Source organism: Staurois parvus, unplaced genomic scaffold, assembly GCF_062004578.1.
Source record: "Staurois parvus isolate SC_StPar_1 unplaced genomic scaffold, SC_StPar_1.0 ptg000457l, whole genome shotgun sequence".
NCBI lineage: Eukaryota > Metazoa > Chordata > Amphibia > Anura > Ranidae > Staurois > Staurois parvus.
Window position 1 is genome coordinate 1,447,583 of NW_028318253.1, and position 72,089 is coordinate 1,519,671.

The 72,089-nt window shown below is 43.0% G+C and overlaps 2 protein-coding genes across 2 annotated transcripts in view; both read right to left on the reverse strand.

Annotated features, from left to right (window-relative positions):
* Positions 1 to 2,969: 2,969 nt before the first annotated feature.
* On the reverse strand, positions 2,970 to 22,795 carry LOC149452884 (phospholipase A2 inhibitor NAI-like). The gene is made up of 7 exons (XM_089688871.1): positions 22,679 to 22,795; positions 18,776 to 18,889; positions 14,904 to 15,053; positions 10,792 to 10,929; positions 10,556 to 10,699; positions 7,911 to 8,036; positions 2,970 to 6,139 (listed from the first exon to the last, which is right to left on the reverse strand). The coding sequence occupies exons 1-7, from the start codon at positions 22,731 to 22,733 to the stop codon at positions 5,901 to 5,903; spliced, it is 966 nt and encodes a 321-aa protein (XP_089544997.1). The 5' UTR covers positions 22,734 to 22,795; the 3' UTR covers positions 2,970 to 5,900.
* A 15,187-nt stretch (positions 22,796 to 37,982) lies between these two features.
* PLAUR (plasminogen activator, urokinase receptor) overlaps positions 37,983 to 72,089 on the reverse strand; it is a 36,054-nt gene continuing 1,947 nt past the window's right edge. The window contains exons 2-7 of the mRNA XM_089688872.1: positions 68,403 to 68,522; positions 65,041 to 65,187; positions 63,538 to 63,678; positions 45,619 to 45,765; positions 40,451 to 40,561; positions 37,983 to 38,371 (exon numbers count right to left, since the gene is read on the reverse strand). Coding sequence (XP_089544998.1) covers positions 38,205 to 38,371; positions 40,451 to 40,561; positions 45,619 to 45,765; positions 63,538 to 63,678; positions 65,041 to 65,187; positions 68,403 to 68,522 — 833 coding nt within the window. The 3' untranslated portion in view covers positions 37,983 to 38,204. The remainder of the gene's footprint in view (positions 38,372 to 40,450; positions 40,562 to 45,618; positions 45,766 to 63,537; positions 63,679 to 65,040; positions 65,188 to 68,402; positions 68,523 to 72,089) is intronic.

A 72,089-nucleotide genomic window follows, 5' to 3' on the forward strand; every position in this document is an offset into this window, starting at 1 on the left:
CAAACTTCATGTGGCCTTCAGATTAGCACAACAACAGTGTGTAGAGAGCTTCATGGAATGGCCGAGTAGCTGCATCCAAGCCTTACATCACCAAGTACAATGCAAAGTGTTGGATGCAATGGTGTAAAGCACACCGCCACTGGACTCTAGAGCAGTGGAGACATTTTCTCTGGAGTGAAGAATCATGCTTCTCTGTCTGGCAATCCAATGGACATGTCTGGGTGCCAGGAGAACGTTACTTGTCTGACAGCATTGTGCCAAGTGTAAAGTTTGGTGGAGGGGGGATTATGGTGTGGGGTTGTATTTCAGGGGTTGGGCTTGGCCCCTTAGTTCCAGTGAAGGGAACTCTTAAAGCGTCAGCATACCAAGACATTTTGGACAATTTCATGCTCCCAACTCTTTGGGAACAGTTTGGGGATGACCCTTTCCTGCTCCAACATGACTGCGCGCCAGTCCATAAAGCAAGGTCCATAAAGACATGGATGAGCGGGTCTGGGGTGGAGGAACTTGACTGACCTTTACAGAGTCCTGACTTCAACCTGATAGAATGCCTTTGGGATGAATTAGAGCGGAGACTATAAGCCAGGCCTTCTCGTTTGACATCAGTGCCTGACCTCACAAATGCGTTTCTGGAAGAATGGTCAAACATTCCCATAGACACACTCCTAATCCTTGTGGACAGCCTTCCCAGAAGAGTTGGAGCTGTGATAGCTGCTTCCCCCAGCAAATAGAGCTCCCCCGTGTACTGTTGCTTGGAACCTTCATTTTCATTGCTGAGCTAGGGTCCTTTTTACCAGTCTGGAAGACGTCAAAGGACCTTGCACTGCCAGAGGCCACAGGTACCAGTCTAGCAGGGCAGAGGAGCCTGCAGTTAACCTTTGCAATGCGGGGGCAGCCCCTGGAAATCAACATTTGGATGGTTGCAATGGTATTGGTCCTCTTGTAACAATGCAACTGACTACTGTCAACAATAGTTTTTTCATTTGCACCAAAAGTTACATTTTCAGGATACACTTTTGGGGTATCTACACCCTTCTTCTACAATCGAAACTTGGACCCTAGAAGAAGAAGGTATACCCAATCTTGCCATAAAAATTAATTTGTTAGTGCAAACATTAAATCAAAATATTCCAACATAAAAGAAAACACTCAAATAGTTCACTCATCTGTGTTGTTATATAATCCTTCTCGTAATCCATTATAACCGCAGTCCATATTTCCCCTTTTGCAATCTCCAATAAATCATGACAGGCCAAGCTGACCTATTTTCTTTTAGAAATGGCCAATATGCGCTTTTCCACCAAAACGTGTTGCTGTTACAGAGGAGTGACTCCCTATATTGCCTCTTATTTCTCCATCACCTCATCTTAAAGAAAAGTTTCTTTAAAATCAGAAACTCATTATCTTGGATCTGATTGGTCCAAGCTGTTTTTTCTCTGACGATGCCTCCCTTGTGTAAACATCCAAACGTGAGGTGTCGCCATCTTGGATGTGATGTCAGCAGCCCCAGCAGACTCAGTGCTGTCACTTGACTGACATTCTATAGCAGCTGTTATCAACCTTTTTACCCCAAAAGGACCCAAAAAATAATTTTCAGGTTTTGGGGAACCTTTACAAAACCAATTAATTGGGGGTCAGTGAAAAAAATGCCCCTACTTAGGTGGTTAAATGCCACCCTTACAGACAGCTACAAAGATCACTGGCGTCATGCAGCTTGCACTGCAAACTGGCATTGACCCTGGAACTATGCAGGCACCATCACATTGGAGGTCAATCAGCCACAACTCATAGAACCCTTAGCAATCTTTAGAGGAACCTTAGGGTTCACAGGAACCCTGGCTGAGAATGGATATTCTATAGTATTCCTTCACTACCCCTGACAACTCGATAAAATGTTATGTAGGCAGGTGAGGAGAAGGTAGAGGAGCTGGGCCAGCAAAGACAGTATTGGACATTACAAAATAGGGAGGTAATTTACCCTACAGAAATATCCATTTCATACCTAAAAATCAAAGGAGAGTACCAAACCTCTCAGCAATGAAGGCGGAAACCACGTTGACTCCAAAAAAATAAATATATAAAGAGCTTCAAGTGTTCTAAAACCAAATAAATAACAATAAAAATAATATTAATATTTAAAAAATACCTTTACTCGAATGACTGTATCCAAAAAACCGTAACCCACAATTCAAAGCAAAATTGAAATACCATAATCCATAATTCCTTAAAAGAACCAATGAGTGGCCACCTAAAGCTAATGATATACAGTATCAATTAACAAAGGCAAGTGAATAGATTATCATTTGTAAATTTGTTATAATTCATTATAATTAGAATTCTGTGCATGTATCTGTATTTTTTTAAGTTGGTGACAGGGTCTCTTTTGGAAACAAATTCAGTACCTGGTTTACAGACAACCAAACAAAACAATAATGGGATATACAAAAGTTGTTTTAAAGACAAAATTCTGGAGTCCCCAGGAGATATGGGAAGCTGGTAGGGGATACATCCGACTAGACTTAACTTCTAGCTAAAATATGACATTTTGGGTGGGTTAACCCTTTAAAATAAAATTCTATTTTTAAATGTTAAAATATTCTTCCATAAAGAAAAAAATCATTTTAAATTAATTTCAGGAACATTTTAGACACAAAACATGGTCACATAACTGAGAAATGCGGAGGGGAAAAACAGAAGAGTTCTAGGTAAGTCAACCCCTCCAGGCACCATCATGAAAGAACTTCTGTCACAAGCTTTTAATTATTTTTAGTTATGACTTGTGTGAGGGCCGTGGTGACTCACAGAGAGCTCTGCCTCGGCTAACAAGCACAGGAAGTACTTGGATGTGTCAAAAAATCCCATATTCCAATAGTGAATCACTTCGAGAAACAAAGCAATACCTGAGAATTTTTTGTTATAGAATAATTACAAAATTAATCATTTTTTATAAAATGAATGAACAGAAACAATTTTCAGAATAAACATTTCATTTATTTACAGTACAAGTTTGAAATAGCAGTTTGTTGAATGATAATCTCCAATTTCCTCTCAGTTTTTTGCATAGTTTAACTTGTTGAATTAACACAATAGGCCCCTTGTTAAGGAAAGGTTTGGTCCACATCTGACCTTTGCAGGCTGGGATGAGCCAACTGATCCAAGTTTGAGTTTTGTCATGCAGTTGGCTGATTAATAATCACATTTAAATTTTAAACAGAAAATAATTAATGATTTTTTTAATTGTGTGGGCCTAAAAAATAAGAGTTTGACACCCCAGGCACACAGGCTGGTATGCTATTATAGGCTGAGTGCAGGCAGGTTCGGGACAAGGGGTGGGTAAGAGGGGCAGCTGCCCTGGGCATAGTGGTTAAGGGTGCTATTGCTGTTTTGTTTTTTTTTAATGGTTGAACTGGATGGACTTTTGTCTTCTTTCAGCCAGACTAACTATCTAGCTATGTAACTATGTTACACTGTGCTCCAGCATGCACACTCTTCACCCCATCTGCCCACAGATGACACGAAAAACACACCATGCATGTGCAAATACCTTCTAGCTGCTAGAAAGCAAGCAATTAGCTGCACATGTGCAGTGCACCCCTTATGTCAACCATGTGCAGTCGGAGCAAGGGGACAGAGATTGGGAAGAGGGCGATGCACCCATTCTAAGACACACATTAGGAGTGGGGTGCTATTCCGCATCCTTGCTGGATGAACCTGTGTCGGTACTGAGTGCAAGCCAACTGTTAGCTTGAGTTTTGTCATAGATCCGGTTGATTAATAATCATAATTCAATTTTAACCAGAAAATAACTGATGATTTTTTTAAATTGTGTGGACTAAAAATAAGAGTTTTACACCCCAGACATACAGACTTGTATCCCAAAATAAGGAGAGTGCAGGCCAACTACTAGGTTTAAATACGACTATATAATACCAATGGGCATCTGTAAAATTCCAAATCTACAGTACCAACTACCAAATAATTATAATAGTGCTGCAACACCACCCAGGGACTCATCGACAGATGAATTCAATGTTGTATTGCATTATGCTGTCGATGTTAGCAGTCAAAGGTTTACTTGGACATCATCCGTGGGTAACCCATAAAAAGTTTCTTTTTTTTTTTCTCCTTTGGGAATGTCTTGATTTTTTTTATTTACTTGTATCCTCTTCCTGCTTGAGAAGAAGTGTCAGCCTCCAATGTTGCCCTATAGCCTGCTGGAGCTCACTACTGAAAACCAATTGATCATTTTAGGCTCCTCTAGCCACCCAGAGAGAATGTCAGTAATCAGCTCTGATCTCAGGAGAAATATCAACCATCATAGCGGTTTTATAGCCTGGTACCTGGCAGACCTTTTTGTGCTGTGACAGGAAGAAAATACAACTAAAAAACAGCACACACAGCTATTCCTGTAGGGCCCAATAGTATAACACATTAAAGCAGATCTCCAGAGATAGGAGAAATATCAACCTTCATAGAGGTTTTATAGCCTGGTACCTGGCAGACCTTTTCTGCTGTGACAGGAAGAAAATACAACTAAAAAACACACACACAGCTATTCCTGTAGGGCCCCAATAGTATAACAAATTAAAGCAGATCTTCAGCGATATGGAGTAAAAGTACCCAACCCCGCCAATCTAACCCCCCCCCCCCCCAGGTCTACCTTTTTCATGCATTCATCTAGCCAGTCAAGTGACTTTCTTTTTTGGCAGCAGGGAATGGGCAGTCTTCCTGGACTGCATAATGACGTGTGTCCTTAAGTACTGTAAGCCCTGACTGCGTGATGACGTACCCCCACAGGGTAGAGCAGCAACAGGCTGGGCTCACAAGAAACAGGCAGAAGTACATGATTGTCATTCTGGCTGAAGAAGATGGGTGGTGCTCAGGGGTGGACTGACAACTCGTGGAGCTCCCGCTCCCGGGAAATAGGGGATCATGGGGCCCCTGTGTCCTTGCCCAAACTCAAAAAAGCCTATGAAAAAGGTACCAGGGGCATCTAATGGGGCCCCCTACTGACCTCGGGCCCTCGGGCAGTGCCCGAGTTTCCAAATGGTCAGTCCGTCACTGGTGGTGTTAGACCGAGGATGAAGCTGAGAACAGTGCTGGAGTGTAGAGAGGGTAAGTAAGGACTCATGCCTTAACTTCCCTAGAAGCCTCCTCCTGGCAGCAGTGTTTTGAACAAAAAAACGCCTGACGTATGTAACGTGTTTATATGTGTTTTCATGCGCTTACCTGCATAAAGCATTTGGGCATCACTTATTTCAATTGCCAGAATAAATAATTTATTCTGCCCATTTATATAAATTAACACTCAAGCGCTGAACATGCCTAGTGTTTAGGTGTGTTTAAATGCATTTAGGAACCACTAGCAGAGGGTTTTTTTCTTGTCGCTAAATTCTGCTGCCACAAAATGCTGCTAAAACCCTATGTGTGTATGGACATATAGGATAACATGCAAGGGAGTTTAGAGGCAGGAAAAAAAATACCAGGCTCCCCTAGAAGTAGCTTCAAAAATGCCCATTGGCTCATTTTATTTAAAAAAATACAGGATGATGGGAACCCAAAAATGGATAAAAACTTGGAATTGCACTTTAAAAATAGAGATTAAAATACTTACAAATATATGTTCCTGACTAGTTCCCCAGCACTTGGAAAACATTTTAAGAAGGAGTCCCGAAAAAGAAAAGCTACCTCTCCAAAAAAAGAAGGGTTTTCCTTCAGACACTTTCCACCACTGAGGGTCAGAGTTCATAGGATAAATGTGGACAGGTAATCAGAAATCAGCTTTTAGTACCAACCCAGTCACAAGCTGTCTTCCAACTGGCTTTTACCGCTATGTGTCCTATTAACGTTAGACCATCTCTACACATTTTATTAACATATTGGTCTTTATCAGCTTCACTTCATAGTAATGTCCATAGAAACTCCAATAGTGCCAACAAAGTGACCCCTACAATGTAGACGCTGCCTTGTGCCATGGTTGGTCCAGACGAGAAATAGGATGCAATGATCCCATTGTTACAAAGGTTGCCTGTGCAGCAATACAACTTCTGACTGGCTTGGAGAGACATGGAAGCTGATAAACCGAAACACACGTCCGCAGAGCAGCATCCACGTAGCAGAGTGTTCCCTCGGGGAAAGCCTGGACGAAAACAAGAAGGTCAGGATGAGAAGATTGTGAAACCATCAAAAGAATTCTAATATATCAGAGTCCATTCTCTCTCATCATTTTTAAAAGTGCTTTCCAAGAGAGGGTATATGATTGGCACCTTTCTGATCCTTGTTACCAGTACCTGAATGACATCATTTTGACCCATCTCTTGGTACCTGTGCCAGAATGACACCATTCTAAACTTGGTACCAGTGCTTGGATGACGCCATTCAGATCCATGCCTTGGTACCAGTGCCTGAATGATACCATTCTGAACATGGTATCAGTGCTTCAATGACACCATTCTGATCCATGCCTTTTTAAAAGGTCCTGAATGACAACATTTTGATCCATGTTTTGGTACCAGTATCTGAATGGCACCATTCCAATGCATGTTTTGGTACCAGTATCTAAATGACACCATTCTGATTCATGCCTTGGTACCAGTGCCTGAATGAAACCATTCTTATCTTTGGTACCAAAGCTTGAATGTTGCCAATCTGATTCATGCCTTGGTTCCAATACCTGAATGACACCTTTCTGACCCATGTCTTTGTACCAGTACCTGAATGACGTCAATCCAATCCTCTTTCTGGTAACAGTACCTTAATGTCACAATTGTGATCCTTAGTACCAGTACTTGTGTGACATCATTCTGATCTATGCCTTGGTACTAGTAGCATATTGATGTCCTTCTGATCCTTTTCTTGGTATTATACAAGATTTATTTAACGCCAACAGTTTGCTCATGCCTTGGTACCAGAACCTGAATTACACCATTCTGATCCATGTCCTAATACCAACACCTTAATGACGCTATTGTGATCCTTGGTACCATTTCCCTAAATTACATAATTCTGATCCATACATTGGTATCAGTACATTATTAAAGCCATTCTGATCCATGTCTTTGTATCAGTACCTGAATATTATTATTCTGATCCAAGTCTTAGTACTAGCACCTGAATGATACAATTCTGATCTATGCCTTGGTAACAATTTCTGAAGGAAATCATTCCAATCCACGTTTTGGTACCAACACATGAATGACACTATTCTGATCCATGTCTTGACACCAGTACCTTAATAACACCTTTATGATCCATGTCTTGGTACCAGTACATTAATACTGCAGCACCTTTGTGATCCATGTCTTGGTACCAGTACCTGAATGACACAATTCTGATCCGTACCTTGGTTCCACTGTCTGAATGACACCATTCTAATTCATGTCTTGATACCAGTGTCTAATGACATCATTCTGATCCTTGTTAACAGTGCTGGAATGATGCCATTCTGATCCATGCCTTGATACCATTGCCTGAATGATTTAACTCTCCAAGCACGGCAGTAACTGAGCAGGTTTTTTTCATAAACAAACCTCATGTAATCACCATGACTGGTTGTCACAGTTATCACATGATCGAAAACCATGTTGGCTTGATCTTTGGTGGGATACCATGGCTGTCAATGACGGTGTGCTCTCAGAACGAGGTACATACAGAGGTGCATGCTCCAAGTTCTACCATAAAAGGTAGACCAAGATTCGCTCAGTATGGGGAATCATATCTGAGAACATAGATCTACAGATTCCACTTAGATATAGTTAAAGAGCAGTGAATGTTTAGAAATCTACAACAAGCTTTTTCTAGATTTATCATTTATTGATTTTCTACAGTAGACTAATGTCTGATTGGTGATTTTATATGTATAAACATCCCTGCAACTTCATAGAAAGACTGTAAATCAGAAGTAACATTACCTACTGCATCCACACATGCGGTCATGTTTCCGGTACATGATGTGATGGAAGGTGTAGTGCATTCTCCGTTGCCTGTCTCATTGCATGCGTAGCACTTTAGACCATTCAGAGTCTGGTTCACTTTCACTGGGGGAGGCAAATATAATCATGTCATTTAATGCATCCAGGCAGCACAAAAAATGTGGAACATCTTCCCAAGGGGGACAGAGCAATATAACCTTACAGGTTCTCATTACCAAAATCAAATGTGAAAATGTGTCTCCCAAAACCCGGACACCTGACCTTAACTGGATCTTTAGCCTTACAAACACAATCCTTCTCCTATAACTTAACATCCCCTAAATTAACACTCAACACTTAACGCTTAGCCTAGCCTTGACACTTAAAGCTGAAGTTTAGGTACCTGTATGTCATTTTTTCATAGTTACATTTGTCCAGTTTGTAACAAAAAAATACGCAAGTATTGCTGTCAGTGACCACAATAATAATCCCCAGCATTGGTGTCAGTGACCACAATAATAACCCCCAGCATTGGTGCCAGTGACCATAGTACTAGCCTCCAGGATAGGTGGCAATGTCCCTACAAATAACCCCCAGCATATATGGGTGTGACCCCAAGAATAACCCCCAGCATTGGTGATAGTGACCACAATAAAAAACCCTATCATTGGTGTAAGTGACCACAATAATAACCCGCAGCATTGGTCCAGTGACCACAATAATAACACCCAGCAGAGATGCCAATGAACATAAGAATAACCCCTAGCATAGACGTCAGTGACCACAATTGTAACCACCAGCATTGATGTCAGTGACTGCAATAATAATGCACAGAATAGGTGTCAGTGACTGTAAGAATAACCCCAAACATTGGTGTCAGTGACTGCAATAATAACCCCAAGCAGTGGTGTCAGTGACCATAATAATAACCCCAACATTGTTGTCAGTGTCCACAAAAATAACCCCCAGCATAGGTGTCAGTGACCACAATAACTCCCAGCATTAGTGCCAGTGTCCGCAAAAAAAACTTCTAGCATTGGTTTCAGTTACCACAATAATAACCCCCAGCATTGGTGTCAGTTACCACAATAATAACACCCAGCATTGGTGCCAGTGACCACAATAATAGCCTCCAGGATAGGTGACAGTGACCCCAAGAATAACCCCCAGCATTGGTGTTAGTGACCGCAATAAAAAAAATCCCTAGCATTGGTGTAAGTGATCACAATAATAACCCGCAGCTTTGGTCTCAGTGACCACAATAATAATTCCCAGCAAAGATGCCAATGAACATAAGAAAAACCCCTAGCATAGATGTCAGTGACCACAAAAGTAACCCCCAGCATAGGTGTCAGTGACCACAATAACTCCCAGCAGTGACCGCAAAATGTCAGCAGCATTGGTGGTCAGTGGTAATATTTTTTAATCCTCCTTCCCAGCATTGGTGGTCAAAGCAGATGGTCAGTTCAGTGGCTGTGAAATTTAACCCCCCAACATAGGCGGTCATCTGATTACAAACTCCCACTCTACTCTATCCCCCCATGAGGCTGGGACTATGCTGCATATTGGGCACCAGAAATTTAAGGTAACAGAGTTTAATTTAGTTGCTAAGTACACTTTGCAAAGTGAATAGTCTCTACTTCATTATTATCTGCTTTCCAGCCGCCTTATAGCAGAAATACTGATACAGGGTGCCAGGGCTGCACAAAATCACACACATATATATATATATATATATATATATATATATATATATGTGATTTTGCATTTCCGGGTAGGGGGCGCACGTGCGTCCTGCCCACGTGCTCCCTGCCCACGTTGGCGGCTTCAGCTGTTGATCACTGGGCACCGGCCGATGATTCCCTGCCAGCACCCGGTGATCACTGAGTATCGCTGACGGGGGATAGGTCTGTATGTAAACAATACAGATCTCTCCCCTGTCAGCTCCAGCATGCTGCTTTGTATTGCTCTGCATAGCAGAGCAATGCAAAGCAGCGTGGTTACACAGTAAAACACACACACAACACACAGTTAACCCTTTGATCGCCCCAGATGTTAACCCCTTCTTGTCCAGTGCCATTAGTACAGTGTCAGTGCTATTTATTAGATGGGGATGTCAGTTAGTCAGTTCCCCCCCAGGGTCAGAATGCCCGCCGTAGTCCCGCTATAATTCGGCTAATTGCCGCCATTACTAGTATGAAAAACAAAAAATTTGTAGATGCTATAACTTTCACGTAAACAAATTATTATACGCGTTTTGGGATTTTTTTTACTAAAGACACATTTCAGAATACATTTTGGCCTAACTTTATGATGAAATTTGATTTTTCTTTTAATTTTTTTACTGGACATGTTTAATAGCAAAAAGTCAAAAATATTGTTTTTTTCTCAAATTAGCGGTCCTTTTTTGTTTATAGTGCAAAAAATAAAAAACGCACAGGCTATCAAATACCACAGAAAGAAAGCTACATTTGTGGGAAAAAGGGACATAAACTGCATTTGGGTGCAGCATTGCATGACCGCGCAAGTGTCAGTTAAAGTAACGCAGCGCTGTATAACAGAACATGGCCTGGTCAGGAAGGGGAGAAAATCGTCAAGTGGTTAAATCAACCTTAGTGTGTGCATCTGAGATTAACAGCGTTTACCTGTATTCACACCGCTGTTGCAGTTGTTGTACCCACAGCAGGATATCTCAGAATACAGATTTACACCACCGCTGTTATAATACAGTTGCCGTCCGCAGAGATTTCCGGTTCCGCAGCCTTTGACCACCACATTTGAGCTGGAACCTGCAGAGTCAAGAAACAATGTTATCAATGGAGGTGCCTATATGGGAAATAAACACGCATGGACTACATGTACATTCTGCCATGTGCCTCACCATTGACATACACGGTGGTGGCGGTCATACACCGATCCTGCTTTCCGGAACACAGGATGGAGGTCAGGTTGGAGCTTGCGCAGCTGTTGGTGTTCCCCAGACATCTCAGGCATTTTAGTACAGCCACGGGCACATTGGCTGGAAACAAGATCAGGATTATTTGGTGGCAGATTTTATGTCAGGTTAACTAGCTAGGGTGTAACTACAGGGATGCTGACAACAACAACAACATTTTCCAGGGACATTTTACTGCTGTACACGCTATGCACTATTATATTACTGTATATTTAAAGAACTCCAGACAAACACCCTTTAATTAAGGCACAGCTATATACACAGATGAAATATATATATAAAAGGGCTGTTTTATCTGCTAAAGAATTTCTAATTCTGTTCATCCAGCCCTGAGTTTTACACAGCTCCACCAGACCTGGCAAAGACCTGATTTAAATAAGCTAAAGCAGGGGTAGGCAACCTTTAGGCTAGGTTCACATCTGTGTGGGTGGTGCAGCTGCGGATCCGCACGAAAATCCGTGCAGCAGCACCACTCGCACAGAGGAATGCGGACCTGCGGGCAGGTGCCATTAGTTCTAATGGCACGCCGCCCGCACTGGAAAACGCAACCATACTGAGAACCGAGGTTCCCGTGCGGGCTACGTTTTCAAAAGAAGTGCAGAGGTACTTCTTCCCTGCGTGCCCCGGGGCATGGGAGTCCATTCAAATGAATGGGCTCTCATACCTGCGCAAAATGCGGCCCACGCGGCTGCATATATATGAATCAGAGGTAAAGAGGTGGAGATCTACCTGAACAACATGGGAGAAGTCAAAAATCGCCGGGCACAGTGTCGCCTCCTCACACCTGACTTAAACCTCTAATTGCCTTACTACTGCGTTAAATCGCATGGTTTAACTCAGGTGGTGAGGTAACATATCGCCTCCTCACTACCTTTCAAACACATTCGGATCACTTTACAGAGGAGCAGCAGTTGCTTTTGTAAATGAGCCCTTAGTTGCATTCGGCAACAGTACCCTTGGGGGTTGTTCACAGGTAAAGTTGGTGGTAAAACCCTGCGGTTGAGTCATAGATTTACTGCCCCCAATCCCTACGCCCTTTAGCTGCTGAGCCAGCAGCGAGAGGTGTACACATGCCGCAGCAGGAATTACACCCCTTGTTGCTTTTGGTGGGTGCTAACACTTGTCAACCAAGACCCATTCAAGGAAATGGGGCCACTCTGCAAGCTCCCCGCAACTGCATGCTTCTGTGGGGTCCAAGGGGTTAAAGAAGGTGGTGACATAATGCTGCCTGCTTTAACCCCTTGTTTGCTGTACTGCACAAGGTTGCAGGGCACTTGCAGAGGGGCCTCATTCACTTGAATGGGTCATGCTTGGCAGGTGCTACATCCACCAACCATGACAGGGCGTATCCTGCTGCATTTGCGACATGTGTACACCCCTGACCACTGCAGCTAAAGGGAGTGCAGTTGGGGCGGGGTGGTAAAAACACATCTTAATCATGGGGTATTACACCCCCCACAATTATAAATGTAAATGAACCCTTACTGTTCTGAGCCCCCTATAAGGCTGCTTTCACTCTGGTGTGCTGTGGTTTACCTGCACCCCAGGTGTAGTGCATGTGCAGGTTTCCTGGATTCGCTGTGCTTTCCCATAGACTTTTATTATATCCCGCAGGTGTGATGCACTTTCTGAAAGCGCATTCAGGAGTTTTAGTGTGCTTTTAGAAAGTGCACCAAACCCGTAGGATATAATAGAAGTCTATGGCTAAGTGCAGCAAATCCACAGGATAGTTGCAGGCACACTGCTCTGCACCCATGGTGTGGGTAGACCGCAGCACATCAGTGTGAAAGCAGCCCTATACTATTATGTCCAGTGTATTGCTTCACACTGACCTGAAGATTTCTTTTTTCCTGCTGATGGCACCTCTCTGCAGATTGCTACCCGGGATAAGAGGTGGAGTGCAGTTGATATAACTCTGCATGGGGTAGAAGCCAGCACTACAGAGGAGCTTATGCAGCTCTTGCTTCCTACTTTACAAGTAGTCCCTCTGCATTGCACTCTGTTTGATGCCCTGGGATGGCGGGTCAGCAAGCCCAGACTGTGATCTACCATTCACCTGGCCGCGGTCTATTGGTAGATCACGATCCACTGGTTGCTGACCCCCGAACTAAAAACTATTTACAATTACAGGTCTTATCCCTCCCCCAGCTTGTATTAGGACAGTAAAAGGAGAAGCAGAAGACTGATGAGCTCATCTCTCTGACCCATTCTCCTATCAGCATGTTCCTTGCACTACACAGCACAATTGATTGGCTTTTTGTACTGCTTCTCTCATTCCCAACCTGAGCTTTGCTGTTACAGGGACTGCAAAAGACTGACCCTAAGTCAAAATTAGGTACTTGCACTGCTTTCATTTAACAAATACATTGAAAGCTGATCACAGAGCTTCATATTATGTGTCTTATACTGTATGTATGTGTTAAGATTCATCTTTGCCACATGCGTTCAAAATGTTTTGTTATACATGCAGAATATATGATTCGATTTTTTTCCAGCTATATATTCCTATGTAAATTGCAATATATGTTGCACAAAGTTTGAAAACCACATATGCAACATCCAAGGAGAATACCAAACCAACGGAAGTCCAGAAAAGTTTACCACTGATGTTCGTTCATATGCATCCAAAACATTTCAGGGTTCAAAGATCTCCCCCTTCTTCAGCGCTCATATATTGTACATATATTGTACATACAGTTGCAAGAAAAAGTATGTGAACCCCTTGGGATTACGTGGAGTTTTGCATGAATTGGGCATAAAATGTGCTCTGAACGTCATCTAAGTCACAACAATAGAAGAACACAGTCTGCTGAACATAATACTACACAAACATTAGATGTAAGGTTTGGGCCAAACCCATGGGGAACGGTCACATGATAGCAGACTGCCAGCCCAATTAACTGTAGCTATGGAAATCCCTACCCTGCAACTGCAAATACTAAGGAGGCTTGTGACATCATTGACCTAATTGCCACATGACCATATTTTGTCAATAACATTGTCCAAATATGGCCAGTTAAGCATATTGGGTCAATGATGTCACCAGCCTCCTCATCCCTTTGTAACGTGTGGCTGCGGGGTGGGGAATCATCTGCCAGACCCATCATCTGTGGCCAGAGAATCTCCTATTCTGTAGCCACAGGTAACAAAGGGCCAGGGAGGCTGGTAACATTGTTGACCTAATATGGCCACATGACCATATTTAGTCAATGACATTGTCCATATATGGACATTTAACCACATTAGGTCAAGGATGTCTCCAGCCTCCCCAGCCCTTTGTTATGTGTGGCTGTGGGGTGGGGAATCAGTTGCCAGCCCAATCAGCTCTGGCCAGAAAATTCCCCATTCCACAGCCGCATGTAACAAAGGGGGTGATGGTGACATCATTGACCTAATGACCATAGTTGGACAATGTCATTGACCAAATACAGCCATATTAGGTCAGTGATGTCATTAGCCTCTCCACCCCCTTGTTATGCAGGGCCAGAGAATTCCACTGCCACAGCTGATTGGGCCAGTAACCTACTATCATGTGTCAACTTCCCATGGGTTTGGGTCAAACTAAGACCTTAGCTCATCTTTACTCCCAAGTATATAATATACCTGAACCCTGAAGAAGGAAGAGTCCTGTGAGCCCTCCAAAAGTGTTAGCTCTTTTATATTGTCTTTTTGGATGAAGACCAATATTTAAAGTATCTGGACTCTAGGCTTATTGGTCTGGCGCTCTCCTTGAACTTTGTACTGTATATATTGCTTGGTGTCCAATGCAGCTGTCATGTGACTCGCAATTCTGCTTCTATTGTCTTATTAGCCTGGGAATGTTGGACAGTAGGACATCTTCCTTTGTTTAACATTCCTTCTATCCCCACACCATCCCAGTCTGTGTTGGCGTGAATCTCTGATGACCCAATAATTTTCTCATGTCCATGATTTACACAGGGAAATGACACAACATTACAATTCCTCCACCACAAATGAGGTTTTGTATTAGATGTAGGTATTGCCAAGCTTCTGGAACTGTAAACTTTGTTCCTTACCATAGTATGTTGCAGTGTTACAGAAATCTGTATTGCAGCAATATGAACTTATATATTTCTTCTTAAATCCCAAGTCCATATACACCGACTGGTTACACCTGAGTCCCTGAGAACAGCCCTTGTATGTCCATTCAGTGATTTTCCCGTCAACTGCAACAATAAAATCCTGTTAGTTAAAAGTGATACTAAACACACACTGTTTAATTTACATTCTCCCTTCTCTTTCTGGTTGGGGATGATGGCTCTGTAAATATTTTAATTACAAAAATAAAAAAAATCTAAGTACCTTTTTTTCACATGACCCAGCTCTTTCCCAGCCTGTCTGCAGGGAAACAGTGGCAGGAGGAACTTCTAGTCCTCTGCTGCTGGTCACATATTCAGAATAAAAAAATTGTCTTTATTTATTTAATAATCTTTATTATTTTTAGCAATAGCATGGTGTGGGCAGATTTCTGCCAATCGCAGACCGTGTCACACCCCTCCAGCCTGTGTCTTAGAATAACAGGGAGGTGAAGCCTCCATCAATCTACATGTAATAAACCACCCCCATTGTGTTTGGCGCTTACTGGACATGGAGGAGTGGGCTGTCATTTACCACTGTGTATACGCCCACATGTGATTTCTAGTCACAATGGCTGCTCAGATGTGATAGGGAGGAAGAAACATATTGAAAACTGAGCATGAGCACTAGCTGTCAACACTGCTCTGCAAAACCCCCAACTGCAGTGGGGACATGGAGGGGAGACAGAAGCGCAGGATCAACCAGTTTTTTTTTTTGCAGAATACAGAAAACAAATTCCATAGTGACTGAGTATGAACAGCATGTAATACAGCATTTATTGATAGTTTTTCATGATGTGAGTTTAATAGCACTTTAACCTCTTCACGCCGGCCAAATGCAAATGTGCGGCCTCCCGGCGTCTGGGCCTAGACACCGAGCGGCCGCACATTTGCGTTCTATTAAAAAAGAACATATTTGCTGAGAGCGCGCACCCTGCGCGCTCCCAACACACATGCTCGGTACTAACGGAAAGATCCCGATCTCCTCTTTCGATCGGGACCTTTCCTGATCATGTGAGCACCGTGACGGCGTGTCACGGCGGTCACATGACCCTAAACCCCACCCCACCTCCCGGCTTCTAAAACCCTTAAAGGGCCGGGAATCCGGTGCGAAGGGGTTAAAGGATCAATATAATCATTGTCTTATCGTTTGTAAAATTTTACACAAAATAACAATGATCAAAAATACTATAAAACATAAACAAAGTTTACGTGTCTAATGTGTATATATAGTTTATTTTTTACTAATTTTCAAAAATTTGAAAGTCCCTCCCCCCCAAAGAAGAGTTGAATTTTAGGGCCCTTTCACACTAGAATGCAGAGCAGGTTTCCCGCACTGCATTCAAACCACACTGCTCTTGTGATCTGCAGCGGGTGCCAGTGCAATGTTAGTGACACTCCAAACGCAGGTCAAAAGCGCAGTGTGTTTTCCCACACCGGATCGCATGGTACAAAACTACTATGCAATCTGGTTGCAGTGCTTTTACCAAAGTAGTGCATGCGCTGCTTTTGGTGCGATTTGATGCGATTTCAGCAAATTCAAAATTAATGGGATGAGATCACACCACACAGAACTGCATGTAAGGCCCTGTTCATATCTTGGGACGTCGCAAGCAGAGTCGCTGTGATTTTGCTGCCAATCCCAAACCCAGTGGTAACTGCAGCACAATGTACTGCCTGCCTTTGGTTTCTATTATCCTTCAATGGCACCCCAAATGCGATGTGATTATGCTACGATTGTCGCATTACGTTTGTAGCGGCTCAGGAGAATCTTTCGGGTGACAAATGCGCATAGGGCAGCCTATGCAGCTGAAAGGGCTGCCCTATGCGACACACAGAACCATGTCAAATTGCATAGCGGGGACGCTTGTTGTCGCTACGAGATAGTGTGAATGGGGCCTGAATTGCACACGAACAGGCGTTCCTATGCAATGCCTAGTGTGAATGGGCCCTAAAATGTATCTAAATTCAAGAATAAAAAAATGTAATATATTGTAGCTTGCCAGATCTTAGATGTGGTGGCTGCATTAGTTTTCTTTTTCCAGTTTTTTTTTCCTTTTCTTTCACCTGGTGATCCTGGCAATAATACATTTCCTGCCCTGGGGTGACAACACCCACTCACTGCACTTTATCTATGGAGGAGCAGTATAACTTGTCACTGGTGATGAGCTAAGGCTTGTTCTGAAGCCAGTTCCTCCCAGACCAGCGGGAATCAAGGAGGGGCAGACTAACAACTCATGGGGCCCCCGGGCAATAGGAGATCATGGGGCCCCTGTGTCCTCACCCACACCCAAAATAAAGTTGTATCTGTCTCAAAAAATGCTAAACAAATTCATATGTGTACAGTGTTGCATGACCGTGCAATTCTCATTCAAAGTGTGACAGCGCTGAAAGCTGAAAATTGGCTTGGGCAGGAAGGGGGTGACTGTGTCCGGACCTGAAGTGGGTAAATACCTAACATGTCATAGTTACCTGCTATGTGCTGTGGTTTTGCACAGAGCAGCCCCAATCCTCTTCTTCTCAGTTCCCCCGCTGGCGCTCTTGGCTCCTCTCCCCCACCTACTGCCCCCATAGCAAGCCGCTTGCTCTGGGGGCCGTCATGCGTGCTAGCTCCTGAGCCCCTCCATAAGATACACAGAGCATGGCTCAGCCCTGCCCTCTTCTCGGTTGCTGTGATTGACAGCAGTGGGAGCCAATGGCTCTCACTGCTGTCTCTAAGCCAATGAGGAAAGAGAAAGCCGAGAGAGCTGCTGCTCTCGTGCACATTGCTGGATCAAGATCTGGCTTAGGTAAGTATTGTGGAGACCGAGGGGAGAGCTGCATGCAGAAGGGTTTTTTTTACCTTCGTGCATAGAATGTAGATATAAATCCTTGTGCCTTTAGAACCACTTTAATGTTGTTAAGTTATTTTTTTTTCAGGTCAAATGTTAATTTATTTATTTTTATTTATTACAGGTACTTATATAGCGCTGTCAATTTATGCAGTGCTTTATATATATATATATATATTGTACATTCACATCGGTCCCCAACCCTCAAGGAGTGTACAATCTAAGGTCCCTAACTCACATTCATACATACACATACTAGGGCCAATTTAGACAGGATCCAATTAACCTACCAGCATGTCTTTGGAGTGTGGGAGGAAACCAGAGTACCCAGAGGAAACCTACACAGGCACAGGGAGAACATGCAAACTCCAGGCCAGGGGCAGACTGACAACTCATGGGGTCCTCGGGCAATAGGGGATCATGGGGCCCCTGTGTCCTTACCCAAACTAAAAAAAGCCTATGAAAAAGGTACCAGGGGCATCTCATGGGGTGCCATACTGACCCTTGGGCAATGCCCGAGTTTCCAAATAGTCAGTCCGCCCCTGATCCAGGCAGATGGTCCCATGGTTGGGATTCAAACCAACGACCCTAGTACTGCCAGGCAGAAATGCTAACCATTCAGCCACTGTGCTGCCCATAATGTTATCTTCCTGCTTCACTCGATTCCTTGTGAATGAATAACATTCGACCTGGAAAGAAAACAGCCTAATACAACTCAATTTTTCCCATTTGCACAGAATGAAGGTACATGCAGAATGAATAGCTCTGTGATTTTTTTTTTTTCATAAATATTGTATTTTTTTTTTTGTAGCGGTCTATACTGTTGATCAGGAAAAGGAAAAGTGGGACATGGTTCTGAATTGGGACATGGTTCTGATTTGGAACAGTCCCTCCATATCAGGGACAGTTGGGAGGTATGCAATGAACTGTGCCCTATGTGTTCACTGTATGTGTGTCAAGGGTTCATCCGTCATACCATACCTACAACACTGAAGGACTGTGACATGCAGGTGGTCTGGTTGAGGAAACATTTGTCTGTAGTTTCTTGACAATCATATGGTAATCCTGTACACTTGTAGCAATTCAGGGAAAGACCTGGGAGAGAATCAGGTATGAGATTAGCACAAAATCGAATGTTGTCAATGTACTGTCTTTAGGTATATGATGACTATCATCTGCTTTTCAAAGGATTACTTGTATCTGGCATTTTAATATTACAATATAAGGAGTCATCCCAGGCATTTAAAGCCCAACTCCAGGCAAACTGCTAAAAAAAAATGTTTTAATTGTCAAATCATTTTTATTTCTGTTCATCCAGCCCTGTCATGTTGCAAAATACAGTAATAAAGCTTATGAGAATTATAATAGTGTCCTCTCTCCACCCCCCCAACCTGCTGATTGGACAATGAAAGAGCAGCAGAAGACTGAAGATGTCATCTCTCTGCTCACTCTGTTCTCTCCTCCTGTCAGCCTGTTCCTTTTCTGCATATCGGTATGCAGCACACCTGATTGGCTCTCATTCATGCCCCTCCCTCTTCCACTCTGTGCTCTGCTGTGCTTTTGATTTCAAAAGGCTATTACCAGGTCGCATTCAGGCGTATTTAAAAACTACATTACCCTAGGTTCACTCCTAAGCGTTTTCCTCAACATTTTGCAAAAATGCAGTACAGTCCATTTAATATGATTTATTATGGGACACGTTCACATCTCCGCGTTATCATCCGGTGCATTTTTTGGAAAGGGTCAGGAACTTTTTTGAATGCAAAAGTTATTATTATTATTATACAGGACTTATATAGCGAAGACAGTTTGCTCAGCGCTTTACATAATGGAGGGAGACAGTACAGTAACAGTACAGTTCAATAAAAGAGGGATTAGAGGGCACTGCTCCTTGGAGCTTACAATCTAGGAGGGAGGGGTACAAGAGGTAATTAGCTGTGGGGGATGGAGTGGTAGGAAGAGTAGAGGATTCCAATATTAGCTGGGGTCGGGGTAGGCTTCCTTGAAGAGATGGGTTTTCAGAGTGCGCCTAAAAGTGAGCAGAGTAGGCGATAGCCTGATAGATTGGGGTAGGGAGTTCCAGAGGATGGGTGAAGCCCTTGAGAAATCCTGGAGATGAGTATGGGAGGAGGAGACAAGGGAGCTAGAGAGTAGGAGGTCTTGCGAGGAGCGCAGAGTACGGTTTGGGTGGTATTTAGAGACAAGGTCGGTGATGTAATTACGGGCAGTGTTATGAACGGCTTTATGCGTCAGTGTTGCGTTTTTGTTTCTATAGAAGTTAATGGAACCACTGCAGAAAAGCATATACTGCATTTTTGCATTTTAAATCTGCCTAGCAACAAGAAAAAAAAACCAGCAAAACACGTCAAAAATGCAGGAGCAATAACACAAAACACAATGCAGAAACGGCTCAAATGCAACCTGCATAGGTGTGAACCTAATCTTAAGTCATGTACAGGGGCAGACTGACCATTTGAGCACTCGGGCACTGCCTGAGGGCCCGGGGTCAGTAGGGGGCCCCATTAGATGCCCCTGGTACCTTTCATTGGCTTTTTCATAGGCTTTTTTGGGTGTGGGCGAGGACACAGGGTCCCCATGATCCCCTATTGCCCGGAGGCCCCATGAGTTGTCAGTCCGCCCCTGGTCATGTACTAACCCCTTGTCTACCTAGGTATGTTTATAAATGTCCTGGCATTAAAGGAACTAAATCAAGTGCACAACTGTTACATGCATTACATCCCTCCTTCCAGATTCAGAACTATCCGTAGCCAGGGAAGCAGCTAATCAAGCATGATCTGCGCTTGATTAGCGGCAGTGGAGGGCAGGGGAGACATTGGGGATCTAATAGACCTCTGATGTCCCCCATAAAGAGGACCTGTCACCTGTCCAATGCTATCACAGAGGGGGCTAATAAGCCCCGTTTGTAATAATAATAAAGTTAAATGAAAACAAAAAAAATGTTAAGTGTGTTAAAAAATGTAATTGTTAAAAAAAAATTTAAAAAATGTAAAAGCACCCGCCTTGCCCTGCACATATATACAAATGCAAATGCACGCCTGGGGCATACAACTATATAAAAACAGCAATTGTGCTAAACATGCGAGGTATCGCAATAATTCCAGTGCCACCATTCATGGCTAAATGTACAGATAACCTGCAAATGCTTTTAAAGGGTTGCCTATGAAAAATTTTGGGTGCCATTGCTTTTTGTGTTTTCACAGGCACACACAATTTTGATATATTTGGTATCTATTTACTCAAAGCAACCCAATCTTTTATATTTTTCAAAAAAATAGGTATTATATTGTGTTTTGTACTGAAATTCAATTTAGTTTTTTTCCTAAAAATACTCATTTTATAGACAGCTGCGCATATATCATGAAACATAAAAAATTGCAACTGCTACCATTTTATTTGTGAGTTTCCATAATAAAAGTCTGTGGTGGATTCATTATGATTCATTTTTTGGCTGAAAATGTCATTTTCGGAGGTTCGGATATATACAAATCTCCAAATGGACATGACAACGAATGTCAACGAATCCGAAAAAAAGTTATAACGAAATTAACTAATGCATTAATTTCATTCGGATGACATCACATGATGTCATGGTAGTTGTGGCCCATGAGGAAATTAGTTAAATTTTCAGAGTTGATTTAAAATTCAGATAATGAATGGATCTTGCGACTGAAAATATTGAATCCTTCTGGTTTGAATCCCTCCGATTAAAAAATAATAATATATCAAACATATAGCAATCTTCTGGAAAAACTACAAAATCTTCTTCTAGCAACCTCATCTTCTGCAGGGCAACCAAGTCTGCTGCAGACTCCCTTGACCCCTTCCAGATACCCCTTCCTCCCCACCAGTGATGCCTAGTCCCATCCAGAGCCTTCCAGCATTTCCATACTGTTACTTCCAGGCATGTTTGATGCTCAGGTGGTATAGAACAGTGTTTATGAACCACTGGGCCATTGTCCGGGGCCAGGCTGCGGCCTCCCTCCTCCTAGGCCTCCAGCCACAGGTCACCTAACCTACCACATTGCCATCCAGCTCCAATAGTTCCCCAACCTCTCATAATTGCCTGCAGTGCCCCACAATCCCTTACAGCCTGCTGCAGGGTCCCAACCCCCCCCCCCCCCATTGTGCCTCCAACCTCCAACAGTGTCGCACAGTTCCTCCCAACCTCCCACAGACTCTCCTAGCCCCTACAGTGCCTTCAAGTTTCCCACAGTACCCCTGGAAAGTCCACAGCATTCTGAAGAGACCCCTATCCCCTTCCAGAAACCTCATCTCCTACAGAGCTACCAAGTCTCATGCAGACTTCCCTAACCCCTCCAGAACCCCCTTCCCTATCCCAGCTGTGACACCTAATCCCATCCAAAGCCTTCCAGCATTTCAATACTGTTACTTTCAGGCATGTTTGGTGCTCAGATGGTGCCAAGTCGAGGCCCAGTGCTTTCAAGCCTCCCACAGTACCCCTGCAAAGTCTCCAGCTTTCTGGAGAGACCCTCATCCCATTCCAGAAAACTCATCTCCTACAGGGCTACCAAGCCTTTAGTAGAGTCCCCTAACCTCTTCCAGATCCCCTTTCCCCTTCAACAGTGACACTGAGCCTCATCCATAGCCTTCCAGCATTTCAATACATATTTTGTATTCCCATACTTTTATAGTGTGAGTAGGTAACTTTTTATACTATTGGGACATTAAAGGTTTGGAAGAATTTACCGGGTCCTTGTCTGGGAAAGGTTGAGGACCATTGGTGCAGATAGGCTCTAGCCAAGTACAATCTTATACTGTCTTCCAGGACTTACTATTCTTCCACCTCTGTAGAGATGAAGATTGATCCTACTACTAAATTTATACAAAATATATGGTACTCACCCACTGGTAGAAGAGCGAAGAGGAAGTGAAGTATCAGCAACTTGCTCATTTTCATGTATTCTCCTTATTTTTCGTTCCTTTGACTCATTTGTCTGTCCCTGTCAGACCTGGTCTGCCCGGCTGTACCTGTCCCTCCCTCCTACCTCCCTCCCTGTTACCTTCCCCTCCCTGCTGACATTTTCAGCTTTTCTGACCCGTCTGCATATTTTACAGTCTTTTGTTGCAGAATGAAGACAAGAAGAAGCATGGATTATACTGTCCTATAGAGAGAAAAAATAGAAATGTCAAATACAGGGACAAAATGGGAGACAAAGTGGAGATTCTGGTCATTTAAATTCTAAATAGGGATGAGCCAAATGAAGATTTTTCATCCCCCCAAGTTTTGGTGAATATTGAGAGATTTTAGCAAATTCTAACCATTTTTTAAAATGTTTTTATTTAAACATTGCGCATTATACACATAGGGTTTTCCAGAGCAATAGAGCAAATCTTACAAGGGAGTCATCCATTCATGTCACTGACAAAGACTTCAAGTAACCTTCACTGTGTTAAATAAACCATTCAACTTAAAATAGAAATGAAAAACAAAACATTTGTGTATAGATATAAAAAACATTATATACACCCTTTTTCCCCTTTTTCATAAGTGATCACATTTCCTTGGATCTCAGCTGCATAAGAGCTGAAGGAGGAGAAACAGCAGCACACTAATCTTCCCAGTGAAAGGGTGTGTGTCAGCAGAAGTCTGATCACTGGAAAAGAGCCCACTGAGTTCCCAGCACAGCTAGAGAACTGGCCACGCTGTGCTCTCCTGCCTAGTGTGGTTAGTTTTTAATAGGAAAGCAGAGACTTGCAGGAACACCAGGGATTTCATACAAAGGAAGCAATACATAGAGAACAGGATACTTTTTCATACAAGTACATTGTACAGCAGGCACAGGTCAGGAATATGAAATGTTGGGTTTACATATTCTTTAAATCCTCACCATTTTGACAGAATGCATTGGATTCAATAGGGAAGCAGAATTCAAAACGTAACTCCAGTTTTGTGGAAGAAAAATTTGCAAATGAAAAAAAAAAACAGCATGTACAATTGCCGCACAAATCATAATTTAATGTAATTAAAACCAACCTTTCTTTTTCATACTGCAGCGCTGTAATTTTCTGTAAAATGCAAAAATGCAATATGGCAACCTGGAAGTGTTCTGTACTCAGATGATGTACAGAGCCCCCCCCCCCCCCTCAAAATGTAATTTCCTGCTTGTGTGATTTTCCCAGAAGTCTGCACTAAGATACAAGTCAGATTTTTGACATCCCCTGCAACAAAAATGTCATTTTTAGTAAGATACTCCCAAAGGGAAATCACATCTAAAGGGATGCAGACCCTGCCAATTTACTCATTAGAACCTTGCAATTACATCAACTGATTGATAATTATAAAGCCCCTCCCATACACATTCATTTTGCATGTGGACACAGACAAACAAACAGCTATTTCTTGAGAATAACTAAAGGCAGGAATCTGCCACAAGGTTTGTTAAGATCCATGCAATGTTCATTGATCACCTAGAGGGGAACGTTTTTTTCTGAGGAAAAGTAGCGTTACTCTTTCAGGTGGTTTTTGGAGGTTTTTAAAGCCTAACTCCAGCTTTCAATTAACTTTAACCCCTTCCTGCCTGCCCTGGCATCCCTTTAAACATTTATGAACACCCAGGGTGTGGGAAGGATCAGCGATCCTGTGTACACTGTCACAGTGGTCACAGGATCAGAGGCCATTCCTACCAATCTTTAGCCTGGACTGAGAGTTGACTTTGACAGCTTGGTCTTTGTGCTAGGAGGGGTTCAAGGATTTTAGGCAGGCAGTAAGGAGGCAATATAGTGCCTCCTCACTGCCTGTCAAATGATCTCTAACCCTAGGCTCTCACTTAAGCGTTTTCTGCTGCGTTTTTGAGGAACGCACTACAGTGAATTTAACATGATTTCCTATGGGACAGGTTCACATCTCCGCTTTTTAACCCGTTGCATTTTTTGGAAATGGTCAGGGACTTTATTGAACGCAAAAAGTTGCGTTTTTGGTTCTATAGACTTACATAGTTACATAGTTAGTCTGGCTGAAAAAAAAAGACAAAAGTCCATCCAGTTCAACCATTAAAAAAAAAAGTTATAATCCTGTACAGTTGATCCAGAGGAAGGCAAAAAAAACAGCAAAGCATGATCCAATTTGCTCCTGCTGGGAAAAAATTCCTTCCTGATCCCCCGAGAGGCAATTGGATATTCCCTGGATCAACTTTACCTATAAATGTTAGTATCCAGTTATATTCTGTGTATCTAAGAAAGAATCCAGGACTTTTTTAAAGCAATCCACTGAGCTGGCCAGAACCAACTCTTGAGGGAATCTATTCCACATTTTCACAGCTCTCACTGTGAAGAAACCTTTCCGTGTTTGGAGATGAAATCTCTTTTCCTCCAGACGTTCAGGCTCCATGTACATGGGACACTTCTGAACGATGGAAAGTGACTGCTGGAAAACATAGGTTAAAAAAATGTCTGTTTAGCCACGTTTATACCTCGTTTATGCGTGTTTATGAGCATTTGTGTTTAGAAGCGTTTTTTTAAAGATACCCTCAGGAAATCTTCCAGAATGCCCAGAATGCACTGAAAAACATTAAAAAGTTAACTATTTCAGACATTTTGAGAGAAATAGAGAGAGCAGAAGCAGAGAGAGCAGTATTTGTTGAGATTAGCTGTCTTTTTTTTGTGGTGTTTGGATGTGTTCCAGCTCATTTCTGTACAGTTTTATTGCAGCAGTGTCTACCATATTTTCTTTCATTAGAAACCTCAAAGTATGGTGTACCGGGTCCATTTGAGTACCGGGAAAACGCTTTGCATGCATTTTTCATGATGAAAAAAGGTTCTGAACAGCATCTGGAAATGGAAGAGTTAAAAAAAATTGCAAACGCTTATAAACGCGGTTAGCCATGTTTACACGCATTTACAAGTGTTTACAAGAGTTTGGCGTTTGAAAGGCTGATAAAATCTACTGCTGAACACAAGTTTTCTGCGTTCAAAAAAACGACTATGTGTACATGGACACATAGCAAAACATTAGGGAGAGTTCAGGGGCTGCTGAAAAAAATGCTGAACATCTCCTAAACGTGAATTTATCAGCTGCAGTGTACATGAGCCCAAAGAGTGCCCCCTTGTCCTCTGTGATGACCTCAGGGTGAATAGCACTACACTGAGTTCACTATATGAACCACTGATGTATTTATACATGGAGATCATACCCCCCCTTATGTATTATACACGGAGATCATATCCCCCTTATGTGTTATACATGGAGATCATATCCCCCCTTATGTATTATACATGGAGATCATATCCCCCTTATGTATTATACATGGAGATCATATCCCCCCTTATGTATTATACATGATGATCATATCCCCCTTATGTATTATACATGGTGATCATATCCCCCCTTATGTATTATACATGGAGATCATATCCCCCCTTATGTATTATACATGGAGATCATACCCCCCCTTATGTATTATGCATGGAGATCATATCCCCCCTTATGTATTATACATGGAGATCATATCCTCCCCTTATGTATTATACACGGTGATCATATCCCCCCTTATGTATTTATACATGGAGATCATATCCCCCCTTATGTATTATACATGGAGATCATATCCCCCCTTATGTATTATACATGTTGATCATATCCCCCCTTATGTATTTATACATGTTGATCATATCCCCCCTTATGTATTATACATGGAGATAATATCCCCCCTTATGTATTATACATGGAGATCATACCCCCCTTATGTATTATGCACGGAGATCATATCCCCCCTTATGTATTTATACATGGAGATCATATCCCCCCTATGTATTATACCTGGTGATCATATCCCCCCCTTATGTATTATACATGATGATCATATCCCCCCTTATGTATTATACATGGAGATCATATCCCCCTTATGTATTATACATGGAGATCATATCCCCCCTTATGTATTATACATGGAGATCATATCCCCCCTTATGTATTATACATGGAGATCATATCCCCCTTATGTATTATACATGGAGATCATATCCCCCCTTATGTATTATACATGGAGATCATATCCCCCCCTTATGTATTATACATGTTGATCATATCCCCCTTATGTATTATACATGGTGATCATATCCCCCCTTATGTATTATACATGGAGATCATATCCCCCCTTATGTATTATACATGGTGATCATATCCCCCCTTATGTATTAAACATGTTGATCATATCCCCCCTTATGTATTTATACATGTTGATCATATCCCCCCTTATGTATTATACATGGAGATCATATCCCCCCTTATGTATTATACATGGAGATCATATCCTACCTTATGTATTTATACATGTTGATCATATCCCCCTTATGTATTTATACATGTTGATCATATCCCCCTTATGTATTATACATGGAGATCATATCCCCCTTATGTATTATACATGGAGATCATATCCCCCCTTATGAATTATACATGGAGATCATATCCCCCTTATGTATTATACATGGAGATCATATCCCCCTTATGTATTATACATGGAGATCATATCCCCCTTACGTATTATACATGGAGATCATATCCCCCTTATGTATTATACATGGTGATCATATCCCCCCTTATGTATTATACATGGAGATCATATCCCCCCTTATGTATTATACATGGTGATCATATCCCCTCCTTATGTATTATACATGGTGATCATATCCCCCCTTATGTATTATACATGGAGATCATATCCCCCCTTATGTATTATACATGGAGATCACATTCCCTTTATGTATTATACATGTTGATCATATCCCCCCTTATGTATTATACATGGAGATCATATCCCCCCTTATGTATTATACATGGAGATCATATCCCCCCTTATGTATTATACATGTTGATCATATCCCCCTTATGTATAATACATGGAGATCATATCCCCCCTTATGTATTATACATGGAGATCATATCCCCCCTTATGTATTATACATGTTGATCATATCCCCCCTTAATCTCCTCTTCTCAAGAGAGGAATACATTCAGTTCCTCTAAGCTTTCCTCATAGCTGAGCTCCTCCATGCCTCTTATCAGTTTGGTTGCTCTTCTCTGTACTTGCTCCAGTTCCCCAATGTTCTTTTTGTGAATTGGTGCCCAAAACGGAACTGCATATTTCAGATGAGGTTTTACTATTGATTTGTACAGGGGTAATATGATATCTCTCTCTCTGGACTTCAATGGAAACGCTGTAGTGCGTTTTTGCTGTGTTTTTTAATTTTAAATCTGCCTCATAACAAGAAAAAAAAAAAGCAAAATGCATCAAAAACGCGTAAAAAAAGCACAGGTGCAAAAACATGTAACTCAAAATGCAATGCAGAATCGGGTCAAACGCAAACTGCATACGTGTGAACCTAGCCTAAATAGCGTTCCCTAACACTGATCCCTCTTCAAATAACACAGCAAACACGAACAAACCCTTAGAATGCCAGAATGGTAGGGTTTCTTTAAATCCTGGAGTTCATTTTAACTTTTATTGGCAAGAGGGTCTCTTTAAAGGATAAATCTACTATAAAATGTACACTTAACATTTTTCTCTTTTTTTAATCCCCAGCTTAGTATAACCCATAGATCCACACATACCTCAATATCACTGCAGAACCCTCTCCAGTCCCCCATCACCTGCCATGGCAATTAGGACATTGTACAATAGTGTTTTTTTCTGTTGGGGGCCCATTAAAGTTTGGGCTACGGGACCCTGTGAGTTCCAGTTACGCCCCTGATTACCTCTAAAACTATTTGTTGCTAATGAAGCCTTCAGAAGCAGAACTGCTCTCGGGAGGGGATCCGTTTTCACATATATTACACTCCTACAGTTCTGATAAAATTAGTATTCTGGATGATACATTTATTTATAGACGCGAGAAAAGGTTGCAATTTCTTTCGCACTGAGATATGACACAAATCTACTTTCTGGCGGGAATAGAATCCGGTGCCAGTATGAGCCGTGCTCCAGAAAGACACAGATGAATACCCTTCCCGGAACTTATTAATCAGATGTTAAGAGCCCAGGAGGGAGGTAAAAAACAAAAATAATGATCTTTATGAAGTTTAGCAGAGAAAACTGACACAAAAGTTAAACCGTTGTCTACACCCACCAATAACAGCCCTGTGTTTGAAAGGGAGCTATGCTTTCTCCAGTAACCAGGGTCGGTGCTAGACTTCAGTTACTTGAGCGCCCCCCCAAAAAAAAGACAAAAAAAAACTAATAATAATAACAAATAAATAAATACATTTTTTAAACAGTAGAAAATATTAAATAAACAAAACATGAAACTGCTAAATTTCGTTTGATTTGCATAAGATGCCAACAGCATCAATATTAAAGACAAAATATATATTAACCAAATATAAATTAACTGTATTAACCAATCAGTCAGAGAAACAAAAAAAACTCCACAGTGATCAGCAGCCACCAGTCGGCTTGCAGGAAGGGACTGAGTCTGAGAGGAACACTGGAAGGAGCGGCAGCTCATCTGCTACACTGGCCCCAGATACCTGGCATCTTCCTTTGTCCTTTCTCCCCCCCCCCTCTGCTGCCCCTCCCCTCAGCTGAAAGATCATTCATGATGTGATGGCATCCCACACGATCAATCAGCATCCGCTCCCCGCCCCCCGACCATTGTTCGCCCCCCTCTTCCTCCTCCTGTGACCTCCATGACCCGCCATCATCTTAGGCATGGCTCACCTCTGATGGCTCCTGCCGGGGTGCGGAGTCCAGGCTGCGGCTACAGTGAGGACAGGCGACCTCCCAGCACTATACCGCTTCCCTCTCATACACATCAGGCCCCGATCATCCTACTCACATAGGGTTAACCCTGCAACCAGAGCACACCCCTGCCTATTGATTGGCTCCAGCTGTGTAGAAGGTGGAGCCAGCACCGGACATGCCCCATTTGGTGACTAGCCCGCTCCCTGTTACAGCTGAAGGATCGCGTGTGCCAGTGTGTGTACCGGAGATGTACAAACCGATCCTCCAATCAGAGACTGCTGACCACCCAGGGTTCTGGGCTAATGTCATCACTTCCCATCCTAGGGGGAGCCGACACTTCATTGCTAAATGGAATACTGTCATATATATATATATATATATATATATATATATATATATATATATATACAGTATCTCCCAGAAGTGAGTACACCCCTCACATTTTTGTAAATATTTATTTTATCTTTTCATGTGACAACACTGAAGAAATTACACTTTGCTACAATGTGACGTAGTGAGTGTAAAGCTTGTAAAACAATGTAAATTTTCTGTCCCCTCAAAATAACTCAACACACAGCCATTAATGTCTAAACCACTGGCAACAAAAGTGAGTACACCCCTAAGTGAAAATGTCCAAATTGGGCCTGTGGGAACTCGCTTCAAAGTGGTAGAGCTTTTCATTTACAGCACACGGCGACTCGCTTCTTTAAGGGCCTTTTTGCCCAATTTTATTTACAGAAAATGTCCCATAACATAGTGCTTCCCACGCAGGGGTATCCACCATCAAACAAAACAATGATCAGCCTCCTGGCTTACACTCAGCTTGATGTCTGTCTCCTGCAGACTTCTTCAAGAATTATGGCCACTAGCACACAGCTAGTCTCTAGCACACAGCTACTACCAAGCAGCTCCTTGCCGCTTTTGGCTTCCACCTCTCCTTGGTGGAGCCCTCCTGACTCCTGTCTTCCAGGTGGAGCCCTCCTGACTCCTATCTGCCGGGGTGGAGCCCTCCTGACTCCTATCTGCCGGGGTGGAGCCCTCCTGACTCCTATCTGCCGGGGTGGAGCCCTCCTGACTCCAGTCTGCCGGGGTGGAGCCCAGAACTCTGATCCTGACTCTCTGAAAAGGCCTGCACACACCTGTGCAATCAGTCTCCTGGCCATTCCCAAAACCTGGTCCCAGGATTGGAGATTTCATCCCTCCCAGATCTCTTTGAAATCTCCAGGCTCCAGATCCCAAAACAGACCTTACAAACAAAGGAGGAAAGTGAAAAGCCACTTTCCTCCGTATCAAACACTTACCCTGGAGCCCCTCAACCTGCCTAGTTGAGAATCCTGGGTGACAGATCGTCACACTGTCACAGGCCCAATTAGCCATTTTCCCTCCCCGGTGTCATGTGACTCGTTACTGTTACAAGGTCTCAGGTGTGAATGGGGAGCAGGTGTGTTAAAATTGGTGTTCTCGCTCTAATAACTACAGTGTGAGCTGGAGTTTGCCTTTATTTTGTTAGTGTATCCAAATTTTGCTAGTGCATCTAGCACTCCCCTCCCCCTCAAAATGACAATGTTGGTGTCCAAAGGTGCCCCCTGTGCTCCCTCATCCAGAGCGGGGGGCACTCTAATACAGGAGATGTGTTACTGGCCAGATCACCAGAGGGGAAAATATTAAAGAAAGAAAACTAATGCAGCCACCACATCTAATGATTGGTAAGCTGCAATATATTACATTTTTGTTTTTTGTAACCTCTTGACACTCATGAAATGCTTTAACGCCCATATGCTGCACATACGCCTCGATGCTCTACGTTTCTGTGCTCAGAGCGAACATACTGAGCGCTCTCAGCGCAGTAACCCAGTGGTCATAGACAGCTCTTGGTCTAGTCATGATCTGGACCAGGCAGGATGGGTTCCCAATCATGCGATCACTGTGACAGCCTATCGCAGTGGTCATGTGTTTTGGAAGTCCATCTCGCCCATGGGTGTAAAAGCCCATTTGAAAGGAAGTGTTCTTGAGCTACTTTGTAGCGTTTGTTGCGCATAGGGCAGCCCATTCAAGAGAAAAAAAGGGAGTGGGAACACGCTCAGTTGTGAATGCAATGTACTAGGTTGAACTTTTTTAAGCAGCAAGGATGACCAAGGAGGAGAGGTGAGAGTTAAAAAAAACTGATCCATCAAAGTTGCATTCTTATCTATACTGATGCCACCTCTGTGAGATAACATAGAAGTCTATGGGACCAAGTCGCACTGGGAGTCGCACAAAAGTAGTGCAGGAACTATTTTTTTACGCTGCGACTTGAGTCGCACCAATTGAAATGAATGTATTTCGACTTGTTATGCAACTTTCTGTGTCATATGTCGCAGCACACTAATGTAAACCAGGGTTTATATTTAGATATTTACTTATCCATTAATGTGTTCTGCATTCATTTTATAGCAACAGGGTCACTTAACTTTTAAAAGTTAGAATCTGTGTCACCTATGTAGTCATTTTTTTTTCTTGAAGGAAGTTGCATACTGACAAGAAATCCAAAATATGTTTTTTTAAATACATAAGCCTCTAGGTGGTCTCTTTGATGTGTCTTCAGACACACTGACCCGACAAGGACTTAAAGGAGTGGAAGGGTCCTTCAGGAACCCAAATGAAAAATCTTTTTTTGTGTTTATGGAATGCGGCTGGATGAGAGATGAGACATAAAGGCTGGGCGTGTTGGGTGGGGAGCGTATGAAAAGAGACGCATTTGGTATTCTGACAACGCAAGCCAGGCACAGAAACCTTCTCTATGACTGGAAAGGAGCAAATTGATTCGCTCATCTCTATCAATGACGTTACATGGATTATGCAACACTCAAGAATTACGCCTGGCGTCTGCTGTCACGTTGGGTTATTGTTATCAAATGGGAGATGTCAATGTGTAAAAATAACATGTTTTGGCCCATTGCCTAGATGAAAGATGTGTATTTGTAAGGGAGAAATATGAGGGTGAACACCTATCAATCTGTATTGTACTCCTCGTAGGTGGACTTCGTTCTTCACATAGCTAACAAATTTGACATTGTGAAGAAGGGCAGGAAGCTAGTAAAGATTAAATATTCATTATCAGAGATAAGGTTGGGTGTCCATCTCTAGCTGAACTCTGAACTTGCATTCTTTTTTGACTCTGATGAGTTGCAGGGTGGGAACATCCTGTCACGTAGCTCATTGTAATCAACAAAAAGTTCAGGTTTGGAGTTTATCTAGAGATGAACTAGGCACATGCCAAAGCACATCTCTGTTTGTTAACCATCTTGTTCTATTATGCCTTTATAGAGACTATCTAGGTATTCCTGGTGCCCAATCATCAAAGGGTCATTCAACCCAAAGCTGATATTTCAGTGTTGGTAGGTGCTAGAGAGTTAATTCTAGGTAGCTCTATTGGTGAAACAACTGGACTTTCCAGGTCTACACACCTTCAGTGCCCATTATAAGGGGCCTTCCTTCTCCTCACTGGATTTCTAATTTATGGAGAATGTAACAGAAAGAAATGGAACACACAAAAGTGGGCAAGAACACCCAAAACTCCTAAGTGGACAGCAGCATAGGCAGGAAATATTGCAGGTGGATCCTACTGTTTGAGGAACCAAGACGTATAAGAAGTAAGGGACTGGCTCCACCGATATATTAAACTTCTTTATTGGGTACGCTGATCCTTGCAAAGAATATAAGGCTGAACAAACATGTCAATCTTTAGGACCAATTGTACTCCTTGTATATGAACTTCATTCTTTGCATAGCTAACACATTTGACATTGTAGAGGAGTGCAAGAAGATAGTAAAGTTTAAAAATTCATTACTAGACTTACTTCTTCTCCTTGTGGACTCCTAGAGGATTCAAATCATTTACAGTCCTTCAGATATCCCATCGCTTACCTTCCACTGAACTCTTTACATATTTGCAGGCCAAACACTTCATGCTGTCAATAGTGCACCTTGACCCCTTAACATTGACTCCCTTTGAGTTTAAGTGCAAAAATGATCCACATTCAATGGGGCTACCCACTGAAATCTTAACCTCTAACAGCAGGGGGCACCCCTAACCTATGTAGGTAAATGGGAAAGTGATCTATAATTAGATGTTGACCCTGAACAGTGGAACCAAATCTGGGCCACTACTAAATCTTCCTCTTGTAATACCGCAGTGGTGGAGGTTAATTACAAAGTACCACTCCGGAGGTACATGGTCCCCACTAGGCTAGCCCACATCAATCCCGACACTTCCATTCACTGCTATTGTGGCAGCTCAGAAGCAGGCACCTTTATTCATACCTGGTGGTGCTGCATCTGTGATGCCAGGTTTATGATATGCTAAGCACGCTTTATCACCAAGTGGTGCCACTAAGTCTGCTGGAGGTCCTCCTCAACCATAACCCAGAGGGCTTATCTAAACTCCGATTTCATATAATGGTGAATATCCTTACAGCTATGAAGCAGGTGATTGCAGAAGCATGGCTAGCAAGCCACCTGTTTGTCTCGGAGGTCAAACCGTGATTACAGTGGACCCTACCTAATGAAAAGCTTACCGCTAGGCTCCATGGCAACATGACCAAGTTTGGGAACTGCAGGGCTGCATTTACCATAATGCATTCATAGGTCAGTGCCTAGGACAATGAGGCAGGGGTTCAGGTAGAGAGAGGTATAGAGACTAGAAATCCAGATTATGTACCATCTCTGGTATGACACTAGATCCAACACACATCTCATGTGTTGGGATGTGCTGGAAGTGCTTTAAGAGAAGACCCCTTTTAATGGTCTGACTAGTAGTAGTTAGCTACATTCAGCTGGATTTCTTCTGTAATGTTGAAGATGTTTTGTAGCTTCTCCAAGCTCCATCTTCAGTTCCAACTGGACCTGAAGAAGTGGTTTGAAGAAGCTACAATCATCAACATTACAGAACAAGTCCAATTAAATGTGACCAACTACTACTAGATAGACCATGACATGGATAAACGGGAACCTTCATTGACTTCACTTTCAATGAAAAATAGAAAATCTGATTTAGTATAACAGTTGAATCAATTTTCAAGATTTTATATAACAAAGCACCTTTGTCTGGTAAATAGGCAGGGTGTTCGTTCATTGGGGGCCAACTCAAGGAAGGGGTCCACAGTAAGCCAGTGTCTTTTTACTAAGCTTTGTTACAGTGCCATCTGGTGGCTGAATGTTGAAATACCTCAAGTCTAAATCTGCACCTTTGTTATATCCCCATCTAGTGGCTGAATTCTGGTAAACCTCACTGCTAATCCACAGTTCTATCTAGAAAAACATCCAGAGCTTCATTTCCCATCCTGAAGCAAAGTGACATTGCTGTAATCATTTACATGTTTGCTGTCATTGTTTGTGTTACACTGATTGTAATTACAACTACAATCTGATTTGTTCCTATGGGCAGTGTATTCGTTTTTCTTCAGCTTATATTGCTGTTATGTAGGAGTAGAGACAGCAGAAAGTATCATCTAGTGCACAGGCATCAAACACAAGGCCCACAGGCCGAATCCAGCCATCCAGGCCATTTCATGTGGCCCTTGCACCTCTCCTGCAGGTACCCCCTTGTCTCTGCCCCCACCTTGTCTCAGCAGTCGGCAGCAGAGAGGAGAATAGAACTCCTCTGCCAAATCCTGCACCTCTCAGTGCAGCTGCAGCACCCCCTCATCTCTTCCTCCCCTGGTCTCAGCATTCAGTAGACTCTGGTAACTGACTCCACTCCTCCTCTGGTCCTCCTCCAGACCCTGCACTTTCTGCTTTCCAGCTCTGACCCTAAAGGGGGTGCACAGTGATGCTAGGGAGGGTGTGGGATTCTTGGCATCTGATTTAATGGTGGGTGGGGTGCTCTGGACATCTAGTATTACAGATACAACCGGCCCTTTGAGGGTAACCCTAATGCTGATACAGCCTACGATGAAATGGAGTTTGACACCCCAGATCTAGTGACAGAAAAAAAGTAAAGATTGTTAGGCTTAGAGCAGTAAAAATTACAAGAATGTCCCCCGATCATCTCTATGGTATAGGAATCCAGAAGCGGTCACTTCCGGTTTTCGCCGGATGTCAACAAAGCCATTTTTGGCTTAGGAATGCATCTGATTACACCGATCTTGGATTTATCAGATGCTTTTAAGGGCAGAAGAGACATCTAATAGAACCCAGATGTCTTAGTAAAGAGTCACTGTCACTGCTTATTGCTATCACAAGGGATGTTTACATTCCTTTTGTTAGCAATAAAAGAGATTATAAATAGGGACAGTGTAAAAATAAAAAAAATTTAATCAAATAGATAATACCATGAAAATTATTTTGTAAAGCACCCCTGTCCCATGATGCTCACACGCAAGGGCAAACTCATGGGTAGGTCCCGCACGCATACATAAATCGACAATCGCACCACACATGTGAGGTATTGCTGCACACATCAGAGCGAGAGCATTGAGCAATAATTCTAGCACCACTCCTCCTGTGTAGCTCTAAACTGGTAATCTGTAAAGGCTTCTAAAGATTTTAAAATACAGTAGTTTGGTGCCATTCCATGAGCATGCACTTTTAATGCTTGACATGTTAGGTATCTACTTACTTGGTGTAACACTATATTGTACCATAAAATTGGGTATTTTAGTATGTTTGTGTGCATTAAAACTCATTAAAGTATATTCTTTCCCAAAAAATTGCATTTGAAAAACTGCTGCGCAAATACAATGTGACATAAAAAAAATGCCAAAACCCACCATTTCATTCCCTAGGGCCTCTGCTTAAAAAAATGTAATGTTTTGGGGTTATAAGTAATTGTCTAGCAAAAATACTGATTTTTACATGTAAAAAGAAAGTGTCACTAAAGGCCTGGTCTTCAAGTGGTTAAAAAAACAAAAGCTAAAGCAAAAAAAAAACAGGCTTTGCTGCAATATTTACCTTCAAGCCAGAGATTCCCCCCCCCCCCCATAACTTTTTCTCTGCGCTAGATGTGCTCAGTCTGATGGCTAATGTCATTCAACCTATTTGCTCTGAGCCCAGGCCTTTGACATGCTTCAGTCTGTGACTAGACAGTAAAGGAAGAAGCAGCACAGTAATGGGCTCAGCTCTTTGGCACTCTCCTTTCTCCTCCTATCAGCATGAATTTGGCAGCATATGAACTGGTTGGCTCCTTGTACTTCTACTTCTTCTTCAACTCCAGCTCTGTTGTGCAGGGACTAGAGGAGACTTATTAGTCTCTTATAGTCTCTTATTAGCAGGCGAAATTCAGGAACTTACATTGCTTGCATTTAAAAAACATTTAATGATGTATTCATAAATACAGTGCTACATTTATTCGTAGTTTTATGTCTGCATGGAGTTCATCTTTAAGTTGAACCTCCCTAAGAGAATTACGGGGCTGCCATTCTAATGAGCATTAGAAACATATCTCAGCATTCATGTTGGATGGATTTTTGGCTTGTAAACCTTGTTGTAGAACCAAAATTTGCCAGAACGAGGATATTCGTGTACACTGTGGAGAGTCTACAATTCAGCTAAATGGGAATATCTTCACCTGTTGTGTGTATGGAAGGACCCGAATAGTCCATTCTAGGTATGCATACAGTATATCAGCCATTCTCAACTGGGCTTCTGTGGAACCCTAAGGTTCCTCTAGAGCAAGGTTTCTCAACCAGGGTTCCTCCAGAGGTTTCTAAAGGTTCCTTGAGCAAAGAGCAATTTCTGCCTCTCAGATAAGTTCCCACTGACACCATTGATCTTTTTTAGTTTTCAGTAAGGGGGTAATTCTTTCCTATGAACACAAGTGTAAGGAGTATTCCTCCCACTGACCATCACACTGATGTATCTTGAGTTGCAGATATAGTAATTTATAGCAGGGGTTCCATGAGACCCGGAAGTTATTTCAAGGGTTCCCCTGTGTCGAAAATGTTGAAAATGGCTGTTCCAGAGGCTTCCAGGGGATCCTTGAGCTGTGGTTGATTGACCTCCCATCTGATGGTACATGCATAATTTCAGAACCAGCACCACTTGGCAGAACCACAAATGACCTCTTTATCTAAATGTAAGGGTGGCATCTTGACCATTTTTTGACGAACCACCAATGTAAGGAGCATTTTCCCACTGATCCCCAGTGAATTTGTTTTAGCAGGGTTTCCCCAAGACCTGAAAATAGGTTGAGAAAGACTATTCTGTATCATAAAATGCCTACTAACCTCTTATTCTTTCTGACATCGGAGGATCTAGTGAGTAACTATTACAACACTATTGTGGAAGTAATATTTGTGTTTGATCACACTACACTGGGGAAGCTTTCCATGACAGCACTACACATTTGGAAATTCTATTACTAGACCACTTATCATCTTTTTTATGTTAGCAGCTTATTAATGTGCATGGGAAATGCAAGCTTTACCTGCTTTGAAGATTTTTGAGCTTTCACAGAATTGTATGCTAATGCAATAATCATCACACTTCAGTTTGGTTCTGTGAATATAAAATGATTTCTTTATTCATTCTGGCCTCAAGTTTTGAGGAAGCTTAATACAAGCTTATATTATTGTGCATGCAATCCAATGCTTGCTGGTGAAAGGCCTTGGGGGCTCGCAGGTGGGATCCATTGGCCTGGGCCCACTTGTAAGTTAAATCAGCCCTGTTTTGGTATTTTTATTGATACTCAATAAGCAGAGTATGTTGTGGTTTTAATGTTTCACATCATGGGTAGAGATGCTATTGCCATGATTACAGAGTGACCCGGTGCAGCACAGAGTTCTTGTCCATCCTTGTAAGGGAAATATTGGGTAGAGACCTTGGCAGAAGGCCTCAGTGGCACATCCACTCATAACTGGTACACCGTGACTTGATGTGCCTGATAAAAAAAAAAGTATCATTAACTGACCATCAGCAGAGTATAAAAGTAAAAAAAACAGCCTTACATGGGACTTAAATGAGCCTATCTATATTGAAGCCCAACTCTGGGAATCTTTTTCTAATACCTGCCAAGGGGCCTTAGAATCATTTAAAGCAACAGTGAAGCTTAATTTTTTTTTATTTATTTATGAAAATAACAAACATGTTATGCATACCTGCTCTGTGCAATGGTTTTGCACAGAGCAGCCCCAATCCTCTTCTTCTGGGGTCATCAGCCTGAAAAAGTAAGCAATAGAATAAAAGCATAAACTACCTCCTGGGAGGAGGAAAGGAAGGAGGTGATTGTGGAAGGGGGGCGCAGCAAAGCTGGACTTTAAATTTTAAACATACCTGTTATTAAAATAGCCAGCAAAGCCTTTTCTGTGCCCCTCTCTGATTTAGTTTCGCTGTGCTACTTGGACTAGACTTTCACTAACTTCATGGCTAAGCTCACTTAATATGCACATGCATACTGGTTTGTTTAAAATCAATGACAATATTCAGCATCAGCGGAATGAGAAGGAACTCACAAAGGCAGGTGGGCACACTCAAAACCTCAGAGTAATCAACTCACAGCCAGGGGCGTACGTGCCGCGAGGAAAATAAGGCACCTGCCTTGGGTGGCATTTTTCAGGGGGCGGCATCTCCCCCAGCCAGAAGGGACCAGTGCCGTCTACTAAGGGCTGTGCTCAGGCGGGGGGGTGGGCTCAGCTGTGTTCAGGCAGGGGGGGCTGGCTCGTGTGTGCTCGGGTTGGCTCGTGTGTGCTTGGGCAGGGGAGGGCGAGCTGTGTTCGGGCGAGGGCGGGCTCGTGTATGCTCAGGCAGGGGGGCGGTTTGACTGTATTCGGTTGCAGGGAATAGATAAGGGGGGCTTGGGAGGTCTTAACCCCCATCCAGAGCACCCTGCCTGGAGCCACGTGGCTCAGCCTTACCAACAAGCAGGCTGTGCATCGGAGACGGATGACATCCACCACCGCTCCGCTGCCCTGTGTTGTCATTGTCAGCACTAGTGGGGACGGGGAAAGCATGTGATTGGTTGCTAGGACATTGGCAGTCCTAACAACCAATCAGGTGCTTTCCCCCGCCCCATTCAGAGGAGGAGGAGGAGTGCTGCAAGGACAGGACTTCCTTCTTCCAGCTCGTGTAGCTGCCTGGAGGAATGAGATGGAATGGACCCTGAGATAAGGGGGGTTAGGAGGATCCTAATGTAAGGGCAGGGGTAACTTTGGGGACCCAAATTAAAGAGAATGGGCTCTAGGGACCCTGATGTAAGGTGGGGGACTCTAAAGACCATGATGTATAGGGGGACCCTGATGTATTGGGGGGACTTTTGGGACCCTGATGTAAGGGAAGGGACTATGGGGACCCTTATTTAAGGAAGGGGATCAGGGTCTCTGGGGGACCTTGATGTATGGGGAGGGTCTATGGGTGGAGGGACTCTGGAGACCATGATGTAAAGGTGGACCCTGATGTATTGAAGGGGGGCTCTTGGGACCCTGATGTAAGTGGTAGGGACTATGGGGACCAGGATTTAAGGAGGGGGGCTCTGGGGGACCATGATGTAAAGGAAGGGTCTATGATGATCCTGATGTAAGGTGGGGGGACTCTGGAGACCATGATGTAAAGGACTGACCCTGATGTATTGGGGGGGATTTTTGGGATCCTGATGTAAGACGGGAAGACTCTGGGAAACCTAATTTAAAGAGGGGGCTCTGGGGGACCCTGATACAAGGGGATGGGCTATGGGGACCCTGATGCACATAAGGTGGGGGGACTCTGGAGACCATGATCTAAAGGGGAATCCTGATTTATTGGGGGGGCTTTTTGGACCCTAATGTTAAGGGGGGACTCTGGAGACCCTGATTTAAGGAGGGGAACTTTGGGGATCCTGATGCAAGGGGAGGGGTTGTTGAAGGGCTGGAGTTAACAGATGAAGGGGTGGATCCTAAACAGGAAGGAGTGGGGCGCAATTATAGTCTTGGGCAGCACAAAACCAAAATACACCACTGCTCACATCCCTGGTCTTGTTACTTCTTACCCATCAGGTCCACACACTGCGTCATCTGCCCCCTACACCGCATAGTACTGGCATCTTCTGGAGACGATCGGCTGTAACACTCCAAACCATTCTCCTCTCCGGCATCTTCAACTGAGAAGACAATCACACACTTGTTCTATTATTATATACTGTATATGAATCACTGAACTTTAAAGTGAACCTGAAGGGCGGAAATAAAAATTTGCTATCGTATAGGGGACATCTAGAAATGTTAATTGTGCCTAAGAACTTCTCTAAAAAATATACCTTTTGCCTTCATTTCACCTTGAAAAAAACAGTTGTTTTACTATGCCTAGGCAGCCTTGTGCCTTTCACTTTATAGAGGTATATCTACAGTGTGAGATCATCTAAAGCACTGCTGCCTCTGAATGCTAATTTCATGAGATTTGGAGTGAGATCTGGTGATGTCAATACTGTGCTGCTCACTGTTCTACTTGCTGGAGAGGAAGCTGTACCTGAGGACCAGCAGTGCAAGGATCTCCCTGTTCCTGCTTCATTGATTCAGTGGATATGATTCCTACAACTCTCCTGCTGCTGCTTCTTCGTTATTAACCTGCCAGATCACCAGTCATCGGGAGGCAGTTCTCATAAAAAACAAGCAAAGCTCTGCCTCTACCAAGATAGCCGCCTCCACACATAGACACAGTGCAGGACAATGCATTGTAAGGCCTCATGCATAAATGAGCTCAAAAACACTGCTTTTTTAGGCGTTTTAGCTTTTTTTTTCTTTGCCTCTAAATGCCTTTCATATTAGCATGTGTCCATACACACTACAGGCATTTACAGGAGTGTAAAGACAGGGATGTTTAGAGGTAAAAAAATCTCACCAAAGTCTCGTTCAGAAGAGGAGCCTTTGAGCATAAACAAAAGCTCAAAAGCGCCTAAATGCGCATAAATAGCATTAATGTGTATTAATGCTAGGCGCATTTATGTGTGTTCACCTGTTAATACATTATGATCGGGCCAGAATAAATTAACATTATGGCCAATATAATGCATTGCCATCAGACACACCAGCGCGAATACACGTGCTGAAACGTGGCTTTTTACTATGTTTTTCTGCTACTAAACTCCTGCAGGAGAGAAGGTGTCATATAGAGATTACAGTGTGCATGTGGCCTTAGTCCAGGTTCACATTGATGTCATTCCCCCTGGCCAGAGTACTTGTTGTCATTCTGGACTCCAACCTATCCTTCCAGCCCCAAGTCCAATCTTTAACAAACTCGTGCAGACTCCACCTCCGCAACATTGCTAAAATCCGCACGTTCCTAACCCCAGAAACCACTAAACAGCTCATCCACTCCCTCATCATATCACGACTCGACTACTGCAACTCCCTCCTCACTGGCCTGCCTCGCCGCTGGCTATCCCCGCTTCAGTCCATCCTGAATACGGCTGCCAGCCTCATTCACCTTTCCAACCGCTCCGTTTCCGCCACCCCCCTCTGCCAATCCCTCCATTGGCTTCCGATTGCGCAACGGATCAAATTCAAAATCCTAACACTGACGTACAAAGCCATCCACCATACTGCCCCGAACTACATCTCCGACCTAATATCCAAGTACCGCCCAACACGCACACTCCGCTCCTCACAAAACCTCCTTCTCTCTAGTTCCCTGGTCTCCTCCTCCAGGACTTCTCCAGGGTGTCACCCATCCTCTGGAACTCCCTGCCCCAACCCATCAGATTATCACCTACTCTCCTCTCCTTTAGGCGCACCCTGAAAACCCATCTCTTCAGGGAAGCCTACCCCACCCCCTACTAACTTGCCGACCTCCTCCACACCTCCTACCACTCCATCCCCCACAGCTTTCTCCTCCTGTGCCACCATCCCCTCCCTTCTAGATTGTAAGCTCGAAAGAGCAGGGCCCTCAATCCCCTCATGTTTTGCATTGTATTGTATTGTTATTGTTCTGTCCCCCATTGTAATGTACAGCGCTGAGCAAACTATTGGCGCTTTATAAATACTGTATAATAATAATAATTCCAACAACTTAAACAAATTCCTCAGCAATCTGTTTGATCAGCTTTCAAAAGAAATATAGCACATCATTGGATAGACTAATAGTCTGTTATTTTTACCAACTATGTAACGTTATGTTATTAGCAAGCTGCTGTTTATCTTCCCTTTTCTTTTGGAAAATAAGCTGCAGCTTATTAACTTATAGCAACTCAATTTCTACCATTTTTAAGGTGCATGTAGGAGGGATAATTCATATCAAATACATAGACAAATTCCCCAGCAACCAGGTTTATCAGCTTTCAGAAGAAATGTAACATATTGTAGCACTTTAGCTGCTGTTGATCCACTCTTTTACATAGTTACTTAGTTATTTTTATTTTATTTTATATTTTTATGGTTGAACTAGATAGACTTTTTTTCAGCCATACTAACTATGTATGTAACTATGTATGTAACATAGTCTGGCTGAAAAAAAAACACGAAAGTCCATCCAGTTCAACCCCCAAAAAAAAAAGTTATAATCCAATACCTACAGTTGATCCAGAGGAAGGCAAAAAATAACAGGGAAGCATGATCCAAAAAAATTGTTCCTGATTCCCCGAAAGGCAATCAGATATTCCCTGGATCAACTTTACCTGTAAATGTTAGTATCCAGTTATATTCTGTGTATCTAAGAAAGAATCCAGGACTTTTTTTTAAAGCAATCCACTGAGCTGGCCAGAACCAACTCTTGAGGGAGTCTATTCCATATTTTCACAGCTCTCGCTGTGAAGAAACCTTTCCGTGTTTGAAGATTACATTTCTTTTCCTCCATACGTAAAGAGTGCCCCCTTGTCCTCTGTGATGACCTCAGGGTGAATAGCTCTACACTGAGTTCACTATATGAACCACTGATGTGTTCATACATGGAGAACATATCCCCCCTTATGTATTATACATGGAGATCATATCCCCCCTTATGTATTATACATGGAGATCATATCCCCCCTTATGTATTATACATGGAGATCATATCCCCCTTATGTATTTATACATGGAGATCATATCCCCCCTTATGTATTATACATGGTGATCATATCCCCCCCTTATGTATTATACATGGAGATCATATCCCCCCTTATGTATTATACATGGAGATCATATCCCCCCTTATGTATTACACATGGAGATCATATCCCCCTTATGTATTATACATGGAGATCATATCCCCCCTTATGTATTACACATGGAGATCATATCCCCCTTATGTATTATACATGGTGATCATATCCCCCCTTATGTATTATACATGGTGATCATATCCCCCTTATGTATTGTACATGGTGATCATATCCCCCCTTATGTATTATACATGGAGATCATATCCCCCCTTATGTATTATACTTGGTGATCATATCCCCCCTTATGTATTATACATGGAGATCATATCCCCCTTTATGTATTATACATGGAGATCATATCCCCCCTTATGTATTATACATGGAGATCATATCCCCCCTTATGTATTATACATGGAGATCATATCCCCCCTTATGTATTATACATGGAGATCATATCCCCCTTATGTATTGTACATAGAGATCATATCCCCCCTTATGTATTATACATGGTGATCATATCCCCCTTATGTATTATACATGGTGATCATATCCCCCCTTAATCTCCTCGTCTCAAGAAAAAATACATTCAGTTCCTCTAATCTTTCCTCATAGCTGAGCTCCTCCATGCCTCTTATCAGTTTAGTTGCCCTTCTCTGTACTTTCTCCAGTTCCCCAATGTTCTTTTTGTGAATTGGTGCCCAAAACTGAACTGCATATTCCAGATGAGGTATTACTAATGATTTATATTTCTTACAGAAATAAAAATAAGCTGCAGCTTATCAACCTCATGATCTTTAACCTCATCAATTCATACAAGTATCTTGGGAGTGGTAGTTAAAGTATTCAAGGCCTCTTTTGATTAAAGTGTTACTAAACCCACAACAGTAAAATCAGTCTGTATATGTAGTAAAGCATGCTTGTTATACTCACTGTGGAACCTAAGGGGTTAATCCTCTGCATTGTGTAAAAAAGGATGTTTGATCCTGACTTCTCTGATCCTCCCCTTCTTCCAGTGCTCCCCCTCTTATCTCCTGATAAGGCATATCATGTGGAGTCACTCTGCACATGTTCAGTTTGGTGTGTATTGCTGGAGAGGTTTTTTTTTTTGGGGGGGAGAGTGCATGTGATCAGCACAGGGCCAATCAGCACTGTCCAGACAGAGGTCAGGGGTTCTGCATCCTTCTACAGCAGAAAGAAAACTCCTCCTACAAGCTTTAACATGTGCTCTGCTGGACACTGATAGAAGTCACAAGCAGGGGTGGACTGACCATTCTGGCACTCGGGCACTGCCCAAGGACCCAGGGTCAGTTGGGGGGCCCCATGAGATGCCCCTGATACTTTTCAAAGGCTTTTTTGGGTGTGGTTTGAGTGTGGGTGAGGACACAGGGGCCCCATGATTTCCTATTGCCCAGAGGCCCCATGAGTTGTCACAAGACTGCTATATACTGCTGATGAGAAAAGGTATTTAGCAGTTTATATTTACTAAAATAATTGCATTTCCATGTTGTGTGTACTGTGGGAGATCAGATATAGTGAATGCAGGGTCCGGGGAGACCAGATATAGTGAATGCAGGGTCCGGGGAGACCGGATATAGTGAATGCAGGGTCCTGGGAGACCGGATATAGTGAATGCAGGGTTCTGGGAGACCAGATATAGTGAATGCAGGGTCCAGGGAGACCAGATATAGTGAATGCAGGGTCCTGGGAGACCAGATATAGCGAATACAGGGTCCAGGGAGACCAGATATAGTGAATGCAGGGTCCAGGGAGACCAGATATAGTGAATGCAGGGTCCAGGGAGACCAGATATAGTGAATGCAGGGTCCTGGGAGACCAGATATAGTGAATGCAGGGTCCAAGGAGACCAGATATAGTGAATGCAGGGTCCGGGGAGACAGGATATAATGAATGCAGGGTCCGGGGTGACCAGATATAGTGAATGCAGGGTCCTGGGTGTAGTAACACTTTGATCTTTTAGGTCTCAGATGTAGTTGGCAAAAGTGACTGTTGTAGACTTTGTTTTGAACAGCATGGTTGGTGACAGTTTTCTTTTTAATAAACATACTCCATGTGGACGGCCTTACCTGCAAAGTGTCCCTTATTGCACAGGCTGCCGTTGCAGCAGCGATGTCTGCAAGAATACGAAATCGGATTGTGCCCGTTACTGAAAGCAGCAAGTCCTGGACATGATGAACTATTGCTACAGCTCTTCATCATGGTGTGATGGATGTCTGCAATAAACAAAAGACAAAACAATAGAAACGCTATACTGGCACAGCCGGGGCCCATGCATCAACAGAAAACTGCGATACGCTGAAAATAAACATTGCCATATAGTATTAAAAAGACACTTCAGACATAAAAAGGGAGTGCTGCGTTCATACTGTATAAACAGCCAGTCATCGGCCTTGGAAGTGCATGTTATATGGCTTCATTGTGAATGCTCAGCTCCAGCCTTCCCTTCAGCCTCGCACAGTTGTACCGGATCTTCCCCTGGACTGAAATGGCTTACTCTGATTTCGCTGCACACTGTGAGCTTCTCACAGTGTGCATTAGAAGCTGCAGCAAGCCAGGTAGAGCTCCGCCTCATTTCCTGGCTGGAGGACACCCATCTAGCATCATCTAGTAGGTCAGGTTCACAGGTGTCAAACTGGTGGCCCTCCAGCTGTTGCGGAACTACAAGTCCCATGAGGAACTACAAGGCTGACAGTTACATGCATGATTCCCACAGGCAGAGGCATGATGGGACTTGTAGTACTTCAACAGCTGGAGGACCGTAGTATGGAGACCCCTGACTAGCAGGACAATAACTGGTGACACCCCCCTTCCCCAGCCTGACTGTCCCTTTCCACCCCTTCAATCATTTGATTTCATTCAGTTCTTTCAATTATGGAGGATCAGGATCACATGCGGGCGTTGCTTAGGACAGTCTGTATGCAAATATGACCTTCCTAGGAACGCCCATTTCTCCAGACTGACTTCCGCCCATCAAGGCATTTTGGTATTTGTATAACCCCTCCCACCACTTGCATCAGGGCTGAGGGCTCTTGAGAAGCAGGGTGCGGTGATATGGACAGCACCCTGCCAGCCCCTTCCACCAGCCATGTTCTGTCTGCATTGCATAGAGAAGCACTGTGAGCCTGTTGGGTCTAAAATAAGGTATGTATTGAAAGTGGAACGGTTTATTTAATTAAATGTTATTATCATTATTATCCTAGATTGTAAGCTCGAAAGAGCAGGGCCCTCGATCCCCTCATGTTTTGCATTGTATTGGTATTGTTCTGTCACATGTTCTGTCCCCCATTGTAATGTACAGCGCTGAGCGAACTATTGGCGCTTTATAAATACTGTATAATAATAATATAATAATCATTTGATAGAGGTGGGGGAATTGAGGTAGGAGCAACCAGGGAAGGCTTAAGGGGTTAGTGCCTGAATGAAATACTCACAGAACGTTGCTAGGACATTGCTAAGTGAGGTCTAGTCATTATTGTTCATCTCACATTGGTGAGCTTCTTCTCTGATTCAAACCCCCTAACATGATCTTTCTCTTCCCTAACACAGTAGCTCTGACCTCAGTATTTGGAAACTCACCCCTGTGATGGTGGAGGTGAGCAATAACATCTAGGCCTCACTTAGCAACATCCTAGCAACAGACTGGGAGTATTCCAATCAGGCTTCGAGCGGTAAATAAGATTGCCTCTCACTGCCATTATTAAAGGATATGAAAACCCAACATTTCATTTCCCTGATGTGTGCCTGCTGCACCATGTACTTGTAGGAAAAAGTATCCGGTTCTCTTTGTATTTCTTCCTTTGTGTGAAATCCCTGGTGTTCCTTCAGTCCCTCTGCTTTCCTATTAAAACAGACCACAGTACGCATGAGAGCACAGTGTGGTCAGTTCTCTAACTATACTGGGAACTCAGCCTGCTCTGCCCTAATGATCACACTTGTCTTGACACCCCCCCCTCATAGCTATTCACTGGGAAGACCAGTGTGCTGTTGTGCCCATTTACACCCGCTGACATCCAATCTGATCCACCAAAAGGAGACAGATGGGGATCAGTTCCCCTTCCATCCATCGGATTGCATGGCAGTTGGATGGAAAGGAACTCACGGTCCGTTTCCATCCAACTGCCTGCTCTGTATAGGCAGAGCCAGGGGCGGACTGACAACTCATGGGGCCCCCGGGCAAAAGGGGATCATGGGGCCCCTGTGTCCTTGCCCAAACTCAAAAAAGCCTATGAAAAAGGTACCAGGGGCATCTCATGGGGCCCCCTACTGACCCCAGGCCCTCAATAGGGGATCATGGGGCCCCTGTGTCCTTGCCCAAACTCAAAAAAGCCTATGAAAAAGGTACCAGGGGCATCTCACGGGGCCCCCTACTGTGCCCGAGCTTCCAAATGGTCAGTCCGCCCCTGGGCGGAGCGGACATGGACCTGTCATCCGCTTGCTCAGCACAGATCAGTAGACAGATCCCCTGTTGAGCAAGCAGATGCGCTGACGGGTCTGACCCGTGTAAGCACTGATTCACATATATGCAGCCGTGCAGGCCGTGTTTTGCGCAGGCACAAGAGCCCATTAATTTGAATGGACTCCCGTGCCCCGGGACACTCAGGGACGAAGTCCCTGCACTTTTTTGGAACCTCGGTCCCCAGTGCAGTTGCGATTCCCAGTGTGGGCGGCGTGCCATTAGAATTAATGGCACCCACCTGTGGGTCTGCATTCTTCTGTGTGGGTGGTGCGGCTGCACGGATTTTTGTGCGGATCCACAGCAGCACCACCCGCACAGATGTGAACCGAGCCTTAAAGGGGACTTAGATTATTTATTTATTTCAGGTACTTAGTGCCGTCAATTTATGCAGCGCTTTACATATATATTGTACATTCACATCAGTCCCTAAACCTCAAGAGGCGTACAATCTAAGGTCCCTAACTCACATTCATACACACACATACTAGGGCCAATTTAGACAGGAGCCAATTAACTTACCAGCATGTCTTTGGAGTGTGGGAGGAAGCCGGAATACCCGGAGGAAACCTATGCAGGCACAGGGAGAACATGCAAACTCCAGGCAGGTGGTGCCGTGGTCGGGATATACTTTAATTTAAATATAACTAAAGGGTGCATTCTTTTTTTCCGCAGAGAGTTCCACTTTAATATAAGAGAAGGATTGTAGGTACTCATAGTACAGTCTGAACCAGGGGCATACTGACAACTCATGGGGCCCCCGGGCAATAGGGGATCATGGGGCCCCTGTGTCCTTGCCCAAACTCAAAAAAGCCAATGAAAAAGGTACTAGGGGCATCTCATGGGGCCCCCTACTGACCCCGGGCCCTCGAGCAGTGCCCGAGTTTCCAAATGGTCAGTCCGCCCCTGGTCTGAACAGAGCTTTAATGAATACCTTTATGAGCTTTTTTCATATTTTACTTTTTCTCCCCTTAAAATCAGGAATGTGACCTACAAAACAAAAGCGTTGGTTTTGTGGCATGTACTACCCTAATTTTTCCACTAAGTGGCGCTGCCTCCCAGTAAAACTCTGGTGCTGCATGATGAGGTTGTTGAGAGCTGTCAGATGAGCTATGTACACCACCTAAGTGCATAAAGACTATTCTTTTAATGTGGGCCTTGATATACCTGTCAAATCACAGCACAGCTGACCATTTTCCCGGTGTTTTTCTAACATCGAGCTATTTTTTTGCCCTAATGGCGATGGGTTATTAAGGTGGGTAAGACCGCTCTTAAACCCATCCTAATCTGTCAGGACTAATGCACTGCCACCAGAGCATGTTATTAAGAGCAATTTAGGCTTCAGGAAAGCAAAACCTAGCAAATGGACCCGCATGCTAAAACCACGGACAGCAACTTGAACTTCATGTAATATTCTGACCTCGCCGAATCATAAGGGTTTATATAAATTGTTTCCTTTTTTATCATATGAGAAGAGTAACAGAAACAAACTGATCTTTTCAAAAATAACAAAAGCAACAAAACTCAGTCCCTAATAATGTAATCATAATAGAAAATAACACAAATAAAACACAGGATAATAAAAGCTGATTTCCCATTCTGAAAATGCTAGTTGCCTGGCTGTCAGGCTGACAAGGAAGAGAAACACTAACCCACAAGGAGTATGCAGATGAGCACTTGGCTGGTAATTATCCTTTATAAGTGTCTATCCCAAAATGATAGTCTTGGTGCATTAAACTGAAGGACATTGTAGGGGATACCTAAATTTTGCCTTGGTGCTGGTTCCATGTTCTCATTGTGGGTTTAATGCTCTTGGTGCTGGCAACTTTGTCTTTGCTTTCAATGTGGGCTCAATGCTCTTGTTGCTGGCTTCTTGCTCTTGGTGCTAGTTCCTTGCTCTCAGTGCTGGTCCCATGCTCTTGGTACTGGCTCCTAGCTCTCAGTGTTGGTCCTATGCTCTTGGTACAGGCTCCTTGCTGTCAGTGTTGGTCCCATGCTCTTGGTACTGGCTCCTTGCTCTCAGTGTTGGTTCCATGCTCTTGGTACTGGCTGTTTGTTCTCAGTGCTGGATGCATGCTCTTGGTACTGGCTCCTTGTTCTCAGTCCTGGTTCCATGCGCTTGGCACTGGCCCATTGCTCTCAGTGCTGATCCCATGCTCTTAGTACTGGCTCCTTGTTCTCAGTGATGGTTCCATGTTCTTGGTACTGGCTCCTTGCTCTCAGTGTTGGTTCCATGCTCTTGGTACTGGCTGTTTGTTCTCAGTGCTGGTTGCATGCTCTTGGTACTGGATGATTGTTCTCAGTCCTGGTTCCATGCTCTTGGTACTGACCCCTTGCTCTCAGTGCTGATTCCATGCTCTTAGTACTGGCTCCTTGCTCCTGGTGCTGTTTCCATGCTCTAAGTACTGGCTGTTTGTTTTCAGTGCTGGTTCCATGCTCTTGGTTCTGGCTTCTTGCTCTCAGTGGGGTTCAATGCTCTTGGTACTGGTTCCTTGTTCTCAGTGCTGGTTCCATGCTCTTGGTACTGGCTCCTTGTTCTCAGTGCTGGTTCCGTGCTCTTGGTACTGGCTCCTTGTTCTCAGTGTTGGTTCCATGCTCTTGGTACTGGTTCCTTGTTCTCAGTGTTGGTCCCATGCTCTTGGTACTGGCTCCTTGATCTCAGTGCTGGTTACATGTTCTTGGTAGTGGATCCTTGCTCTCAGTGTCAATTCCATGCTCTTAGTACTGGCTCATTGCTCCTGGTGCTGGTTCCATGCTCTTGGTACTGGCTATTTGTTTTGAGTGCTGGTTCCATGATCTTGGTACTGTCTCCTTTCTCTCAGTGCTGGCTCCATGCTTTTGTTACTGGCTCTTTGCTCTCAGTGCTGGTTCCATGCTGTTAGTACTGGCTTCTTGCTCCTGGTGCTGGTTCCATGCTCTTGGAACTGGCTCCTTGTTCTCAGTGTTGGTTGTATGGTCTTGGTACTGGCTCCTTGTTCTCAGTGCTGGTTCTATGCTTTTGGTACTGGCTCCTTGTTCTCAGTGCTGATTCCATTCTCTTGGTACTGGAATGATTGTTCTCAGTGTTGGTTCCATGCTCTTGGTACTGGTTCCTAGTTCTCAGTGCCGGTTCCATGCTCTAAGTACTGGCTGTTTGGTCCTGGTGCTGGCTTCATGAACTTGGTTATGCTTCCCAGAATGTTCTTGGTACTGGTTCCTTTGCTGCTGGTGCTGGCTTCAGGAACTTGGTTCTGCTTCTCTGCTCTTGGTGTTGGCTATTTGTTGTCAGTACTGCCTCTCTGCTCTTGGTGGTGGTTCCATGCTCTTGGTACTGGCTCCTTTCATTTGGTTCTGATTGACTGATCTTGGTGCTGGCTTTATGACCTTGGGGCAGGATGCAAGCTTTCAGTGCTGGTTCCATGCTCTTTGTGCTGGCCCCATGTGTTTGGTGCTGACTCAATGCTCATGGTGCTGGTTCCTTGCTTTTGCTGCTGACAGAATGCTCTTGGTACTGGCTCCTTGTTCTTGCTGCTGATTCCTTGCTCTTGGTACTGGCTCCTTTGCTGCTGGTACCGGCTTCATGAACTTGGTTCTGCTTCTCTGCTCTTGGTGTTGGCTCTTTGTTGTCAGTACTGCCTCTCTGCTCTTGGTACTGGTTCCATACTCTTAGTACTGTCTCTCACATGCATGTAGACCGCAGTATTTATTTATTAATCTACTATTCCTTAGAGCTACCCTTCCCTCTCTGCAGGGCATTGCTGGCAACTGTGAGGGCCTGTTCACATATAAACATGCATTAAAATGAAAAATGGATGTGCATTGCCTTCCATTGGCATGCACTTTTATGTGCATTGACACAAGTTTTTTTATGATCTTTTTGGATTCTTTTAAGGGTCAAAATAGTAAAAAGCTTCTATTTTTCTTAATAGATTTGCATTGTGTTGATGTGCGTTTATAATTAAAATATCTGCATTGTGTTAAAATGCATACATGTAACATTTTAACGCAATGCACCCCAATGCACATGACACCAGCATTGTGGTGTGAACAGGAGACATAGAAAACAATTGTTTTCTATGTGTTCTTCCATTGGCCTGCGTTCTTCCAGGTCACTGCAATATGTGTGAACAGGGCCATAGTCATACAAAACTATATATACCTTGGCTGTTCTTCCCCTTCTCAGCCGTTAGATGGTGCTCTACATACAGAAAGTATATGGTCTCAGTACTAGTAGCTGAGATTTGGTAGCAGCAATCATTTACATGCTGTAAGATTTAAGCACCTACATCTAATTATTGTGGTTGTTGGGGTTGTCAGGGAATCTCATTTACATATATTAAGGATCTGGGAATAACTCACCAGGTACTTTAAAACATTTTTACAATATAATTTCACATATTTGCTAAACAGGCGAGTAAATAATAAATTACACTTACAGTTCTTTAAAGAGACCGTGTCTCCAAACTATTATTTGCAACGCAAATCTTCCCAGAAGGCTATATGTGTATTTAACATATTTTATGCAATTTTTTTTAATCTCCAAAAGTCTCCTCTGTGTAGACATCCAAAAGCCCTGAGACTGCGGCTGGGTGCCGCCATCTTGGGTTTGATGTTAGCAGTCCCAGTAGATTCAGAGCTGTCACTCAAATGACACTCTTTTGCTCCTCCTGGGCAGTTATGTGAAAGGTTATGTAGTAACTTGAAGGAAGGCAGAGGAGCTGGGCCAGCACAGACACTCCCAGAAGAGGACTATGACACTCAAGCCGATGCAGCTGATAATGGGTGTTCAAAGCACTGCCAGCCAGAGGCAAAGTCAAGAGAGACACCTGCCTTTAGTGGTTGGGGGGGGGGGGTCTCGCTTGCCTCTGCATTGTTCAGCCATGTCCTACATTGTGTAGGACTGATTTGTCAAATTGATAGCTCAATCCTACAGATTACACTGGAAGATCATGCCTCTGTATCTAGAGCTCTGATAGTCACATAGGAAGAGCCGCAGTCCCTGTGTAATCTGCTGGTCTAAACTACCAGTTCCTGCCCTGCATTCATAAATTATAGTCATACAGTAAGTAAAAACTAATAAAAAAACACTTTATCCCCTTATAAACACTTAGGGGTGTATTTAAAAAAAACATTTAGCTATCCGTTCTGTGAAACTGCACGTATATTAATTTTGTGTGAATAGGGGCAAAATCAAATGTTACTTGGATATTTTATCTCCAGGATAGACATTTTTGATTCATAAGAATATCGGTAAAGGGTAACTTCACTTTCATGGGAAAAAAAATAGCATAACATTCAATTACAATGTGACTGGTGTTGTAGTTGTAAAAAAAAAAAAAAATATATATATATATATATATATATATATATATATACATACAGTTGCAAGAAAAAGTATGTGAACTCCTTGAGATTACGTGGAGTTTTGCATGAATTGGGCATAAAATGGGCTCTGAACGTCATCTAAATCACAACAATAGAAGAACACAGTCTGCCGAACATAATACTACACAAACATTAGATGTTGCCATGGTTTAATTGCACATAACATGTAAACATTCACAGTGCAGGGAGGAAAAAGTATGTGAGGCCCTAGCTTAATGACTTCTCCCAGAGCTAATTGGAGCCAGGAGTGAGCCAACCTTGATGATATTGGATGTGTTGCTGACAGCTGTCCTGCCCTTAAAAAACACACACCTGTTTTGGGTTTACTGGTTTCAAGAAGCACTGTCTGATGTGAACCATGCCTCGCAGAAAAGAGCTCTCAGAAGACCTACGATCAAGAATTATTGACTTGCATGAAGCTGGAAAGGGTTACAAAAGTATCTCCAAAAGCCTTGATGTTCATGTGTCCACGGTAAGACAGACTGTCTACAAATGGAGAAAGTTTAGCACTGCTGCTACTCTCCCTAGGTGTGGTCATCCTGTAAAAATGACTGCAACAGCACAGCGCAGAATGCTGCACGAGGTAAAGAAGAATCCCAGAGTGTCAGCTAAAGACTTACAGAAATCTCTGGCACATGCTAACATTTTTGTTGACACATCTACAATAAGGAAAACATTAAACAAGAATGGAGTACATGGGAGGACACCACGGAGGAAGCCATTGCTGTCCAAAAAGAATATTGCAGCACGTTTGAAGTTTGCAAAAGAGCACCTGGATGTTCCACAGCACTACTGGCAAAATATACTGTGGACAGATGAAACCAAGATTGAGTTGTTTGGGAAGAACACACAACACTATGTGTGGAGAAAAAAAGGCACAGCACACCAACATCAAAACCTCATCCCCACTGTAAAACATGGCGGAGGGAGCAGCATGGTTTGGGGCTGCTTTGCTGCCTCAGGGCCTGGACGGATTGTTGTCATTGATGGGAAAATGAATTCCAGTTTATCAAGACATTTTGCAGGAAAACGTACGACCATCTGTCCGCCAACTGAAGCTCCGCAGAGGATGGGTGATGCAGCAGGACAATGAGCCAAAGCATACAAGTAATTCAACAAAACAATGGCTGCAACAGCACAGAATACACCTTCTGGAGTGGCCCAGTCGGAGTCCTGACCTCAACCCGATTGAAATGCTGTGGCATGACCTTAAGAGAGCGATTCACACCAGACATCCCAAGAATATTGCTACACTGAAACAGTTTTGTGAAGAGGAGTGGTCCAAAATTACTCCAGATCGTTGTGCAGGTCTGATCTGCAACTACAGGAAACGTTTGGTTGAGGTTATTGCTGCCAAAGGAGGGTCAACCAGTTATTAAGTCCAAGGGTTCACATACTTTTTCTTCCCTGCACCGTGAATGTTTACATGTTATGTGCAATTAAACCGTGGCAACATCTAATGTTTGTGTAGTATTATGTTCAGCAGACTGTGTTCTTCTATTGTTGTGACTTAGATGACGTTCAGAGCACATTTTATGCCCAATTCATGCAAAACTCCACGTAATCCCAAGGGGTTCACGTACTTTTTCTTGCAACTGTATATATATATATATATACAGTGCTCAGCATAAATGAGTACACCCCTTTAGAAAAGTAAAATGTATTTTTATTTTTATATATATATATATATATATATATATAAAATATCTCAATGAACACAAGAACAGTTTACAAAATTTGGACATATAGAACATTTGTTTAGCTCATTATATGAAAGTAAGGCTAATAATATAACTTAGATTACAAAATTTCTGGTTTTACTCAAATTAGTTGATGCGATCCACCCCACAACAAAAACGACATCTAGTATTTTGTATGACCTCCATGATTTGTAAGCACAGCACCAAGTCTTCTAGGCATGGAATAAACAAGTTGGTGACATATTGCAACATCGATCTTTTTTCCATTCTTCAAGAATGACCTCTTTTACAGCCTGGATGCTGGATGAAGGTTGATGCTCAACTTGTCTCTTTAGAATTCCCCATAGGTGTTCCATTTGGTTCAGATCAGGAGACATGGTTGGCCACTGAGTCACTGTCACCCTGTTCTTCTTCAGAAATGCAACAGTGGCTTTAGATGTGTGCTTTGGACCATTGCGTGTTGGATAAGTGCACAACGACCAAGGGCACAGAGTGATCGTATCATCTTCTCTTTCAATATAGAGCAGTACATCTGTGAATTCATGATACCATCAATGTAATGCAGCTCCCTGACACCAGCAGCGCTCATGCAGCCCTGCAGAAGGACACTGCCACCACCATGTTTTACTGTAGGCACCATGCATTTTCCTTTGTACTCCTCACCTTTGTGACGTCATACAGTTTTGAAGCCATCAGTACCAAAAACATTTATCTTGGTCTCATCGCTCCAGAGTACAGAGTCCCAGTAGTCTTCTTCTTTTTCAGCATGGGCCCTGGCAAATTCTAGGCTGGCTTTTTTGTGCATGGGCTTTAGGAGAGGCTATCTTTGTGGACGACACCCATGCATGCCATTCCTCTGCAGTGTACCCCCTATTGTATCAGGGGAAACAATCACCCCAGTTTGGCTTTCTACGTCTTTAGCTAACTGCAGTGAACTTGCATGTCGATTTTCTTCAACCCTTCTCATCAGAAGACGCTTCTGTCGAGGTGTTAACTTCTGTGGATGGCCTTGACGTCTCTGTGAGATGGTTGCAGTTCCATCTTTGTTAAATTTTTGTATCACTTTTGCTACAGTATTCTGACTGATAAGTAAAGCTTTGCTGATCTTGTAACCTTCACCTTTCCTATGTAAAAAAATTATTTTCTTTCTCAGTCCTTGTGACATTTCTCTTCCACGTGGTGCCATTGCTGACAGCATGAAATGGGTGGGGTTTTCTTTGTTAAGTAACGCCCTTTTATAATCAACTGTCTGCTGGACACCTGTTTAATGAATAATTAGACTCACCTGTAGTTGAATTCTTGTTAATTAGGATGTTGTTGTCTAAAATTTAGGTTTACTCTTAAGACTTTCTTTGGGGTGTATTCATTTTTGCAATATGGTCTTAAATTAATTTCTAAGAAAAAATACTTTTTTGTGTGTGCAAATTAACAAATCTTGTTTGCAATTAATGGCCCGCGTTTGTGGGAGTATTTTGTAGTATAGTGTCCCATGAAAAATGTGGATTCTGAAAGGAAAGTAAAGGTTTTCTGACAAATCTGCTGGGGTGTAATCATTTATGCTGAGCACTGTATATACAGTATATATATAATTTTATATTTTTTTACAATTACAACACAAGTCGCATTGTAATTGAATTTTATAAAAAATTACCTTTTGTTTTCAATTTTCTGTAACATTCAATACAATATGGCAACCTGGAGGTTCTGTAGGTGTATAGAATGCCACCAGAATGGTGATTTCCTGTTTGTGTGATCAGCTGACTGATTTTCCCAGAGGTCTGCACTAAGCAGCAAGTCAGATTTTGGGCATCCCCTGCAGGACAACTTTCCTTTTCGGTGAGATATTCCCAAAAGGAAATCATGTCTAAAGGGATGCAGACCCTGCCGCTTTTCTCATTAGAGTCCTGAAAGTGTAGCGGCTGATTGATATTAAAAAAATACTTCCAAACGGCAGGAATCTGTAACAGAGTGTGTTAAAATCCCTGCAATGTACATAGATCACCCAGAGGGGAATGTGTTTTTTCAACAAAAGTGGAGTTTCTGTTCCGGATGATACCGCATTAGGGCCACTAAAAGCAGCGATGATCATAGGAAATAAAAACTGATTGTCGGCTGCATCTAGTAATGGGTTATTTTCCTGATTCATGCTATTATGAATAAATGACATCCAAACCGGGGTGGGGGGGGGGAGAAAAGAGCCTCATAATATTCACTTTGCCCCATTAGTACAGAATGCATGCACATGCAATTTTGCTATTTTTTTAATAAATAAACCCCTTAGTGAACCCTATTTTTTTTTAAGATTTCTTTTTTATAGTCTTTGTATGTGAACTTTTTAAAATTTGTATTTATTCCTGTTTGTAGTGCACGGTTTTAAAAAAAATATCTGTACCTGAAATATGATTGTAGAGGCATTTTAAAAAGAGACAAATTGCAGACAAAAATTATAGCTAACCCTAGTTAGTTTATTAACCCTAAAATTTATAGGTAAAGTATGTGTCTCTAAATATTTCTATTAACGCCTCAGTTCCCTTGCCACTCAATTTTTTTTAGCTTGAATTTGTTTTTTTATTTTTCATTTTTTTAATTTCTATTTTTCATTTTTTTTTTCATTTTTAAACTTTTTTTTTTTCTATTTTTCTTTGTTTTCGTAGCTCTGAAATTAAAGAGCACATTTTGGCATCTTCACTTTGGGTGCCAGAGTACCTTGTATATTGTAGCACCTTTTTAAAAGAGTCAAATTGCTGAAAAATCATGTAACCCTAAAGTTTTTAGTTACAACTTTAGTTAATCCCATATATTTTTATTCATTATTCAATTCCTTTGCCTCTTAGTTTTTCTTTTTTTTTTAATTCAGAGCTACAAAAACAAACACAACAAATAGGGAATTGAAGAATACTTTTTAAAAATGGAGGGGTAACTAAAGTTTTAACTACAAGTGCCTTTATAAAAGGGTCAAATTGCAGAAAAAAAATTATTTAACCCTAATTAGCATTTTAACATTGAAAATAGCTGTAAAATTGAGTTAAGACTAATTGTTTTTATTAACCCTTCAATTCCTTTTTTTTTTTTAAATTTATGTTTTTTTTATATTTTTGTAACTTGAAATTAAAGAGCCGTGGGGGGGGGGGGGTGTACACTTTGGAACCCTCTCCTTGCCATTTCAGCTGCATACACCTATTGCTGTATACTTGGCTATAGGCTCAGCCCTATAGATGAACCAGCCTTCGATAAACAAGTTATATTAGAAAGCTCCTTCAGCTAGTGTGACGTGAAAGGCGGGTCTTACAAACATAAAACGCAGCAATAAACGTTCTGTTTCTCTGCTATATAAACAGCTTGCAGGCAATAAAAGAAAACCATTTGCTGAGCTTCATGTGACTGAATTCTGAATCATCAGCCGACCCAGGTTTTTTAAAGGCCAACTCCACCCTAAAGTCATGTGTTGGTTTTCAGTGGTAGGCTGAATCATTCACAGTCTTCCTATATATTGTAGGCTAGTTTTCAGTGCAATAGTAGAGTGTTGTACTGTTAGCCATCGATTACTGTAGACAATGTGGTTTAAGTGGTACCATTTATTGTCTGACTTTAAATATGCACTGCTCAAAAAAAATAAAGGAACACTTTTTAATCAGAGTATAGCATCAAGTCAATGAAACTCCTGGGATATGGATCTGGTCAGGTAAGCAGCAGAGGGGGTTGTTAATCAGTTTCAGCTGCTTTGGTGTTAATGAAATTAACAGGTGCACTAGATGGGCAACAAATAGAACGACCCTCCAAAACAGGAATGGTTTTACAGGTGGAGGCCATTGACATTTTTTGTCTCCCAGCACAGTCTCAAGAGCATGGAGGAGATTCCAGGAGACAGGCAGTTACTCTAGGAGAGCTGGACAGGGCCGTACAAGGTCCTTAACCCATCAGCAGGACCAGTATCTGCTCCTTTGTGCAAGGAGGAACAGGTTGAGCACTGCCAGAGCCCTACAAAATGACCTCCAGCAGGCCACTGGTGTGAATGTCTCTGACCAATCAGAACAGACTTCATGAGGGTGGCCTGAGGGCCTGACGTCCTCTAGTGGGCCCTGTGCTCGCTGTCCGTCACCACAGAGCTCATGTGGCATTTGCCATTGAACACCAGAACTGGCAGGTCTGCCACTGGCACCCTGTGCTTTTCACAGATGAGAGCAGGTTCACCCTGAGCACATGTGACAGACGTGAAAGGGCCTGGAGAAGCCGTGGAGAACATTATGCTGCCTGTGACATCGTTCAGCATGACCGTTTTGGTGGTGGGTCAGTGATGTCTGGGGAGGCATATCCATGGAGGGACGCACAGACCTCTACAGGCTAGAAAATGGCACCCTGACTGCCATTAGGTATCGGGATGAAATCCTTGGACCCATTGTCAGACCCTACACTGGTGCAGTGGGTCCTGGGTTCCTCCTGGTGCATAACAATGCCCATCCCCATGTGGTGAGAGTATGCAGGCAGTTCCTGGAGGATGAAGGAATTGATACCATTGAATGGCCCCCACGCTCACCTGACCTAAATCCAGTAGAACACCTCTGGGATATCATTTTTCGGTCCATCCAACGCCGCCAGGTTGCACCTCAGACTGTCCAGAAGCTCAGTGATGCCCTGGTCCAGATCTGGGAGGAAATTCCCCAGAACACCATCCGTCTCATTAGGAGCATATCCCGATGTTGTCAGGCATGCATACAAGCAAATGGGGGCCATACAAAATACTGAGGACCATTTTGAGTTGCTGCAATGAAATTTCATCAAAATGGACTAGCCTGCTGCATCATTTTTTCAATTGATTTTTGGGGTGTCTTTGAATTCAGTCCTCTGTAGGTTGATAATTGTCATTTCCATCAAACGATGGGGCATCCTTACATTCTGATCTGATGTGTTTTCCTGTTCCTTTAATTTTTTTGAGCGATGTATTTTTCCCATCAAAAGCATTTGCATACCTAGATATTACCTTTTTTAAATGTAGCAGTGACATCTTCACTGGGCTGTACATAGCTGTGCAGAGAGCAGAGTTGTGGGAGGGGCCCAGCAGGCCATAGGAAACTACAGGAGGGGGTGGAGACAAGACCAGTCACCCTGCACTAAGTGAAAGAGTAGCAGTGACCGGTCTTTATTACAGGAAGGAAAAGTTTCACTCTGAATTACTGCACAGATCTGGAAGAAATACATAAAGCTCACCAAAATTCAAGGAAGATTACAAATGATAAATGTATCTAGACAATATTTGCTGATCCTGGAGTTCAACTTTTACATAAGTTGGCCAACAGAGTAAAATGCTCAGTCCCTGTCTTGTGATCCTGTGTTGTCATCCTGGCATGCAAGCAACTGATTTAGACTACAAATGGCCATTTCAAAACACATCACACAGGCACGGTCCATTGTTGAACCATCAGGAAACATAGGAGATGCAGCCATCACTGGAGTGTATATAGAAAAGCAGTGTTGCAAAAAGGCTATGGGAGATCAGCAGCACTGAGATACAACAAAAGTAGGTGCTTACAATAATAGAGTGTGTGTGTGGGGGTTACTCTTCTGACTCTTTTATGCGTGTATGTGTAAATTTCATGTTCAGCTGTTGACCTCTGTAAACAACAGAATTTTTATAAGCAAAGTAGGCAAGGAAAGCATGTAAAATACATTAAAATGAGCCTAGAGCTCCACCTACTGGCTTAAAAATGTGTGCAATATTTCTGAATATATACAGTTAGGTTCCATATATATTTGGACACAGGCACAATTTTCATACTTTTGGCTCTGTATGTCACCAATTGGGTAAAGATGAGGTGATTGACTCGGCCATTGCAGAATATTCCACTTCTGTTCCTTCAAAGGTTCCTGGGTTGCTTTTGGAGTGTGATTTGGATCATTGTCCATCTGTACTGTGAAGAGCCGTCCAATCAACTTTGCTGCATTTGGCTGAATCTGGGCTGACAGTATATCTGTAAACACTGCAGAATTCATCTGGCTGCTTCTGTCTTCTGTCACATCATCAATAGACACCAATGACCCAGTGCCACTGGAAGCCATGCATGCTCATGCCATCACACTGCCTCCACCATGTTTTACAGATGACGTGGTGTGCTTTGGATCATGAGCTGTTCCAAGCCTTCTCCACACTTTTTTCTTCCCGTCATTCTTGTACAGATTCATCTAAGTTTCATCCGTCCAAAGGATGCTTTTCCAGAACTGGTCAGGATGTTTTAGATGTTTTTTAGCAAAGTCTAATCTGGCTTTTCTATTCTTCAGGCTCATGAATGGTTTGCACCTTGTGGTGAACCCTCTGTATTTGCTCTCATGAAGTCTTCTCTTGATTGTAGACTTTGGCAACGATACGCCCACCTCCTGGAGAGTGACCTTCACTTGTCTGGATGCTGTGGATGGGTTTTTCTTTACTATAGAGAGGATCCTGCGATCATCCACCACTGTTTTCTTCTGTGGACGTCCATGCCTTTTTATATTGCAGAGCTCACCAATCATTCTTCTTTCCTCAGAATGTGCTAAACTGTTGATTTGACAACTTCTAAATGTTGCTGCTATCTCTCTGATGGATTTGTTTAGTCTTTGAAGCCTTACAATGGCCTGTTTCACTTGCATGAACAGCTCTTTTGAACGCATGATGTAGGTTCACAGCAATAGATTCCAAATGCAAATACCATACTTAGAATCAACTCCAGACCTTATACCTGCTTAATTGATGAAGACATAACAAAGGAGTAGCCCACACCTGGCCATGAAACAACTTTTGAGTCAACTGTCCAATTACTTTTTGTCCCTTGAAAAAGGGAGGATGGCTGTAATTCCTAAACCCTTCCTCCAATTTGGATGTACATACCCTCAAACTAAACCTGAAAGTGTGCACTTTCAGCCCATATATATATTGTTATATAATTATATCTTGGTAAATACCTGAAAAAAACTAAAATTGTAGCTGTGTCCAAATATATATGGACCTAACTGTATGTGTGTGTGTGTGAGGGAAATAAATATTTGATCCCCTTCACAAAACATGACTTAGTACTTGGTGGCAAATCCCTTGTTGGCAATCACAGAGGTCAGACGTTTCCTGTAGTTGGCCACCAGGTTTGCACACATCTCAGGAGGGATTTTGGCCCACTCCACTTGGCAGATCCTCTCCAAGTCATTAAGGTTTGGTGGCTGATGTTTGGCAACTCGAAATTTCAGCTCCCTCCACAGATTTTCAGTTGGATTAAGGTCTGGAGACTGGCTAGGTCACTCCAGGACCTTACTGTGCTTCTTCTTGAGCCACTACTTTGTTGCCTTGGCCATGTGTTTTGGGTCATTGTCATGCTGGAACACCCATCCACGACCCATTTTCAATGCCCTGGCTGAGGGAAGAAGGTTCTCACCGAAGATTTCATGGTACATTGCCCTGTCCATCATCCCTTTTGTCCTGTCCCCTTAGCAGAAAAACACACCCAAAGCAGAATGTTTCTACCACCATGTTTGACAGTTGGGATGGTGTTCTTGGGGTCATAGGCAGCATTCCTCCATCTCCAAACATGGCGAGTTGAGTTGATTCCAAAGAGCTCGATTTTGGTCTCATCTGACCACAATGCTTTCAACCAGTCCTCCTCTGCATCATTCAGATGTTCAGTGGCAAACTTCAGACGGGCCTGGACATGTGCTTTCTTGAGCAGAGGAACCTTGCGGGCACTGCAGGATTTCAATCCTTGTTGGCGTAGTGTGTTACCAATTGTTTTCTTGGTGGTCCCAGCTGCCTGGAGATCATTGACAAGATTCTGGGATGATTCCTCACTGTTCTCATGATCATTGACAGGCCACGAGGTGAGATCTTGCATGGTGCACCAGACCTAGGAAGACTGACAGTTGTTTTGTGTTTTATTCCATTTGCGAATGATTGCACCAACTGTTGTCACCTTCTTACCAAGCTGCTTGGCGATAGTTTTGTAGCCCAGTCCAGCCTTGTGTAAGTCTACAATCTTGTCCCTGACATCGTTGGACAGCTCTTTGGTCTTTGCCATGGTGGAGAGTTTGGAATCTGATTGTTTGATTGCTCCTGTGGACAGGTGTCTCTTATACAGGTAACAAAATGAGATTAGCAGCACTTTCTTTAAGAGACTGCTGCTAATCTCCGCTCTTTACCTGTATGAAAGACACCTGGTAGCCAGAAATCCTGCTGAATGATAGGGGATTAAATACTTATTTCCCTCATGAACATGCAAATCAGTGCATCATTTGTTAGACATGCATTTCTTTTGAATTTGTTGTTGTTATTCTGTTTCTCAGTGTTACAATACACCTACCATTCGATTGTTAGACTGATCAATTCTTTGTGAGTGGGCAAACATTCAAAATCAGCAGGGGATCAAATGCTTATTTCCTTCACTGTATATATATATATATATATTTTTTTTTACAATTTTTATTTTTAGTCCTAACTGTACCAAATGAGTACACACCTCTGAGTGAAGTGGTGATGGAGACCTCAATGCAGGTTTTCTGGGATGGCCCACATCTCAACCTTGGATGACCGCTGCCCCCACAAGATGAGGGATTTCCTTGACATGCCAGACACTCTATCCGTGGATCCTCTCCTAGATCTGCAATTAGTAGATGGTGGTTAGTACTCTTGGCTTGAACCCCTGGAGTTATGGATTATAAAATTCCACCAGGGATGCTATCAGCATGGAGCTGGTTTGGTTTCCCTCTGTATGCAGGTTTTACCAGGGTGCTCTGCTTTTCCTGCACACTGAATGGGTAGTCAACCTTCACCTTGATCTTGGCGTCTGTAGTAGAGACTGTAAACTCCTTAGGAGGAGAAGAGCAGAGTGATGACACATCAGTCTTCTGCTGCTCCTGTGTTTTAGCCAAGGCTATAGACAGGAAGGTGACCTAGTTTTAATGCAGAACTGCACTACAGTAACCCACCTGGCTATGTTGTTTGAGATGACTATATATAGCCCTTGTTAACCTTCTTTAAAAAAATCTGCAGTAGATTGCTTTTAAGGGGCATTTGACAGGCGGTGTGGTGACGATATGTCACCACCTCGCAGCCTGTTTTAATCCTGTAAATGCTGCACCACTGCATGCGTTACACATGAATGTAGGGCACTTTAAGCTGAGTGGTCAGCTGTCTGCCAAGGATTGAAATTTAACAAAAGCAAAAATGTAATATATTGCAGCTGATCAATCATTAGATGTGGTGGTTGCATCAGTTTTCCTCTTTTTAGTCTTTTTTTCCCCTCTGTTTTCACCTGGTAATCTGGCCAGTGACACACCTTCTGTATTAGAGTGGCCCCACTCTGGATGAAGGAACACAGGAGGCACCTTTAGACAGCAACATTGTCAGCCTGAGGGAAGGGGAGTGTTAGATGTACTAGCAGATTTAGATACACTAACAAATTGAAGCCAAACTCCAGCTAATACTTTATAATCTATTACCGCAAGTACAGTTTTTTTTCCTTTTGGGATAAAGGTCTTACATAAATAAATGAAAGCTGATCATTGTAAGCACCCCTGCCAGTATTAAATGGTTTATTCCCATCCCTATAACTGCAAGAGAGCCTGTTCTTCTGAAAAACAACAGATTTACTGGCTGGATCACCAAATGAAAATAAAAGAAAGAAAGCCTGAAAAATAAACCTAATGTAGCCATCACATCTAAGAATCGGTAAGCTGCAAAATAAGAAATGTTTGCTTTTGGGTTTAATACTAAATAATATATTTAATAAATATATTTTAAATATATATACATTTAAATGATGCAGCCACTGAAGTTAAAGCCCCCAGACTGCATCATTTTTCCAGGCCATTGAATCTGTGGGCAATTAAACAAGGATGTAGATGACAACCTCTATGAAGTCAGTGATGACAGCTCCAAATTTCTATTCTGGCTGGTTCCTGATTTGTATATGCTCTTGTGTGGCCAATCCTATACATGTTTATTTAGAATCAGTGCTCACCTGGCATCAAGTGTTCATTGCACAATTCGGTGTCACAGCACAGGACGGTCTCCTTGGTGTCAATGAATTGTATAGGACCACTCTGGGTTTGGTTACATGTCTGCCCAGTAGAACATCCCTTCACCAACACATCTCCATTCAGCTGATCTAGAGGTGAAAATAGTAGTAGTTACTCTATATCCATAGACAGAACACCCCTTGATGCTGCCCCCATCCCTTTTTACCCTTGTAAGTAATGGATATGTCACCAGCACTGTATTGAGATGCTTAGAAAACCAGAAAAGCAGCAGCTCTCTGGCCCTTTAATCTCATATTTTGCAAGTAAGCTTATGGTTTTGCTGCTTAACCCATCTAATGACAAGGTGCTAAAAGACAGGCAGGAGCTCCTTCCCACCGAATCTCTGCTAAAAGACGGGCAGGAGCTCCTTCCCACCGAATCTCTGCTAAAAGACGGGCAGGAGCTCCTTCCCACCGAATCTCTGCTAAAAGACGGGCAGGAGCTCCTTCCCACCCAATCTCTGCTAAAAGACGGGCAGGAGCTCCTTCCCACCCAATCTCTGCTAAAAGACGGGCAGGAGCTCCTTCCCACCCAATCTCTGCTAAAAGACGGGCAGGAGCTCCTTCCCACCCAATCTCTGCTAAAAGACGGGCAGGAGCTCCTTCCCACCCAATCTCTGATAAAAGACGCGCAGGAGCTCCTTCCCACCCAATCTCTGCTAAAAGATGGGCAGGAGCTCCTTCCCACCGAATCTCTGCTAAAAGACGGGCAGGAGCTCCTTCCCACCCAATCTCTGCTAAAAGACGGGCAGGAGCTCCTTCCCACCCAATCTCTGATAAAAGACGGGCAGGAGCTCCTTCCCACCCAATCTCTGATAAAAGACGGGCAGGAGCTCCTTCCCACCCAATCTCTGCTAAAAGACGGGCAGGAGCTCCTTCCCACCCAATCTCTGCTAAAAGATGGGCAGGAGCTCCTTCCCACCCAATCTCTGCTAAAAGATGGACAGGAGCTCCTTCCCACCGAATCTCTGCTAGCAGACAGACATGAACCCCTCCCCAATTAATCTCTGCTAACAGACAGGAAGGAGCTTCTTCCCAATGAATCTCTGCTAACAGACAGGAAGGAGCTTCTCACCTCTGGATCTCTGCTAACAGACAGGAAGGAGCTTCTCACCTCTGGATCTCTGATAACAGGCAGGGGCTCCTCACCTCTGGATCTATGATAACAGGCAGGGGCTCCTCACCTCCGGATCTCTGCTAACAGGCAGGCAGAAGCTAATCCTGAAATTTTGCTAACAGACAGGAAGGAGATGATCCCCGCCAAATCTCTGCTAACAGACAGTCAGGAACTCCTTCCTACTCAGTCTCTGCTAACAGACAAACAGGAGCTTCTCACCACTGAATTCCAGCTATCAGACTGGCAGAAGCAGATCCCATGAAAGGCAGAAGCTGCTCCCCTACTGAATCTCTGCCAACAGACAGGAAGGAACTGATCCCTGTGACAAACCAAGTTGTTCCTTGATTTGAAGTTAAACGAGAGCTGTCAAAATGTGGTTGCATTCCACTTTTCTTCACATCAAGGGGGGGTTGCTGGGATGTCAAAACACGTCTGACCAAGTCCCAGATACAATTTTCTATAGGTATTACTATCTCTGAATACCTACCTATTACAGTCTGTGAATGTGCATATTATTTTCCAGTGTGAAATTAGCTCCAGGATGAATATAAAGATGGCAGGTTTCTGATGTCTATTTTACCTAGGAGGCTAAGGGGTTCCATTTGCCTTCTATAGGTCTATTTGGACTTGAAGCGATATAAAATAAACCAAGGAAAGTAAATATGTCCTTACTATGGCTGTGCTGTTATTATTTCATGAGTACTTAAATACACCGAAGTTTTAGAATTTTGGATGGTAACCAGTCCATCAGGGATGTGGAATGCTGCGGTATTTAAGATAGGTGGAGAGCTGCAAGTGTCTGTTAGTTCTCAAGATTGCTCAAGCTTGCAAGGGTGATGGTTTTATTAGGGTTTCCAGACTGAAATGTGGATTGATTAATGGAAAGGGTCTGTGTGTGTTCAGTCAATGGACTGATGAGAGATGTCTGCATGCAACTACGAGGTTGTGGATTGTGTAAACTGGAGGAGGAGGGAGGCGTAAGGTCACTACAGCTGTGTCTCTGGTTCAACACAGAAAAGATAATAACAAGTAAAATGTAATGGATGAATTTTGAACAACATGGCTGCCACCCACATAGCCTGTCATGTGGAACCCACAGGGACAACCTGTCCCAGTCAGTAATGGACCCTGCACAATGATACATTGCCTTACGGACCAGAAGGGTACTGTACATATCCAGGGTAGTGACTCTCAGCTGAGAGTTTGAGTCCTTGAAGGCCCTTTGTGGTAAAACCTGCTATGATAGTTGAAGATTGGATCAGCTGGTATCCCCTACCCTGCTGTAAGTGACCCCTACTAGTGGGACAAGGATTGTGGTGGCCAAAGGGATTTTTTTTTTCTATTACAATTGTGCGCGAACATTTTCATACCCTTAGATTGTAAGCTCCAAGGAGCAGTGCCCTCCTAACCCTCATGTATTAAACTGTAATGTCTCCCATTATATTGTAAAGCGCTGAGCAAACTGTCGGCGCTATATAAATCCTGTATAATAATAATAATAATAATGCGCCCAGTACGTACGACCATTACAATCCCCACTGAATCTCTGCTAACAGACAGGAGTTGATTTCCACTGAATATCTGATAATAGGAACTGTTCCTTACTGAATCTCTACCCACAGATTCTCTGCTAAAAGACAGCTTTGATCTTATCCTGAATCTCCGCTAACAGACACATGAGTTGATCCCCACTTAATCTCTGCTACCAGACAAGAAGGAGCTCTTCCCTACTGATTCTTTAGTAACAGGTAGGCAGCGCAAGCTTCTACCCCCTGTGTGTCTTTTAAAGGGCAACACAATCTCCTCCCAGCTATAACTCTGCTAATAGGTAGACATCACAAGCTCCTCCCCACCACAATTCTGCCAACAATCAGATGACACAAGTCCCTCCCCACTGCATGTCTGCTAATAGGCAGGTAGGGAGCAGAAGCTTCACCCCAAACACATCTCTAATAATAATAGGCAGTACAAGCTCCTCTCCATTACTTCTTTAATAACAGACAGCCATCACAAGCTCCTCCTCCACTTACTGCATCCTAACCCCCAGGGAGCACATGATCCTCTTCTAATCATATCTCTAACAATTATGCTGTGTTTTAGATATGAACATATCAGCATAAGCTCCTCCTTCTTTATGTGTGACAGCAGCAATCAGGTGCATGTTTTACATGAGGGGTCTGATACTCACTCCCATATGTAAAAAGAGAGGAGGAGCAGTGTTGATGAGTGCTCTCACAGGTTTTCTCCACCTGTTCCTCATGGGCGCGGTCTGGCAGGCCATTATAATTGAAACACCGGAGACTGGAAGCTAGAAGAACAAGAAACAAAGCATACATTCACAAACATTAAAAAATATACGCTATATCCAAAAGAATAATACTGGGCTATTTCACCAAATAAGGCTTTAATTTGGTATTCACTTTTTATCATTCCTGCCCTAAAATATATTATTTTTACATTTTTGTTGTCTTATATTTATAATATCTGTAGTAACAAAACTATTTTGTTTTACCTTTTTCACATATGTATGTTTCAGTATTATTAACTGGCTTTCCCCCAGGATTACCACCACCCTTCCCTATGCTTTTCCCGCAATATATTTTTGAAGGTTTCTAACTTGGCGTATATTTGGACATATTGACTATTTTGTTGTTCCTTTATAATTTACAGTATACTTCATATTGCAGATGCTGTATAAATGATTGCATTTATTATTTTAAAATGTAATGTTTCAAAAAAAAAATTCTTATTATTGATAAATGGTATAAAGTATAACTAAAGTCAATTTTTGTTTCCACTTTGGATAGAGAAAGCCCTGGTTCAGATTGTTGCGACCTGTGTGTAAGCAACACATTTGTTTCAATGGGCTGTCCTACCCATAGAAACGGGAGGGAAAAAGACTCTGACCTTTTTTAAAAAAAGTCGAGCTTCATGGTAGTGTGGCCAGGGGCGGACTGACCATTTGGAAACTCAGGCACTGCCCGAGGGCCCGGGGTCAGTAGGGGGCACCATGAGATGCCCCTGGTACCTTTTTCATAGGCTTTTTTGACTTTGGGCAAGGACACAGGGGCCCCATGATCCCCTATTGCCCGGGGGCCCCAAGAGTTGTTAGTCCGCCCCTGAGTGTGGCACAATGCAGTATGGCACGCATCACATTTGCCAATGCGTGGGGGTAACAATGGCATCCCCGCACATCTGCTAAAAGGAAGCACGCTTTTCTGCGGGTTGGGAATGTATGCGATTTTGCACACATTGCCAACTTGTAATGATGTGAAAGAGGGTTAAGGGAAGGTTATAACCTTTGTAATATATTATATTTTCATTTTAGGGATTAGATACGCTGTTTGGGAGAATTAAGGCTTAATTGGTAATTTTCCATATTGGACGAAGTATGAGAGAGTTGATTTATTTGCCACCTGGGATTGGGGAGATTTGCTTTACCTTCCTGTTCCATAACCAAAAAAGGAAAAAAAAGGGAAAGCAAATCCCTTCAAAGTGAGAAATTCCCCTGGTGTCACCATGGGGAGATTTCCCTTCTATTACTGTTCTAGTGACAACCTAAAATGTGGGATTTTCATTTTCAGTGCTAAAGGTTAGCAGGGCAAAAGGTGAGGGTGAATCCCCCTACCTTGGGCACAGACAGCAATAAAAGATGATAAGGGTTCTAATCCCTCTCCACTCTATCCAAGACTAACAAAAAAAAAGGTTTGCCTTAAATTATACTTTAAATACATTCAGTTTCGCAGTTATGGTTGAGAAGTCAAGTCAAATCACTAATCATCTAACGTAGCAGAGCTTTACTGGGTCTTAACCAGGGGCGGACTGACAACTTATGGGGCCCCTGGGCAATAGGGGATCATGGGGCCCCTGTGTCCTTGCCCAAAGTCAAAAAAGCCTATGAAAAAGGTACCAGGGGCATCTCATGGGGCCCCCTACTGACCCCAGGCCCTCAGGCAGTGCCCGAGTTTCCAAATGGTCAGTCCGCCCCTGGTCTTAACTATCTCTAAGGCAGGCCATAGACAAGTTGAAATCCGAAAGTTTGGTTGAGCGAAAAACTTAATCAATTGATTTCTTTTTCTAATAAAAATCCATTGTGTTGGATCAGGCACTTTAGATTGCTGCACGAAAATCATGTGTCGCAGCTGGCACACTAATGATGCAAAAAACAGACAATTCGACATTTTCGTTTGGTTTTTGCATTGTCTATGGTCTTCTTAAGCAAGCTCACATTTGACAGTTACTAAATGGTGGCATTTATTAACCAATTAGAACTGAGCATTATGTCCTGTAAGACACGTGTGATAAGATAGAGGGAGTTTTGCAAACCGGAACCTTACAATAAGATGATGGAATATAGAGTTAAAAAAAGTTGCTGTTTAATCTGCTTATCTTTCCTTCCCTGGTTCCTCCCTACCCCCCTCATCAACATGCTAAAAAATACTTTACGGTTTCATTACATACTGTTGCTTATTTTAGTGACATCATCACTGGGTCCCTGTGCTTCTCTGCGCAATGCAGGCAGATTATGGCTGGTGGTAGGGGCCAGCAAGGGGCTATACATAACTTCCTGATAACTTCACAGCATTTGAGGTCAGATTTAAGCCTATGGGAGGAAGCTATGCTGTACTTTTTATAGAAGGAGTTCAGCAAGGGCTGTCACTACAACTCAAATAAAAAGAGGTGGGATTTAATGATGTTTTTTACTTTCTGAGTAACAATGGAATTAGTGTTTACTAGAAGGTGACTTGACATCAACTTTTCACTCAAGGTTTTACAGTCTTGACTATTTAAGCCCTGTACACAGATATGTATATACTGTATATTTAGTGGAGATAATAGTGCACAGTCATTGTATCCAAACATTAAAGGATAATTGCCTTACTGGCAATAGAAAGCAATGCAGGCTTTTATAAACCTCAATTTACTTCTTTATAGATCTTCACTGTAGCAATGCAGAGAAAGTGCAGAGGACCTGTACTGGAACAAACATGACCACTACCATGGCTGGTTGATCCAATGGCTTCAATACTTGAAACACCGACCTTTGTTCCCAACATTACAAGGAGGCTGATGGCACACGGGAAAGTCTTCCAGTGACCTCTATGGAATTGCTACCTCGGTGGCCTCGAAAGTTGTCAAATCTTGATCTGATCTGAGCCAGCCACTAACTGGCTCAGCTACTGAGAAAAAGATTCCACAAAGGCAGGCTCTTATTATTCCTGACACCGACGATTTGTTGCAAGAGTCCAGATCGCCAATGTGCCATCAGCTTTACCTGGAAGCAAACTCGGAGGTTTTGTAGCCGGAGACAGCCTGGCAGCTAGCATTTGCAGGAGGCCAGTGATGGATGCTTACATACTTCCACATAGGCCGCATTCACACCTAAGCATTCCGAGAACACTGGAAAAAACACGCACGTTTCCAGAAAAGCATGAAAAAACACAGCCTAATGTGCATTATTATTATTATTTCCTAATGGCACCCCCAACGCAGGTAGTAGTCCCTTGTGTTGACACGCAACAATATGCAGAATACTTCATATTGCAGACGCTGTTGGTGTAAAGGGACCCTTTTCCGAATTACAACCAATATAAGGTGGCCCTCCTTCAACTGGCCACCTATGTGGGTCCTTTTCCAATTTATCACCAATGTAATGGGGCTTTTCTCTTACTGGCCACTGCTGGTCACTGGGAGATGGTTCCCCCTTAGGGGCCCTTCATTCTCTGACCACCAATGCATGAAGATTCTTTTTCAGCTGAACACCGGCTAGAGGGAGCCTCCTCTATACCACCCATAGTGCTTTGCACAGAAACATAGATATGATGAGCACATACAAAATTGTCATATAGAGCCATTCCGGGTGTTCTAGGGATGT

What these genes read in the sequence shown, in the direction of transcription:
- LOC149452884 (XM_089688871.1), bottom strand. Translation starts at nt 22,733, where the DNA reads ATGAAAATGAGCAAGTTGCTGATACTTCACTTCCTCTTCGCTCTTCTA. An exon ending in CAACAGCGGTGTGAATACAG is followed by an intron (nt 8,037 to 10,555) that starts GTAAACGCTGTT and finishes TGCCTCCCCCAG; the next exon opens with TGAAAGTGAACCAGACTCTG. An exon ending in CGCATGTGTGGATGCAGTAG is followed by an intron (nt 6,140 to 7,910) that starts GTAATGTTACTT and finishes GTTTTCGTCCAG; the next exon opens with GCTTTCCCCGAGGGAACACT.